This window comes from Nicotiana tabacum, chromosome 1, assembly GCF_000715075.1.
Source record: "Nicotiana tabacum cultivar K326 chromosome 1, ASM71507v2, whole genome shotgun sequence".
Taxonomy (NCBI): domain Eukaryota; kingdom Viridiplantae; phylum Streptophyta; class Magnoliopsida; order Solanales; family Solanaceae; genus Nicotiana; species Nicotiana tabacum.
Genome location: NC_134080.1, coordinates 134,902,304 through 134,974,392, shown reverse-complemented (window position 1 = coordinate 134,974,392; position 72,089 = coordinate 134,902,304). Strand labels below are relative to the sequence as shown.

The 72,089-nt window shown below is 38.1% G+C and overlaps 3 protein-coding genes across 4 annotated transcripts; 2 read left to right on the top strand and 1 right to left on the bottom strand.

Annotated features, from left to right (window-relative positions):
- The first annotated feature begins 31,524 nt into the window (after window positions 1-31,524).
- Window positions 31,525-35,880, top strand: LOC142164072 (uncharacterized). The gene is made up of 4 exons (XM_075221245.1): window positions 31,525-32,890; window positions 34,343-34,966; window positions 35,120-35,331; window positions 35,716-35,880. The coding sequence occupies exons 1-4, from the start codon at window positions 31,525-31,527 to the stop codon at window positions 35,878-35,880; spliced, it is 2,367 nt and encodes a 788-aa protein (XP_075077346.1).
- An 8,697-nt stretch (window positions 35,881-44,577) lies between these two features.
- On the top strand, window positions 44,578-49,994 carry LOC107805982 (uncharacterized). The gene is made up of 3 exons (XM_016630100.2): window positions 44,578-44,795; window positions 46,660-46,791; window positions 49,728-49,994. Exons 1-3 carry the CDS (start codon window positions 44,658-44,660, stop codon window positions 49,812-49,814), a joined length of 357 nt encoding a protein of 118 aa, XP_016485586.1. The 5' UTR covers window positions 44,578-44,657; the 3' UTR covers window positions 49,815-49,994.
- Window positions 49,995-50,542: 548 nt separating this feature from the next.
- LOC107805980 (mitochondrial import inner membrane translocase subunit PAM16 like 1-like) lies at window positions 50,543-53,884 on the bottom strand. Of its 2 annotated transcripts, XM_075253497.1 has the most exons (5): window positions 53,731-53,884; window positions 52,621-52,681; window positions 51,787-51,874; window positions 50,927-51,057; window positions 50,543-50,842 (listed from the first exon to the last, which is right to left on the bottom strand). In XM_075253497.1, exons 3-5 carry the CDS (start codon window positions 51,842-51,844, stop codon window positions 50,699-50,701), a joined length of 333 nt encoding a protein of 110 aa, XP_075109598.1. In that variant the 5' UTR covers window positions 51,845-51,874; window positions 52,621-52,681; window positions 53,731-53,884; the 3' UTR covers window positions 50,543-50,698. The 2 variants fall into 2 exon arrangements, with proteins under 2 accessions (XP_075109598.1, XP_016485585.1); XM_016630099.2 differs by lacking the exons at window positions 52,621-52,681; window positions 53,731-53,884 and having other exon boundaries at window positions 51,787-52,600.
- Between the last annotated feature and the right edge of the window lie 18,205 nt (window positions 53,885-72,089).

Genomic DNA, 72,089 nt, shown 5'->3' with positions numbered 1-72,089 from the left:
TTAATAAGTTTATATTTGGACTTGGGCATATGTTCAGATCGAGTTTTGGGTAGACCGAGAGCTTTTAGCGCTTATTGTTAGAAGTTGCCATTTTGAAAGTATTAGAGTTTTCTAAGTTTGACTTGGGGTGGACCTTTGTGTTATCATATCCCATTTGGTATTCCGAGCCTGGGGATAGATTTGTATTTTCATATCGTACTTGTGTGGGATTTGGTTCCATTCCGAGTTGTCTAGGTATTGTAGACATGTGATTCTTGACCCTCCCCAATATTTTACATATTTTTGTATTTAAATACTTAGTTTAGGTTTAATATAGTTATTTCAACTAATTTTGACTCTTTTACTTTATGTCGTCACGAAAATGAAAATTACAAAAACATATTTTATTTTATGTACCTTTCATAAAAATTAAAAAAATAATATATAAATAATACCTTATTTTTATCTTTATATAATCTTGAAAATACAAAAAATAGTTTCACTTTTAATATTTAGTTTTATTTTGGTAGTGTTTCAATTAATTAAGAGTAATTTTTATATTTCTATATGTTTAGTCTTCTTAGCCCAAAATTAAGACCCAATAAGACATGGACCCAATCCAATTCGGATCTAGCCCATAATAACCCTAGCCCAATACTTTAAGACCCATTCCCCCTTTCTTCATATACACCTTACTACACATTTTCTAACCTAGAATGACTAACCTAAAAAATCAGTCGTTTTTAGAAAGAATGAATAGAACGGGACCTAAGGAGTCAGCCGCAATTCCCAACATGAGACCCCCCCATCGGTTCCCGGTACTGGAGATGACAACCAACGACCCCTCCTTCTTCTTCAGCACCTCCCCTAAACGTTCTTCTTCTGCGGACACCCAATCAAAACCAATCGTCCAACTCCCATCATGCCGGCGACCACACACGCACACACAACACCCTACGCAGCCTTCATCACCTAAACCTGAACCTTCAGACCTAAGTAAAGTGAATGCCTTCTGTCTCTTCTTCTTCGTCCAGCATCACCATTCGAAACAGCGCGAAACGCAAAACAAAAATTCAAAAAAAGAGCAACGAAAAGTACCAATCCAGTCATCAAAGCTTTAGCTCCTCAAAACAAGTTTTTGAATTCCATTTCGTCAGGAGATCTCCGTTTGAGATCGTTAGATCTTCATTTTCGTTTGAGGTCCTTTCGTCGTTCTGATTTGGCTTGCTATTCCTACTCGGTTGTACTGTCACTTCTCAGACAAACTGTTGGCGTCGTGGTTTTGATCCGATCAGTTATTTTCTCTCTCTGCGATTTGGCTTTCATTTTTTCATAGATTCAGAAGCTGGGTTAGCTTCATTTTGTTGTTTGTTGTTATTTCATCAAGCTATAAATGTTTCTTTGGCTTTCTGCTCTTATCTTTTAATGTTTGCTAAGTTGTGTATGTATTAATGCCATTCCAACAGTATCTGACTCGATCCAATAAACTTGTTTCATTCGATATTATATATCATTATGATAAGGTAGACAATTTAGGACCATTTGTGATTAATGAGAGTTCATATTGTTCAAAGAATACAAATTTTAAGTGGTTCGTTAATTTGATTTCATGAATATAGATTGTTACTGACAGATACAAGTTCAATGATGGCTATGGGTATGGTTCCCGTGACATAGTTACGATACATAATTTCCAAATCCGAGTGTACATTTCATGTGACTCGACTCTAATTTCCAACAAGGTTAAATAAAGCGTGTCGTGAACCGCGGGTGCATTTCATGTAGCGTGGTTTATTATGTGTTTTAAATAACTTTGAATTTTCCTAAAAAATATTAAAAGCGGTTAGAAGGTTTAAAAATGCACGTAAGTTTAAAACAGGTGATTAATCAGATAATTAGGAAAATATTAATAGTTAAGCGACCATGCTAAAACCACGGAACCCGGGAGTGCCTAACACCTTCTTAACAGAATTCCTTACCCGGATTTCTGTGTTCGCGTACTGTAAAACAGAGTCAAACTTTCCTCGATTCGGGATTTAAAACCGGTGACTTGGGACACCATAAATTATCCCAAGTGGCAACTCTGAATTTTAAATAAAATAATCCCGTACCGTTTCGATTGTCACTTAAATTGGAAAAAACTCCCTTATACTCCATTTTCAGGGTAGTGAAAAGGAGGTGTGACAGCTCTGGCGACTCTGCTGGAGAAAAGAACCCAGAACTTCTGTTCATGGTTCAGAATTCGAGCTTAGAAAATATGTTATAGTTGACTTTATTTATTATTTGATTTTTACGTGTTTGATCCTAATGTGCTAAATGTCACTTTTTACCGCTTTGATATTGTTTGGACTGTATATAAATTGTTACGAGAACCTCCTCTCTCTGAGTCTTCTAAGTCATCCGGGAAGTGTGCACTTCGTGTGACTTCTTTTCTGTTAGAGTCGTATCCTAAATTTAAGAATGAGGTTCGGACAAGTTGCAAAGCTGGTGAAGCTTCTGTATTCCCGGTACGCTGCCCCACCCTCGGCTCGAGCTGTCCGCTCGAGTAGGCCAGGTCTAGAACAAATAAACTCAAGATTTTAAACTTAGAATAATATAACCTCATGACAGATCCCTCGTAAGAACGCTTGTTTCCATCATGTGCATTTGACTTTGGGGACTCAACATAGGGGTTGGGTCCATCTAGGACATGTGTACCCAAAAATAAAAGACGATCCTGATGCATCCTAATGTGCTACATGTTGCAATCTTCAAGGGTAAAAGTGGTCATTTGACGGACCAATGAGGTTTGAGGGTAAATGAGAATGAAAAGAGGTTGAAGTAAAAAAATGAAGCAAGTGGGGCCTAGTTCTAATTTTCTTTCACACTTTTTCAAAAAAAAAAAATCCAAAAAAATGAAAATCAAAAATCCAAAAAAGAGTTTGCACTTTCCCCGTCATTTTTTTTTTCAAAAAACAAGAAAAAGAAAATCCAAATTTTCTCTAAAAAAATATATGCCCGTATCCAAAAAATATATGCCCGTAATTGGATTCTCTAAAGAAAATTCAAATTTTTTTTTTGTCTCTAAAAAAAAGACAAAAAAATATATTTTCTCTAAATTAGTTATTTTTTTAATTCTTGCCCGTATCCAATCCGCCCGAACTACGCATACCTGATTCTAGTCTTCCGGGGTGTGATACGTAGGCAACCCACATAGGGTCCGGTCTTCCTAGTGAATCTTAGGTTCTTGGCTTCGCTGGGTCTTAGCCAAATCTTGCATTTTAGCCACTTTTAGCCACATAAGTTAATTTTAGAAAAATAGTCACAATCATGTCTTGCATGTGTCCAACAGGAAGGGTTATTGTCTCACATAGCGTTCTAGGTCTTTAACTTATTTGGTTTTAATTTTCGCATATAGGTGTGGGTTTACTTACCGGAGTTTGAGCATGACAGATGCTCCGGACCATCCAGTCGGAATCGCTCATTCAGGAGTTGCTTAGGGAGAATTTTTTTTATATATATTTTGAGTCTATTTTTCTTTTTATGTCATCTTTTACCTTCTAGTTTTGTATAGTAGTGTCGAGTCTTTTGTTATTGTATTTCCTATTTTGTATTTGAAAAACGATGTTCATAAATCAAAATAAAAAAAAGTAATTTTGTATTTTTATATTTCTATTAGATGTATTCTTTAGAATACTAACTCTAGAAGTTCAAAAAAAAATCTTTCGAGGTTTTCCTTAGGAAATTAATATCTAGAACTCAAAATAAAAAAATTGCGTTTATATTCCCTTTACTACATTAAGAGTAAAAATTCAAAAAAAAAAAGAATTTTCTTTTAGTGTCTCTTTAAAAGTTTTCTTTAAGATATTAATTACAAAATCCAAAAAGATTTTCTTTTGAGGTTCTTCTTTGGGAAATTAATGAAAGATGAATATATAAAATTCTTTTTATTTTTACTAGAACTTTAGGACATTGTACATAGAAGAAAAAGAAAACAACATACTTTATCTTTGGTTTATCTTCAGAGTTTCTCCCTTAGGTAATCAAAACTAAAATCCAATTTTTTTTTATCTTTTCATTTCTTGGTTCGAAATTTTCCTTCAGGATATCACACGAAAATTCAAAATATTTTTCTTTGGTTCATTCTTTAGATTTCCTTCCTAAAAAAAATTTGCTTCCTTCATTTCTCTTTTCTCATCAGAGTATTCATTAAAGCAAAAAAAAAAGAAAAAAAGAAAATGAGAACGTTAGTTTGTTTACTTTATTCCAGATCTTCCAAAACTACGCAAAGATCTGATTCATGCAACGTCATAATACGTAGGCAACCTACATAGAGTTCGATCGAATCATTTTTTTTATTTCATTAAAAAAAAGGAAACAAAAAAAGATGTGGAATTACGGGATGTGAGAAATGTGAGGAAAGGAAAGAGTGATAATTAGAAGGAAAAAAAAAAGAGAAAGGAAAATGAGCAAGATAAGAAGTGCTAGAAAAGAAAGAAAAGAGAAGATTGAAATGAACAAAATTGGGATGATGCCAAGTGACTTTGTGACCCTCGAAGTCATTCTAGAACCGTTAATGGTTGCTAGGTGCATTGCACGCAATGTGATATTTTTAGCTTTTAAATGCCCTAATGCTAACAGGATGACCCCATTTTGTTCCTTTTGTTACCTTTATTGAGTAGAAGGGTGGTTGGTTTGTGGTTCTTAAACTGGTAACTCTTCCATACAACACAAGGTCAAAGAGCAAGGTAGCCATGGCTAGGAAAGACTTGGACACGAGAGTTGTTGACCCGTCGAGGGAGTTTGTGGAGTCGGAGTCTGAATTGAAAGAGGAGGTCCAAAGGGTGAAACAACAGATGGTAGAAATGTATCAGTCTTGGATCAGGGGACATCCTCCACCTTCATTCCCCACTAACTACACTGAAAACCCTACAACTATCCCACCCCTATCACAAGCCCAGGTTCCCACTGTTGTTAATATCTCCCCGCAACATTTTCACACTCCACCCCTCAAAAGCACATCATATCCCGCTCCTTTGGACACTCATGCTCTTGTAGCTCCTCCTCCAGCTACTTTTCCTTGATCCTCTAACGAGACTGTGTTCAAAGTCCCCGATGCCCAACACTATGCTCCAGAACCAACTTTCAAAGTCTTGGATCCATACTCTCACGCTCCATATTTTGAGGCTCCTGGTGAAGCTGAAAATCCTGCTAAGACAGTGGAGCAAGATGACATATCCAGGAAGGTGAAAATCTTAGAGGAGTTTTTAAGAAACATGCAAGGGATAGGAAGCCAGATGAGCGTGGCTTACAAAGACTTGTTCTTGTTTCCTGACATCCAACTACCTGCTGGGTTTAAAATGCCAAAGTTTTATTTGTATGAGGAACATGGAGATCCCATGGCCCATTTGAGAGGCTACCGCAGTAAGATGAGAGGCGATGGTGGGAAGGATAAATTATTGATGGTGTATTTCAGTCAGAGTTTGAGTGGGGCTGCTCTGGATTGGTACACCCGCCAAGATGCTAACAGGTGGTACACATGGGATGATATGGCTCAAGCCTTTGCCCGGCACTTTCAATACAATATAGATATCATCTCGGATCATATGTCCCTCACCAAGATGGAAAGGAAGCCTACTGAAAGCTTTAGGGAATACAGACTCAGATAGAGAGAGCAAGCTGCCAGAGTCAATCCTCCGATGGGAGAAAAAGAGATGGTCGAGTAATTTCTTCAAGCTCAAGAGCCAACTTACTTTGGGCAATTGATCTCGGCTGTGGGTAGGCCTTTTAATGAAGTGGTAAAAATGGGAGAAATGGTAGAAGATGGGCTGAAGTCAAGCAAGATCATGAGCTATTCTGCTTTAAAAGCAACAACACAAGCAATTCAGAACGACACAGGAAGCTTGCTGGGTCAGAAGGAACACGATAATGTTGCCATGGTTGTTTCAGAGTCACAACATGGTCCAAAGGGTCCGCCTAACCAATATACCCAGCCTCAACTCCAACCCCAAACCTATCCCCGAGCTCTACATAATCCACCTCAGTATTATCCTTCGAACAATGTCCGGTCATCTGTCCAACCACCAGATCACTCCCTATGGCGAGCGCCAGCACCGCATAATGCATTCTTGCCTTCACAATATTTTTGAGCACCCAATAACCCTAGAAAATAGGGGCAGGGAGGGGAACAAAGGCAAAGAAATAGTTTCATGCCAATCGGGGAGTCTTACACAAGCTTGTTTGAAATGTTAAAACATTCTGGCCTGATTGAGCCGCTCCTTGGCTATACTCCAGACCCATATGCAAAAGGTTTTGATCCTACTGTACGATGCATGTATCACTCTAACGTCCAAGGGCATAGCATTGGAAATTGCCGTGCTTTGAAAGGGGAAATAGAAAGAATGATTCAAGAAGGGATAATTGTGATCAAGGACAGTGACAGGGAGTACGCGAATCCTCTTGGGAATTTGCTTACTGAAGTTAATGATATTGAAGCTGGTAATGGTCTTGGCAATATTGATGTGGAACTCAGTGGCTAAGATGTCGTGCTTGGTAATTGGAAAGACGCTCAATCTCTTGGCTAGCTGGGGAGGAGTCTTGGTGGTTTATTTTGTTATCATTTCTGTTATCCGGGTTATTTTCAGGGTTGTAATTCGAATATTGTCTTGTGACTCAAACCCTTCTATCCTTTTATTTTGCCTAGTTTGCTTAGTCGTAGTAGCTCATTTATTGTTGTCTGGTTTTGTTCCAGGGTTGTAACCCCAGCTTATTTTACTTGTTTTGTTGTTCAAACCCTTTCCCTATCTGTCTAATGCAATTTTCTGTTTTCTGTTGTTATTTCTAGTTAGTGTTTGTTTAGTTCTCTTTCCCTTTTATACTTCTTTTCCTGCTGACTCTAGTGACATGACATGCACGCGTAATTCTCAGCCTGGTCTTAAAAGTTAGTTTAGTCATGAAGTAATGAAACAATTTTGAAGATGATAGAGAAATTTAAGGGAAATAAGTAAAGGCATTTTGAGATCATTTCAAGCCCGAATTGTGTGAACTTGGGCAGATAGAACATAAAGAAACACTATTGAAACGCATCCTGCCGCATCAAGTTGAAGTTAAAGGCAAGTTTGCCCCAAATTTGCAGGGGTCGTTCGTGGTAACGAGAGTGTTGTCCAATGGTGCTTTGTATTTAACAGATATAGAAGGCAAGTGTGTGGATATAGTTATCAATTCTGATGCAGTCAAAAGATATTATGTATGATTTCTTTGGTTTGTTTAACTGTGTTATTTGTATTTGACATGCTCTGAAGATTGGAATGATGAAGACATTTTATTATGTTATCTAAACATTTTATCCCTTTGTTACCCCTTTGTGCATTATTTATTTTCTTTCATATCCCTCTTTTGGAATCAGAAGCAGAGTTTAGAAATATGATACAAAAAAGGAGAGAAAAGAAAAAAAGAAGAGAAAAAGATAAAGAAAAAATGGAAAAAGAGTAAAGAAAAGAAAAAGAAAAAAAAGAAGAAGAGAAAAGTACAAAAATAAAGCAATTCCTATGACTTGAACTACGTTTGACCTGATTCCTTTTAAGGATACGTAGGCAGCCTCATGGTTCGGTCCCATCAAAATAAAAATTCAAAAGTCCTCAAGCAAAGAAACTGGGGCAGAAGTTGTGGTATATGTAAGAGATCTGATTCCAAAAGTTGTAATTTAGAGCCCTTTTAAGCTGTTTTTGAGCCATTATGATACCCTTTCTTTCTAATCCTATCCAAAAGCCTACATTACGGTCCAAAAAAAGACTTTCCGATCAATCTTTGAGTAGTGCCAAGTCAAGCGAGTTAGAGGTATGATTCACATCAAGGGCAACACTCTGTTCTACACAAGGGAAACAAAAATGAGAGAGTCTTATCGGTGAAAACTTTCATAGGCACCATAAGGCGACAGTAAGTTGAGAGAAAGAACAAAATGAGAGAGGCTTGATGGTTAAAACCCTTCATACACTACAAGTCGAATAAGGATCGTGAATCAGATCGGATAATCGGAGCATTGAAGCCCAGTTTCACGGCGAAGAGGCACAAAAAGAGTTGAACATTAGACTTGCTAGACAGATTAGGCCATTTCATCAAAAGGTGCATGTCATGGTCATTAGAGTTGGTGTCCACATCTGATAAGTTTCTACTTTGTAATTTTCTTGTTAGGTATCATCTCTTTCCATTGTCCCTTATTCTGTTCCTTTTGTCTTGTTTACTTCCCCTTCTTGAGTCTGTTTGGTCGAAACAAGTGAGAAATGACTTCAAAATTTGCTACCAGCTTTCCAATTGCACAAAACGGAATATGTCTTGCACATCAAAGTGGCATAAGTCAGGAAAGAACAGTAGGCGTACTGAGTTGGCAACAATCAATGTGTTTTGGGATTCATGTAAAATACAAAGATTTGGTATAGGTCAATTCATGAGCAATGCAACAGATAAAGGGTATTGGGTTTGAACGGATCAGAGGTATTTTCTGTGATAAGGGTGACAGAGAAAGTGGTTAGTCAATAAACATGCAAGGTCTTTCAAGTTGAAATCAAGGTCATCATGGCAAGTGAATGAGCAATCGCCCGCAAAGTCAAGGCCACAAACCAACCACCATGTTTAAACTCACAAGTTTTCTTTGTCTGAAACAGGGATGGAAGCTATGTTCATATCAAAGCTTGGAAGCTTGAAATTTCATGTGTAATGCCCCAATTCTGCTTACGAAAAGGCTATTGAGAAAATCACACATCACCCCTAGGAGAAACACTTCCTAGTCTGGGTTTTCAAGTTATATTTTGTTGTAGGAGACACACTTCATAAATTGAGATTTTAACCTTAAGAGACGTACTTTCTAGTTTGGATCATATGAGTTTGAGTCACTGATGGTTTTACCCCTAGGAGACGCACTTCCTAATCTAAGCCTTTCAAGTTATATTTTGCTCTAGGAGACGCACTTCCTAATCGAGATTCCACCCCTAGGAGATGCACTTCCTAATCTTGGTCATTTAAAATTCATCCCTAGGAGACGCACGTCCTAGTTTGAGTCATTGAAGTTTTACCCGTTAGGAGACACACTTCCTAGTAGGGATCTTTCAGATTTTACCCCTAGGAGACACACTTCCTAGTTTGGGTCATTAAAGTTTATTCCTAGGAGACACACTTCCTAGTTTGAGTCATTGAAGTTTCACCCATAGGAGACGCCTAGTCTGGATTTTTCAGGTTATATTTTTTGTTTTAGGAGACACACTTCCTAAATTGAGAATTCATTATAGGAGATGCACTTCCTAGTTTGAGTCATTGGAGTTTCACCCACAGGAGACACATTTCCTAGTCTGGGTTTTTCAGGTTATATTTTTGTTTTAGGAGACACACTTCCTAAATTGAGAGTTCATTAATAGGAGATGCACTTCCTAGTTTGAGCTATTGAAGTTTCACTCCTAGGAGACGCACTTCTTAGTCTGGTTCTTTCAGGATACACCTGTAGGAGACGCACTTCCTAAATTGCAATTCACATAGGAGACGCACTTCCTAAATTGCAATTCACATAGGAGACGCGCTTCCTAGTTTGAGTCACTGAAGTTTCACCCATAGGATATGCACTTCGTAAATTGAGAGTTCATTCGTAGGAGACACACTTCCTAGTTTGAGTCATGGATGTTCCACCCCCAGGAGACGCACTTCCTAGTATGTGATTTTCAGGTTATATTTTTGTTTTAGGAGACACACTTCCTAAATTGATATTTCACCCCTAGGAGACGCACTTCCTAGTTTGAGTCATTTAAGTTCGGTCCTAGGAGACACACTTCCTAGTCTGGTTTATTGAAGTTTTACCTGTAGGATATGCACTTCCGAATCAAGGTCTTTCAAGTTATTCTTTTAGGAGACGCACTTCCTAAATTGAGAGTTCATTCATAGGAGATGCGCTTCCTAGTTTGGTTCATTCAAGTTTCACCCCTAGGAGACACACTTCCTAGTTTGGTTCATTCAGGTTTTATTTTTAGCAGACGTATTTGCTAGTCAAAATTTTTTGGTTTTACTCATAGGAGATGCACATCCTAGTCTAGTCTTTAGTTTACTCTCATCATTGAATCAATAGTATAAGTGGTTTACAATATTGCTAACAACTCACAAATATTCCTAATGCAAACTGGGGCAGAAAATTTTGTTTGTTTTGTTTGTATTGATTGCAAGCACCTACATGGAAAACAAGGGAACACAGAAAGTTTCAGCAATTAGGCGCCCACCTGGAGAACAAGGGAAGACAGTTCAAGTTTCAAGGGAAGACAATTCAAGTTTCAAGGAAAAGCAGTTTCGAAGGAGGACAGTTCAAGTTCAGCAATCAGGCGCCCACCTGGAGAACAAGGGAAAACGGTTCAAGTTTCGAAGGAAGATAGTTCAAGTTCTGGCAATCAGGTACCACCTGGAAAACAAGGTAATTAACTTTAGAATGCAATTCAAGTCAATAACAAAAGAAGCTCACGGCAAGAATGCGAGTCAACAGTCCGAGATGATCAACGGAAGTTAGTCACAATCCAGAATAAAAAAAAGGCAAGAAGTGAATCCAAATGCATAAGTTGATGAAAGATGTGAGCTGCTCAAGACATGACTGAAGTCACAAGCATGGTATGTCTGGTTTTGATCCGAAAAGCTGAAGAAGAATGAACTAGCACCTGCAACTAGCAATCGTTAAGGTTCAAATCCAAAGTCTGCATGAAGAACCATTCAAGACTCAAGATCAAGCTTCAGAAGACTTATAGATATGAATCTTGTAACTCGTAGTTGACAGGCTTAGTTAGTCTTATTCATTTTTTGATTTTGATGTAATAATAGTACCGCGGACCGGAACCTCGACATAACGGCACCTCGACCGGCTCTCCACCTCAGTACACTCCATCACTGTTCCTACTTCTGAACAATACGTGGCCTGATTCCTTTATAGCTAAGGATATGTAGGCAGCTCAGATACTAGAGCTCGGTCACATTCTCCTTTCTTTTAGTTTTGGTCTCCCTAAATAAGGGTCGGGTCAAAAAACCTGTCTAGTCGTTCTTTGTCTGAAAATACGAAGTCAAAGAGGGGCAGCTGTAGACATGTGATTCTTGACCCTCCCCAATATTTTACATATTTTTGTATTTAAATACTTAGTTTAGGTTTAATATAGTTATTTCAACTAATTTTAACTCTTTTACTTTATGTCGTCACAAAAATGAAAATTACAAAAAAATATTTTATTTTATGTACCTTTCATAAAAATTTAAAAAATAATATATAAATAGTACCTTATTTTTATCCTTATATAATCTTGAAAATACAAAAAATAGTTTCACTTTTAATATTTTGTTTTATTTTGGTAGTGTTCCAATTAATTAAGAGTAATTTTTATATTTCTATATTTTTAGTCTTCTTAGCCCAAAATTAAAACCCAATAAGACATGGACCCAACCCAATTCAGATCTAGCCCATAATAACCCAAGCCCAATACCCTAAGACCCATTCCCCCTTTCTTCATATACACCTTACTACACATTTTCTAACCTAGAATGACTAACCTATAAAGTCAGCCGTTTTTAGAAAGAATGAATAGAACGGGACCTAAGGGGTCAGCCGCAATTCCCAACATGAGACCCCCCATCGGTTCCCGGTACTGGAGATGACAACCAACGACCCCTCCTTCTCCTTCAGCACCTTCCATGAACGTTCTTCTTCTGTGGACACCCAACCAAAACCAATCGTCCAACTCACATCACGCCGACGACCACACACGCACACACAACACCCTACACAACCTTCATCGCCTAAACCTGAACCTTCAGACCTAAGTAAAGTGAATGCCTTGTGTCTCTTCTTCTTCGTCCAGCATCACCATCCGAAACAGCGCAAAACGCAGAACAAAAATTCAAAAAAAGAGCAGCGAAAAGTACCAATCCAGTCATCAAAGCTTCAGCTCTTCAAAACAAGTTTTTGAATTCCATTTCGTCAGGAGATCTCCGTTTGAGATCATTAGCTCTTTGTTTCCGTTTGAGGTCCTTTTGTCATTCTGATTTGGGTCGATGTTCCTTCTCGGTTGTACTATCACTTCTCAGACACACTATTGGCATCGTTGTTTTGATCCAGTCAGTTGTTTTCTTTCTCTGCGATTTGGCTTTCATTTTTTCATGGATTCAGAAGCTGGGTTAGCTTCATTTTGTTGTTTGTTGTTATTTTATCAAACTATAAATGTTTCTTTGGCTTTCTGCTCTTATCTTTTAATGTTCGCTAAGTTGTGTATATATTAACGCCATTCCAACAATATCTGACTCGATCCAATGACCTTGTTTCATTCGAGATTATATACCATTATGATAAGGTAGCCAATTTAGGACCATTTGTGATTAATGAGAGTTCATATTGTTCAAAGAATACAAATTTTAAGTGGTCCGTTAATTTGATTTCATGAATATAGATTATTACTGACAGCTACAAGTTCAATTATGGCTATGGGTATGGTTCCCGTGACATAGTTACGATACGTAATTTCCAAATCTGGATGTACATTTCATGTGACTCGACTCTAATTTCCAACAAGGTTAAAAAAAGCGTGTCGTGAACAGTGGGTGCATTTCATGTAGCATGATTTATGATTTGTTTTAAATAACTTTGAATTTTCCTAAAAATATTAAAAGCAGTTAGAAGGTTTAAAATGCACGTAGGTTTAAAATAGGTGATTAATCAGATAATTAAGCCAATATTAATAGTTAAGTGACCGTACTAAAACCACGGAACCCGAAAATGCCTAATACCTTCTTCCGGGTTAACAGAATTCCTTACCCGGATTTTTGTGTTCGTGGACTGTAAAATAAATTCAATCTTTCCTCGATTCGAGATTTAAAACCGGTAACTTAGGACACCATAAATTATCCCAAGTGGCAACTCTGAATTTTAAATAAAATAATTCCTTTTCGATTGTCACTTAAATTGGAAAAAACTCCCTTATACTCCTTTTTCGGGGTTGTAAAAAGGAGGTGTGACATGTATCAGTCATCACGTTTGGAGTTAATTGGAAGAAGTTTGAAGATTAGAAGTTGATTAGTTTGGTTTGAGGTGCGAGTCTTGGTTTCGGTGTTATTTTGTGTGTTTCGAGACCTCGAGTAGGTTCATATTATATTTATAGACTTGTTGGTTTGATTGGACGTGGGTCTCAGATCGGGTGAGTTTTCAACCACTTGGCGTAAGGTTGAAGTTGGCAGATTTTGTTGCATTTTGGTATGAATCACGATCATAAAGTTGCTATACGATTACGTAGGGTTAATTGGTGATGTCGATTTTTCTTCGCATTCACAGAAGGGTCCTAGTCATGGAAGGGAGGCTGGTTGAGCTTCGCGTTCGCATTAAGAGAGTCGTAAATGCAATAGGTAGCGGGTGTTGGCCTGGGTTGGAAGCTTGTGCTTCGTGATTGCGTAAGGCATTTCATAATTGTGTAATTGTGAGTTCTGGGGGCTGGGATTTTGAAGTCACATCCATGGGGATCAGATCGCATTCGCATTGGCTTGGTTTGTTGATTTTTGCAGTCGCGTGAGGACTATTGTGATCGCGTAGAAGGAAATTCCAGCCATGGCAGTTTTGGCATTTGCGATGGTGATGATGCTTTTATGATTGCGAAGAGGAAGGAACCGGGCAGAATATAATTTTCATTTCAGGACTTAGGCTTATTCCATCACATTTCTCTTGGCTTGGGCGATTTGGAAGCTTTTTGTAGGTCATTTCATCAAGTGTCACTAGGTAAGTTATTCCTACTCATTGTGAGCCAAATACATGAATTATATGTGGATTTTAACATGGAAATTAGTAGAATTTTGGGGTTTTGTGTGGAAAACTTAGAATTGGTAAAAGTGAGATTTGACCATAAATTTAGTCGTGGAAGTGAAAATAAATCATATATTTGAGTTCGTTATACCATGGATAGTATTTATCTTTAAAAATTTCTGGAATCCGTGTGCGTGGGCCTGATGGTTGACTTTTATTCACCTTTCTTATATGGTTGGGAATTGATTCTAATAATTAATTATGGGCTTTGAGTATATTTTGATTGGTTTGCATGTTCCTTTGGCTAGTTTCGAGTTGCTCGACATTGATTTGATGTGTTAGTGAAGCGTTGGAGTTGAGTAACAAACTTGGAAGCAAGGCAAGTCTCTTGCCTAATCTTGTAAGAGGAAAATTATCTCCGTAGGCATTCTAATTGTTATGTGCTACGTGCTATGGGTTCTACATATGTACGAGGTGACGAGCTCCGTATGTGAGCTAGATTCTTGATTATGTCCGGGGTAAACTTAGACCTACAACATGCCTTAACTCTACTACTTGAAATAATCTTTCTTGTTTGATTTCTTGAATTCATATTTGAGCATGAGAAAAATTTACGTATTTGACCGAGTCTCTTTACTTTAAGTTTTGGCAGGATATTTGATTATCGGTTAAAATTATTCTTTTTCTTGCATTCATGTCCTCTTGTTGTGTTTATGCATTCGGTAGTTCTGTATTTTCTTGACTCGCATGTATCTTGGCGAGTTGGGCTAGTGGCCCGATGAAAGTTTCTCTATTCCTATCAGATTGGGTCGTTCACATCATCAGTGTTATGAAAAATTATTATAGAATCGGGTCATTCGCCTCGGCAGTATTATGAGATGCATCTGTGGACTGGGCCGTACATCCTCGACAATTACTCTTAAAGGATCTCGTTGTTTGCCTTGGCAGAATTTCCATAGGGAATCAGAGTACACATGAGCTTTTCTTGACTTGAATTTGACATTGTATCTGGTGCTAGTTATCTTGGTTTCATTCGAGGCAGTATATGGTATTTGATGATTTGTTAAATATTCTTATGTTGAGGATCATGTTATTTATATTTATCATTTTCATTGCTACTTGTTATGCTTCATACCTATCTACTTTATGTATGTTGTTATTGAACCACTAGTAAGTATCGATGTTGGCTCCTTGTCACTACTTCTTCAAGGTTAGACTAGATACTGGGTATGCGTACTCATATTACACTTTTGTACTAATTGTGCAGGTACTAAGCCATGTATTTCAGCTGGTCACTCATGCGCGTAGTCGCATCAACCAGGGACTTAGTGTTGAGGTCCTTCCCATGCTTAGACCTGCAACACCCGGAGTCTCCTCCCCCTCTATTTATTGTTTTCTGTCTACTTTCACTCCAGACAATAGTTGTAATGATTTTGTATATTCTATTAGTTGCTCGTACACTTGTGACACCGGGTTTTGGAAACTTTTAGTAGATGTTCATGGTTGTACTTGATATATTTATCATTTTGCTTTTATGTTTTGTTCATATCTAGTGACTTAGTAAGAATAAAGTATTTAATCATGGTTTCTAAATCTATCTCCGCCTTATTGTTGTAATTCTTGATTTTAAAAAGTGTTATGAACGGGTGTTTGTTTTGATGATTCCTTATTGGCTTGCCTAATGGAAACGTTGGGCGCCATCACAACCTATTATAGAAATTGTTCGTGACAACTTGGTATCAGACCCTTAGGTTCACATAGGTTTCACAGGTGATGAGCAAAACTAATAGAGTATTGCGAATCGGTACGGAGACGTATGTACTTATTTTCGAAAGGCTATAGGGTATTGGGAAACTTCTCTTTATTAATTTCCTTTTGTGCTATCAATATTGTTCTATGTCTAAATCTTTCTCTTATTCTCTCACAGATGGTAAGAACATGCACGATGGCATCGTCCGGCGGCAGAGAGGCTGCTCTCTAGATCGTCAAAGGTAGAGGCATAGGCCGAGGGAAGGGCAGAGCTCCTACTGGGGCAAGGGGCATCCCAAAGTTGCCCTAGTGTCACCACCATTGGATATGGTAGAGGATCCTATTATTGAAGAGCAGGATGAGATACCTGCAGCCAAAGCAGGCTCCGATAGAGTTCATGTTTGCGCTGGGTTTCTAGGAGGTAATGGTCTGTATGTTGCGATTCATGGACTTTATGACTCAGGGTGGATTATTTCCATGGGACCCATCTCAAGAAGGATGGAGAGCAAAGACCCCTACCGCTCATGCGCCAGGGCATGCTTTTGCTATTTATCAGATCCTAGAGGTACTACCTGCGGGAAGAGTTAAGCCGATTGCAGTGGAGAGGGAAGAGACCAGATCGGCCGCGAACGTTGAGGAGCAGAAGCGGCATGAGAAATTTACTAGGCTTCATCCTCCCCACTTTAGAGATGAGTAGTTAGAGGACCTATAAAATTTCATTGACTGTTGTAGGGAGAAGTTATATATTTGGGACAAGTAGAGTCCAACGGTGTATAACTCATCACTTTTCATCTAAAGGGGAAGACCATAGATGGTGATAGTCTTATCACGAGTAGGCCAGCAGGTTCACCTCCCTTGACTTGGGATTAGTTCATGCACATATTTTGAGAGAAGTATATTCCAGCTTCATAGAGGGAGAAGTTACGGGGTCAGTTTGAGTGACTCCAGCAAGTTCAGATGTCTATGACCGCCTATGAGGCAAAATTCATCGAGTTGTCTCATCATGAAACTATCACACTCCCCACAGAGGCAGAGAATGTGCAGAGGTTTATTGCGGTCTTGCACTATAGGATTCAGGATTCTATGACCCGAGAGGCAGAGTTGGAGACTTCTTTCCTCCATGTAGTGGAGATAGTGCGGAGGATCGAGCGTATCAATATTCAAGTAGAGAGTTCACGTCGAGGTATAAACGACCTCAACATTTTGGAGGATTCAGTGGCGTCCCATCTAGGGGCAAAGACCACTTCATGAGTGGCCATCCTAGCAGGCTTATGTATTCCGCACCACAACCTATCTAGGGTGTTCCATCGCGCCTTGCTTCAGTGCCAATCCAGAGAGCACCTACCGTCCACTAGCTATTCAGGGTTCCTCCAATGGGTACTCAATCTATCAGGGCCAGATCCAGAGCCAACAGTTTCTCACACAGAGAGGTTGCTTCAAGTGCGGGGTGTTTGGTCAAGTGAAAAGGTTTTCTCCCAGATTTTGAGGCAAGGTAGTGCAGTAGGGCCATCAGCCTATCACTACTGCACCAGCTACTACACCGCCTGTTCGTCCGACCTAAGGCGAAGGAGAGGTGGGTAGGGGTCGTGATGACGTCCAAATGCACTTCTCAAAGAGTAATCGGATATAGTCGCATGCAATATAATATACCCAACTATGAGTCGGGGTCAAATCCTACAGGAAACAATATGTAGGCTATTAGGAAAGTAAGAGAATTATCGCTTATTATGCTAATACAAACACTAATAAAGGTTTTGAGAGAATATTATATCTAAATGCAAAAATATAAACTAATCTAGAAAACAAGTAAAATGATCAATGGCTACAAGCATAGATACAAGGGAAATTACACTCAAGTAACGATCCAATATATTTAACGATTTTATAAATATGCGTGTGTTTATGTTAATTAGACTCGTATATAATTCTATCGTAGCTTCTTCCGAAGACTAACAAGACTTTCTAATTGAATTATCCCTAAAACAATTAAGAGGATTAAGCCCGCCCGAATATGGCTACAAGTAGTTTAATCCTATCCCTAGGTAGAATCTATAAAGTGAGGGTTGACACCTCAAGTTCTTGTTAATTAATCTTTTTCAACCCCGAGTTTGCCCTTTTTAAGTTTAAATCGAAGTTAATGGGCGAGTCCTAGGGTTAGCTAATCCCTTTGAAAACATTAAAGAACAATAATAATTAAAAATAGTAATAACTCACTTCATAATTAATAAAAAGCATTCAATACATAAGCATGACAAGAGATCTAATACAAACTTTAATAATGAATATTTCCATAAACAAGATTCAAGTATTGGAATAAATACTACACTAAGATATTTAATACATAATAAGGAATTGAAGAAATGAGTAAAACAGTAGGAAATTTCTCATTAAAGTCTTCAAATCTTCAATAACCAAGTGTGATGCAAGAAATCCTAGACCTAAAGCTTGTAAATCTGCCAAAAGGTCTCTTCCAAAATGAGCTGAATCGAGCGTTAAGTGATTTGGAACCAAAAAATGTGAATTTCCATAACTAACCAGTTTTTCCGCCAAGATCTTCATCACATTCACGATCTTTCCTTCATGTTCGCAAAGGTTTGACTCCTGAAGCTTCGCATTTGCGAAGGGTAATGCACTGGGCAGAATTCCTGTCTTCAATTTATCTTCTTTTTGACTTGTTTTTACTTGGTTTCTTTTCCGAACACTTCTAAAGCGCATAGACCTGTAAGATGGGAGTAAACCCCAATAAATGCACTATTTTATCAATTAAACATAGCAAAAATTTAAGATTAAAGAAGAGATAAGTTGGTAAAATACCAACTTATCAAACCCCCAAATTTATACTATTGCTTGTCCTCAAGCAAATCATAACATACAATTTCTTTCTAAGGACTCAGTTCAAAAGTGCACCACATCATACCAAGTTAAAAAGTCTACTACAAGCGCACATACGTGAATTTGATTGGTGCCAACCATTAATTCAAGACATATGACTTAGCAACAACTTCTCACATTTTTTTCATTTCACGTTGGCGCACAACACGTTAATCAAAGTATCAACCAAGCCATGATACTAAAACATTAAAATTTATCTCATTATCACCAACAACGTTCTATTGTTCATTCCTCCCAATTGGATATTGGATTAAATTCATTACTCAAGTTTCATTTGCCCTCACACTTAGAGAATCCCACATCGATAAAATATAATTCAAAATACAAATAGGATATCAAATAAAAATAATTATCTCTCTCTCTCTCAAAGACATTCAAATGCACACAAGTAGTTCCATAGGCTTGCCCTTCATGTATTTCTCCACTAATGTAGACACACTTGGTTCAAAATCATGTAGAACTTAAGAGGTTGTGATGTAGGCTTTTGGTTAAGGTAGGATATAGTTTTGGGAGAGTGACTCAAAACCTCCATAAGCACTACAATTTGCGACAATAAGAACACTTCCTACAAAACCTTTTTACCCTCTTCTTCATTTTTCATTCCACCGCCTAGTCTTTCCTTTATTTGCTACTTTTGTTCTTCCTTACATTCTCTTCTTTCTTTTTGATTTTTTATTTTTTTTCAAGCTAACAAGGAAGGTCTCATCATGTATATAATTTTTTCTAATTTCACCTACTCACCTTTAAAGTAAATCCCACATCATAATTTTTCTTATTTTTTTCCTCTAAACCATCACACTTTCAAAGTACATAGAGAGGTAGGGTCCAAAAGATAGATCAATAAGAAGAATACAATGGTCAAGTTTTTAACATGGTTGTTAAAGAAAAGGTTGAAAGCTCAAAAGGGATTGACTAGAAAAAATATGGACGGGTAGAAATTTAAGGCACAAGAGCGGTCCAAGGAAGGCCTAACATTATTTTTCAAATCAAGTTAGTCTAGGATTTCTCCTTGAAGCACATTCCGGGCAAGTTCTAGACTACAAATAATGCAAAAGAACTCACAATAAATCTCACCACACATGGCACATGCAAACCCGAGTGAAATATAAATCCAAAATCCAATTGAACTCAAAAAACCAATAACTTAAAGCCAAGGAGACTACTTAGTGAACTTAAGAGCCAAACATTGAGTCTAAAAGTCATGACAATAATACTTCAATCATTTTTTCCAAAGATTAAGAATTCATATGCCGATATTTAAATCATGTAGGTATTAGACAAGCCACAAATTGGCCACGGGACACAAATCGCAACTCACACCACTTATGCTCCTAAGTTACCTAAAACTACATCTAAAATACAAGATTAATTCCCTTAATAAATTCGTCTAGCTATCCATCATCGGAAAAAGTTGACACAAAAAATCTACCTAAAAATACCGGTTCAAAAGAAATTTAGCATCCTCAGAAAAAGAATTGTGGCACCAGAAAAACTAAGGATATTGCTGATAAAAAAAAGTTACTAACAAACTAAAGATAATAAAATTAAAGAAGCCATTAAAGAAAATAAAATACAAGAGTGACTAATCCACAGATACACCAACAATCATAAAATAAGCCCGACAAGGGCACATGATCATTTATAATAATACAACAAGCCCGACAATGACATACAATGTCCATACAAACCAACAAGCCCGACAAGGTGTGCCACCCCCAACTAAAATTATTGTTGTGTCCTCACTGGATAATATTAAAATAAAAGCATAGTAGTTAGAGGGGATCATCCTCATCTGAGTCATTCAAAGTACAAACCTACCTCAGCTTATCCATCATCTTATTCAGGAGTTTGCTCTTTTTCTTTTCGCGCTCCATGAACTTTCTCTGGCGCTTTTCAATCTTCCCTTGCTTGCGGCTCATATTTTCCAACATGTTGTTCATGATATCTATTTTGCTGGTTATTGCTCTTTATTATTTAACCACATCTTCTAGAAATGGCAGGGCATCAATTCCAGAAGAGGGGCGATCCCCAGATGGGCTAGTAAAAATGCTAGCTATAAGTTGCCGAATATGTGAATCTACTCCATGTATATGACTGGAGAGGTGACACATGGTATGAGGGCCTAACTGGAGTGGTCCCATGGGGTAATATGACCCTGGTGCAGGTTTAGAGGATCCAAAAGGATCAATGGTGTTCTCCTAGAACTTCCCAAATGATGAGGATGCGACATCAATACTCCTCTTTTTTTTGTCATTAGGCCCCCTTTTCAGCAATGGGTGGATCATCAGCTTTCTTGGAGCTCTCTTATCATCATTTGAGTATTTTAACGCCCCAGAATCATAACAAAGTCGAGTAATCAGTAATGGGAAGACACCCTGGACTATTTCTTCGAGGTTAGACTAGATACTTACTGGTAGATATGATTTACATATTCATACTACACTTCTGCACTGATTGTGCAGGAATTGTGACATGTACATTAGGTGGTCACGTAGGCATGTAGTCACATTAGTTGGAGAATTAATGGTGAGCTACTTCCCATGCGTCAACCCGCAGTACCCGGAGTGTCCTTCCCCCTATATTTATTATTTTCTATCTATTTTCACTCTAGATAGTAGTTGTAGTAGTTTTGGATATTCTATCAGTTGCTTGTGCACTTGTGATACTGGTGTTTTGAGAATTTTTAGTAGATGTTCATGGTTGTACTTTATATTTTTATCATTTCGCTTTATGGTTTGTTCATATCTCGTTACTTAGTAAGAATGAAAGTATTTTGTCATAGTTTCTAAGCCTATCTCCACTGTATTATTGCAATTCTTAATTTTAAAAAGTTTTATGAACGGGTGTTTGTGTTGATGGTTCATCGTTGACTTGCCTAACAACAACATTGGGTGCCATCACGGTATATGTTGGGAATTGGTTTGTGACACCAAGGCTAGTTTTTCCAAGTGTGGCTACTGAATTTCAACATCCAACAAGGTTTTGTTGATATAGTAAATAGGAGATTGCATAACCTTTTCTTCCTGGACTAAAACTGCACTTACCACTACTTCGGATACGGCCAGGTACATGAGCAACTACTCTCCGGCCTATGGCTTGGCCATCAGGGGCAAGCTGGACAGTTATCTTTTGAGGTCTATTAGAGCTTGCTGACACTCCGACGTGCATTCAAAATCCTTTTTTTATCGCCAGTTTGAAGAATTTGTAACACCGCTCCGATGATCTCGAAATGAACCTCCCCAGTGCGGCTTACTGCCTGGTGAGTCTTTGCACGACCTTTGCATTATGAGTATGTCCGGTATCTCTTCTATGACTTTGAAGTTTTCGTGATTCACTTTTATCCCCCGATTGACATAAGGAACCCAAGAAAGTTTTTGAAGCCAACCCCAAAAGCGCATTGCTCTGGGTTCAACTTCATGCTGTACTTCCGAAGGATGCCGAAGTTTCCTGCTAATGCTTCAAATGGTTCTTTGATTCCAGATATTAACAAATATATTATCAATGTAAACCTCCATAGTCTTTCCTAATTGATTTTCAAACATTCTATTTACCAGCCTTTGATAAGTGGCCCGGACATTTTTGATCCCCAAAGGCATGACATTATAACAATAAGTGTCGTACTCCATGATGAACATAGTCTTTTCCTAGTCCTCCAAATATAACCTGATTTGATTGTACTCGAAGTAGGCATCCAAAAAGCTGAGCAACTCATGCCTGACCATTACATCGATCATCTAATCGACATGAGGCAAGGGGAATGAGTCTGTTAGACATGCTTTATTTAGGTCTTTAAAATATGTGCATATCCTAAACTTGTTGAGATCTTTAGGAACTACAATTAAGTTAGCTAACCAATACAGATATTTTACTTTTGAAAATGACCTTATTTTAAATAATTTTGGATACCTCCTCTTTGACAAACTAGTTGTCAGCGAAGGAAAGCGGACGCTTTTCTGCTTAACAAGAGGGTAATTTGAGCTTGTGAGTAACCACATCCGATGGAATACCTGTTATGTATAAATGGGACCAGTAATAGCAATCTATGTTAGCTTTTAAGAAATCTAAGAATTTGATTCTGAGTTCGAGATTGAGGCCCGAACCCAGAAATACACTTCTATCCGGTTGGTCAACAAAGTGAATGACTTCCTCAAGCTCTTCTGTTGTTGACTTCATGACGTCTATGTACTCCGGAGCTTTGAAGGCTCTAGGAACATTAAACCGTTCTGATTCTTCTTCTCTAAAATTGCTCTTCTCCGGTCAGTTCATCTCCGGCCTCGGGTCAATCGGCGACAGCAGCTGCAATGATTTCCATTTAGGATCAGTCTCTGCTCTACTTTGCCTGGTTGCTACGACTAGAGTACTCATTTCTCGGGCTGCTGGTTGCTCACCTCTAATATCTGTTATCTCCCATGGAGCAAGAAACTTCACGACTTAGTGAAAAGTTGCCGAGACCGCCTACGTGAGGTAGAGCCAACTTCTTCCCAAGATGATGTATTAGCACATATTGTAATTCGCTTCTGTGTGAAAACACAAAATTAGGAAGAAAATAAAAATAAAAAACTATTAGAAGGAAAAACTGGAACAAAAAATAGTAAACAATAAGAAAATTCCGAGTCCACAATTTTCTTGTGCGTCCTTAAGGAATTTTAACCCCCTCATACGTTGCCAAGGTAATGGATTAAATCCTCCCAGGATAAAACGGAATAAACCTTCCTGCAACAGTGGCAATACAAACTGCAGGATACCAACGAACTCAAAAAACGGAGCAAAATCACACTTACGAATTTGAGAGAGAGAGACTACGAATTAGGATACAGTGTATTCAGAAAGAAAGAAGTTCTGGAGTGTTTTTCGTATATAGAAAATGGATCCTTGCCTCAGAATTTATAGGCAATTATCAGAAGAGGTATCTGGAAAAGGTGCCTTTTCACAAGAATACGCTGCCTGCCGCGGTTCTACCGCGACCGCGGCAGAACCGCGGTCAGAGAGGCTCTCTAAATCTGCCTGCCGCGGTTCCACCGCGGTCGTGGTAGAACCGCGACCAGAGAGACCATCTGAATCTTCAGCAGGATTCTGGCGTATTTTCAGCAGTGATTTGGCATTTAATTAATTATTAAATATTTAAATAAATTTTGTCCAAAAAATAATTTTATCGATCATTTGACAAAGCCAAAGCCAAACCGAGCGAGCGACGACGACGACGGCGCGAGGGTTCATTCTCCTCAACTCCTTTTAAGAGCTTTAAGAAGTGATTCTATATATAAGCACACAAATATGGTTGTCCCTCACCACTGAGGGACAAAGTGCAAGACAAAAGTTCACTTCTTCAAATTTTTCATTTTCTCTGCATTTTATTTCCCTCCATTTCTAATTCACACTTCTTCTACTTTAAAGCCCAATGGCTTAAAGTCCAACACATATCACTAGTCACAATGTCGAACATCGTATCTTGGACGATTCCTTCAGCATTGATTGGCTGTTTGATCTTTCCCCGGGTCATCTTGCTAGTCATATTGAACTCGGCTAGTAACTTTGTGGCCAGAATTACTTTATCAACCAGTTGCATCTCTTCTATGAGCAGGAAATGGGTGATATTGGTTGAATACCTGGACCAATTAGCATAAGTTTAATTTTAGAATTCAAGACACGAAGGGATATTACTAATGCATCATTCTATGGATATAAAAGTCCACTGTAGTCCTCGTTACTAAAGGTGATTGAGTCATGCTCCAGGAATTCCTATTCTCTCATCCCAGAGGAAACTGAGATTTTAATATTTTTGGAGGACGAATAGGTGACCCCGCTGACTTTCTCCATCGAAAATTATGTGAATTGTCTGCTTTGGTGATGGCATCTTCCTTGGTTCCTCGCCATCCTGGTTTCTGTTCAAGTTATGTTTGGCTCAGTCATTGAGGAATCCCTTCATATGCGTAGTACTGAGCAACTGCACTACTTCGGCTCGTAGATGCTTGGAGTCTCCGGACAAATGCCCATTAATGTTGTGAAAATCACACCACAGGTCCTAGTTCTTCCTATCGGGGTTGGAATGGATCTCTCTTGGGAACCTCGCTTCTTTGATGTCCCGTATGGACGTGATATGTTTTGTAAGCCCAATGATGAAATTATGTTCAGATAGCCTCGGGGTCCCTAGTGTTGAAGTTTGGCAAAATGCCAAAGTCCCACATCGGTTGGGAGTTAAGTTTGGGAGGGATTTTCCCCTATAAAAGAAGGCCTAATGTTTAGGATTGAAACACACCTCTCATTTGCCTTCTCATTTGTTTAAGGCATTTGTATCTTCTCTCTTTAGTATTATTTCACTTGTATTTTTGGAGTGGAATAAAATATTGGTTGTGTCCGAGGAGTAGACAAAATTAGCCGAACCTCGTAAATTCTGGTGTTCCCTTTATTGTTGCTTTATTGTCTTATTTATTATTTGGTGGCTGTCATAATTTTTGGTATAGTAGTTGTGACTTATTCACACTATATACATTTGGCTTCCGCAACAATTGGTATCAGAGCCAAGGTACTGTCTAAGTATGCTCTGTGGTTGCAGCATAATCTGATCTTCCACATCAGAAAAGATTTATCTCGGTAACTGAGTCAAGGTTCTGTCTGAGTATGCTCTGTGGTTGCAGCTTACTCTGATCTTCCACACCAGAAAGGAAATAATCTTGATTTGTGTCGTCAGCTATTAAATAATATTTGTGTCAAATATGGGAGACAATAAACAAGAAGAATCTACATCAAGTGTCAACAATACGTCATCATTAGCATCTTCGCTTATGACAAGAATTGTGTCAAATGCGAAATTTGCGGTAGAAATTTTTGACGGGTCCGGGCATTTTGGGATGTGGCAAGGCGAGGTTCTAGATGTCCTTTTTCAACAAGGTCTAGATCTGGCCATTGAAGAAAAGAAACCAGATGTTATTGGAGAAGAAGATTGGAAGATTCTCAACCATGTTGCTTGCGGTACCATTCGATCCTTCCTTGCTAGAGAGCAGAAATATCCATACACAAAGGAAACTTCTGCAAGTAAATTATGGAAAGCACTGGAGGATAAATTTTTGAAGAAAAATAGTCAAAATAAATTGTACATGAAGAAGAGACTATTTCACTTCACCTATGTTCCTGGTACCACGATGAATGAACATATCACCAGTTTCAATAAGTTGGTCACAGATTTGCAAAATATTGATACAACTTATGATGATGGTGACTTGTCCTTAATGTTGTTGGCGTCACTTCCTAATGAGTACGAGCACCTTGAAACTACTCTACTCCATGGAAATGACGAAGTTTCTCTCAGAGAAGTTTGTTCGGCTTTGTACAGCTATGAACAAAGAAAGCGAGAAAAACAGAAGGGCGGAGAAGGAGAAGCACTATTTGTGAGGGGTCGTCCTCAAAGTCAAACGAGGACAAAGAAGGGAAGATCCAAGTCAAGATCCAGACCCAGCAAAGATGAATGTGCCTTTTGTCGAGAAAAAGGGCACTGGAAGAAAGACTGTCCGAAGTTGAAGAATAAGGCCAAACATAACAATGGAAAGGCCATTATGGATTCAAATGTAGCTGATTGTGATGATTCAGACTTCTCATTAGTTACAACAGAGTCATCAACATCATCAGACATATGGTTGATGGACTCGGCTTGTAGCTATCATATGTGTCCCAACTTTGTGGAATTTCAAGAAGGAGAATATGGAGTCGTCCACACAGCGGATAATAGCCCTCTTACCTCATATGGCATTGGTTCAATACGATTAAGGAACCATGATGGAATAATCAGAACATTAACAGATGTTCGATATGTACCGGATTTGAAGAAGAATCTCATCTCTGTGGGAGCCCTAGAATCAAAAGGGTTCAAAATCATTGCAGAAAATGGAGTGATGAGAGTATGCTCCGGTACACTAGTGGTAATGAAGGCTAATCGGAAGAATAATAATATGTACCGCTATCATGGTAGTACAGTTATTGGGATAGCGACAGTGACATCCAGTGACGACAAAGAGGCAGAAGCAACCAAGCTATGGCACATGCGCTTGGGACATGCTGGAGGAAAATCCTTGAAAACTCTATCAGATCAAGGATTGTTAAAAGGAATAAAGGTTTGCAACTTGGAGTTTTGTGAGCATTGTGTCAAAGGGAAACAGACAAGAGTTAAATTTGGTACAGCGATCCATAATACTAAAGGCATTTTGGATTATGTACACTCTGATGTTTGGGGTCCTTCCAAAACACCTTCATTGGGTGGGAAGCACTACTTTGTAACCTTTGTTGATGATTTTTCTCGAAGAGTGTGGGTGTATACAATGAAAAACAAAGATGAAGTGCTGGGAATTTTTCTCAAATGGAAGACGATGGTGGAGAATCAAACAGGCATGAGGATCAAGTGTATTCGCACAGACAATGGAGGTGAATACAAAATTGATCATTTCAATAAGGTCTGTGAAAATGATGGCATTGTCCGACACTTCACTGTTAGACATACACCACAACAGAATGGAGTGGCAGAACGTATGAACCGGACCTTGCTGGAGAAGGTACGGTGTATGTTGTCCAATGCTGGCTTGGGCAAAGAATTTTGGGCTGAGGCAGTTACATATGCATGCCACCTCATTAATCGCTTACCATCTACTGCTATTGATGGCAAGACACCATTTGAAAAATGGTATGGAAAGCCTGCTGTAGATTATGACTCTTTGCACGTGTTTGGCTCAACTGCATATTATCATGTGACAGAGTCAAAATTGGATCCAAGGGCAAAGAAAGCTATTTTTATGGGAATTACTTCTGGAGTCAAAGGATATCACTTATGGTGTCCTATGACAAAGAAAGTAATATTCAGTAGGGATGTTACCTTTGATGAATTTGCTATGGTAAATAAGGTAACAGAAAATACCAAACAAAATGAAGGTGCTTCTAAAAAGGTGGAGTTTGAGGGAAAATTTATTTTTCCTACACAAGAAGCAGAGGAGGAAACAAATGAAGATTACCCTCTGGAAGGAGAGCCAGTACAGGAGATTCCAACTCAGGAACCTCAACAAAAACTTGAATCAATAGCAACCAGCAGGCCAAAAAGAACAATAACGAAACTTGTTCGTCTCATAGAGACGGTTGCTTGTGCAACCTCAATTGTAGCTGATGATATTCCTACCACTTATAAAGATGCTGTCCAAAGTTCAGAAGAAGATAAGTGGAGGATTGCCATGAATGATGAAATACAGTCCCTTCATTAGAATCATACATGGAGATTGGCCAATCTCCCGAAGGGAAAGAAAACAATTGGGTGCAAATGGCTATTTGCAAAGAAGGAAGGATTTCCTAACCAAGTAGATGTTCGCTACAAAGAAAGATTGGTGGCCAAAGGATATGCTCAAAAGGAGGGAATTGATTACAATGAAGTGTTTTCTCCAGTTATAAAACATTCCTCCATTAGAATTATGTTGGCTTTGGTAGCACAATTGGATTTGGAACTAGTTCAGATGGATGTAAAAACTGCGTTTTTACATGGAAACTTGGAGGAGAAAATCTACATGACTCAGCCAGAAGGATTCAAAGTTGCTGGAAAAGAAAATATGGTATGCAAACTTGAAAAATCATTGTACGGATTGAAACAATCTTCTAGACAATGGTACAAGCGATTTGACGAGTTTATGTTGCGGCAAGGGTACAAGAGAAGCAAATACGATCATTGTGTGTATTTGCGCAAGCTTAAAGATGGTTCCTTTGTATATCTTCTCCTATACGTTGATGATATGTTGATAGCTTCCAAGAATTCAGAAGAAATTGATAAATTGAAGAATCAACTGAAGAAGGAGTTCGAGATGAAGGATCTGGGTGAGGCAAAGAAAATTCTTGGCATGGAGATAATTAGAGATAGACGTTCAAAGAAACTCTGTTTATCTCAGAAAGAATATTTGAAGAGAGTACTACAACGTTTTGGCATAGATGAAAAGACTAAGCCAGTTAGTACTCCACTTGCTCCCCATTTTAAGCTAAGTACTACTATGTCGCCAATGGATGAAGCTGAACGAGAGTATATGTCAAAGGTACCATACACAAATGTTGTTGGTAGCTTGATGTATGCAATGGTTTGCACAAGGCCTGACATTTCACAAGCTGTTGGAGTTATTAGCAGATATATGCACAATCCAGGGAAGGAGCATTGGCAAGCTGTGAAGTGGATTCTACGGTATATTCATAATATTGTAGATGTCGGGTTAGTTTTTGAGCAGGAATACAATCAGTCTGTAGTTGGATATTGTGACTCAGATTTTGCGGGTGATCTGGACAAACGAAGATCAACTACTGGTTATGTGTTTACTTTTGCAAAAGCACCAGTTAGTTGGAAGTCTACTTTGCAGTCAACAGTTGCTTTGTCTACAACAGAGGCAGAGTACATGGCTATTACAGAGGCTGTGAAGGAGGCAATTTGGCTTCAAGGATTACTAAAGGAGCTTGGTGTTGAACAAAAAGGTATCACAATTTTTTGTGATAGTCAAAGTGCTATTCAATTAGCGAAGAACCAAGTTTATCATGCAAGGACGAAGCATATTGATGTTCGGTATCATTTCGTACGAGAAATCATAGAAGAAGGAGGAGTCACAGTGAAGAAAATTCATACTACGGAGAATCCTGCTGATATGCTAACTAAGGTGGTGACTGCGATCAAGTTTCAACATTGTTTGGATTTGATCAACATTGTTGAACACTGAAGATTGAAGATGAAGACACAACCAAAATTTGTTATTGAGAGAGAATTGAAAATGTGGAATTTTGCCAAGGTGGAGATTTGTTGAAGTTTGGCAAAATGCCAAAGTCCCGCATCGGTTGGGAGTTAAGTTTGGGGGGATTTTCCCCCTATAAAAGAAGGCCTAATGTTTAGGATTGAAACACACCTCTCATTTGCCTTCTCATTTGTTTAAGGCATTTGTATCTTCTCTCTTTAGTATTATTTCATTTATATTTTTGGAGTGGAATAAAATATTGGTTGTGTCCGAGGAGTAGGCAAAATTAGCCGAACCTCGTAAATTCTGGTGTTCCCTTTATTGTTGCTTTACTGTCTTATTTATTATTTGGTGGCTGTCCTAATTTTTGGTATAGTAGTTGTGACTTATTCACACTATATACATTTGGCTTCCGCAACAATTGGTATCAGAGCCAAGGTACTGTCTAAGTATGCTCTGTGGTTGCAGCATAGTCTGATCTTCCACATCAGAAAAGATTTATCTTGGTAACTGTGCCAAGGTACTGTCTAAGGTTCGAACCGGCTCCGTGGGTTCCTCTGTCCGGATTCCACTATGCCTTTGGCATTTTCCTGAAAGCGACTCCTTACTTCAATTGGCACCGGGTCTCTAAGGCATCTTCAATCCACATCTTGGTTGTATACCTGTGGTTCACTTCATTCCAAGTCTTTTCCAGGAACTCCCTCAAGCTTTCCTTTAATTTTCATGAAGCATCTAAGATGTTCGGGTTCAAACCATCAGTAAACGCGGCTGCAGCCTATTCCTCTGGTATTGTGGGCAGCATCATTCTTTTCCAGTTGGAACCTCTCCACAAAGATTCAGAGCAATTCCCCTTCACGTTGCTTTATTTTAAATATGTATACCTTGTGAATTTCAACTTTTCGAGCTCCGGCATGAGCCTTCAAGAAAATATCTGCAAGCATAGTAAAGAGTCAATAGAATGTTTAGGTAAAAGAGTATACCAAGTTAAAGCTCCCTTTGTGAGCATTTGTCCAATTTGTTTGAGCATGACAGATTCAATCTTGTCCAACTGCATATCATTCACGTTGATGCCAGTTGTATAAAGTTCCACATGCTTATGTGAATCCATGGTACCATCGCATCTTGGAATATCAGGCATTTTGAACCTTTTTGGGATGAGCAATGAAGCTGCATTTGGCTTAAATGGCAGTTTCTCGTACTTTTTGGTATCTCCCCCCTTGATAGTAGGTGAGGCCCCGGGTATCTGATCCATTCGAGCATGAATCTCCTACACAAAACTGAAAAACTCATCCCTATAAGTGTTTTCTTATGTTTGCATGATTCTAGATCCACTCGTTTCGACCCCTGAACCACGAGGAACCTTATCTGCTTCCACGTTGGTTGCAACATTCATGAAGGTATCAGTAGTCGAGGGTTATTAAGGCACGGTCATCCCAGAACGAGAATTGTTAGTGAAGGTACCTACGACATCCTCCATACGCGTCATGAACACGTTATGTGCAACCACCATGTTCTTCACCGCCTTCTCGAATCTGGAGCTTCGTCTGCGATATCCCTGTATCCCTAGGATAATGTAGTTGAATGCACCATGGGACATACCGTTCTCTTTGATATCTGCTACTTCCATCCCTTTCATCATTAAGAGTCCCAACCTCAGCTAGAAGTATAGACTGATCTGCTTCATACGGAGAGGGCTGGTTTTCCTCCCGCTCATGTTATTCAAAGTGATGTGAACCCTACAGGTCCTTGGACACCTCTGGGATTGATGGGTTCACCAAGTGTAAGATAGTTTGTTATTGGCAAGTTGGAAGTGGGATTCTTCCCACATCGGAAGAAAGAAGTTCCGTGCCTGTTATGTGAAACACCTTCGAGACCGACCTTACTCGTACCGTGCCTGTTAGCCTCGGAACTGATCATTATGAAATAACACTCAACAGATACGAGTTTGTCTCAATAGGTACGAGTTTGTCTCAATAGGTACGAGTTTGTCTCAACAGGCACGAGATTGACTCAACAGGCACGAGACTGACTCAACAGGCACGAGATTGTCTCAACAGGCACGAGATTGACTCAACAGGCACGAGATCCTAGAGTTAATTATTTTTAAAGTAAAATCAAATTTATTTGAATTTTAAATTCAAAATTCGAATAAATAGTCATGTCTGTTTGTGAAACAAGACATCCTTTCTGAAAGGGTCTGTTGGTTGCCTATAAATACACAAGAATTCCAACGAAGTGAGATAGAAAATCACAAGTGCTACTGCAGGCTTTGTTGTATCCTGAAGAGAATCGTTTTGTATTTTCCCTAAATTAGTATACAGGCGATAACTCTTTAAGGACAGTCGATTTTCACGCCTCAAAGCCAATTTGATTATTTTATTTCTAACAATCTTAAAGAGTTATTCTGCTATGGAGAAATTGATGTCTGTCGTTGAGAATCCGAAGGAGTTCATCAAACTTGATCGTTTTGATGGAACGAACTTTACCCGTTGGAGAGACAAGATGATATTCTTGTTGTCTGCTCTCAATATCTACTATGTTCTTGATTATGCCTTGCCTCCAATGCCTGAGCCCACAACAAAAGATTCTGACGTAGTCAAGGAAGAAAGGAAGAAACGAGAACATGATGAACTGTTGTGTCGCGGCCATATTCTGAATACTTTGACAGATCGACTCTATGATCTTTACTGCAATCTGAAGTCACCAAGAGAGATTTGGACTGCTCTACAAACTGCATACCAGAATGAAAAACGAGGTATTGACAAATTCCTGGCTCTGCAGTACTTTGAATTTAAAATATTTGATACTAGGCCTATAATGGATCAAATTCATGAACTGCAAATCTTAATATCAAAACTAAGTGATCTTGAAGTTAAAATTCCTGATGCACTTCAAATAGGTGCTATTCTTTCGAAATTGCCTTCCTCTTGGAATGACTATAGAAAGAAAATCCTACATTCTATGGATAAAATGACTGTGGAACAATTTCATACTCACATTCAAATTGAAAGTGAGACTCGTGCTCGTGATGCTATTAGTCAGCCTTCGAGTTCCGCAGTCAATTTTGTCAGTCAGAATGGTTCAGGAAGTGGGAACAAACATCTGAAAGTTTCCAAAAAGTCTTCTTTTAAAAAGAGAAAGAACTTTAGTTGTCATCATTGTGGAAAGAAAGGCCATATGATTCGGGACTGCAGATATAGAAAGGCAGGAATAAATTTCAATGCAGGCAATACCGAAAAGTCTAGAAAGATTGAAAAATCTGGAAATTCTGAAAAGGCAAACATAGTGGAAAATTCTGCCCAAGGACTGGTTGTCATGGTTTCCGCAATGCAAATTGGTATGGTCACAGAGTTGAATGTGGCTACCGCTGCTACAAATACTCAAGACTGGTGGCTAGATTCGGGTGCTACTATTCATGTTTGTTATGACAAGAAGATGTTCAAGACATATGCAGAAGTGCAGGATTCTGAACAAGTCTTGATGGGAAACCATGTTGCGGCAGATGTTGCTGGAAAAGGAAGTATTGAGATTAACTTCACATCTGGCCAGAAGTTGACATTACTGAATGTATATCATGTTCCTGATATGAAGAAAAACTTAATGTCCGCTGCTTTGTTGTCAAAGAAAGGCTTCAAGATAGTTATTGAGTCTGATCATGTAATAGTGTCTAAGAATGGTGTTTTTGTTGGAAAAGGCTATAACTGTAACGGCATGTTCAAATTGAGTATTAATGAAATAAATTATGTTTCTGCTTACATCGTTGAGTCTGATTCTTGTTTATGGCATGCTAGACTAGGACATTTAAATTTTGGCTCCTTGAATTATATGTCCAAAAATGGTTATATCTCATGTAAAACTCAACATATAAAATGTGAAATTTGCATACAAGCAAAGATGACAAAGAAACCATTTCGTAAAGTTGAAAGATCCACAGAACTATTAGATTTAATACATTCAGACTTGTGTGAATTAAATGGAGAATTAACTAGAGGAGGCAAAAGATATTTTATTACTTTTATAGACGACTTCTCTAGATTTACATATGTTTACCTACTTAGAACTAAGGACGAAGCTTTTCAAAAGTTTAAAGAATACAAGTCTGTTGTGAAAAATCAAAGGAGTAGGAAGATTAAAATTATTCGAAGTGATAGAGGCGGAGAATATTTTCCTAATGAATTTAATAAGTTCTGTGAAGAGCATGGCCTAATACATCAAATGTGTGCCCCTTATACTCCTCAACAAAATGGGTTAGCGGAAAGAAAAAATAGAACTTTGGTGGATATGGTTAATGCTATGTTACTTAATGCACATTTGCCACATAATTTATGGGGTGAAGCACTACTAACTGCATGTTATATTTTAAATAGAGTGCCTTCAAAAAGTATGCATATTTCGCCTTATGAGCTTTGGAATGGTAGAAAACCAAATTTAAATTATTTTAAAGTGTGGGGGTGTATATCCTATTATAGAGTACCTGACCATCAAAGAACAAAATTGGGTCCTAGAGGAATTAAAAGTGTTTTTATAGGATATGCACAACACTCCAAAGCTTATAGACTGCTAGATCTAGAATCTAATGTCATTATAGAATCTATACATGTTAAATTTATTGAAAATAGATTTATAAATGACAATGTTGATGAAATGACTGAAATAAATGGAAAACGTATTGATGCTAATAAATTGTCGCTTCCTGAAATTATTAAAACTAAGGAAAGAAGTGATGATATGCAGATAGAACCAAGGAAAAGCCAAAGAATAAGAAAGGAAAAACATCTTGGTTCTGATTTTATTTCTTCACAATCTATAGTATTTCTTGTTGAAGGAGATAGGACAAACGTTTGTAATCAAATTCCAATTGTATTAAATGTTGAAGAAGACCCAAAGACGTTTCAAGAAGCAATGTCTTCTAGAGACGCTGCTTTTTGGAAAGAGGCCATTAATGATGAAATGGACTCAATTATATCCAACAACACTTGGGTTTTGGTTGATCTTCCTCTTGGATCAAAACCTATAGGTTGTAAGTGGGTCTTTAGGAGAAAGTACAATACAGATGGTTCCATCCAAACCTTCAAAGCAAGATTAGTTGCAAAAGGTTTCACTCAAAAGGAAGGCATAGACTATTTTGATACATATGCTCCTGTTGCAAGAATAACATCGATTAGAGTCCTTTTATCCTTGGCCTCTATCTATGATCTTTACGTACATCAAATGGATGTTAAAACAGCCTTTTTAAATGGGAACCTTAGTGAAGAAATATATATGCAACAACCTGAAGGATTTGTTCTTCCGGGAAACGAGAAGAAAGTTTGTAAATTGATAAAGTCTCTTTATGGTCTTAAACAAGCGCCTAAACAGTGGCATGAAAGATTTGATAGTGTAATACTATCAACCGGATTCGTACATAATAATGCAGACAAGTGCATTTACTCTAAATTTACAAAAGAATATGGAGTAATAATTTGTTTATATGTCGATGACATGCTGATTTTTGGTACGAATCTACAAGGAATTACCGAGACCAAAAAGTATCTAACCTCAGTTTTTAAAATGAAGGATTTAATTGAAGTTGATACTATTTTGGGAATCAAGGTCAAAAGAGATAACAAGCAAGTGACTTTGTCACAAGCACATTATATAGATAAAATCCTTACTAAATTCAGTCATTTAGGAATAAAGGGGTATAATACTCCTTATGATTCTAGTGTTAAGCTAACTGCAAATACTGGAAGAGCAGTAGTACAGTTGGAGTATGCAAGTGCGATAGGTAGTATGATGTATGCAATGCATTACACTAGACCCGACATTGCATTTGCTGTTTGTAAACTTTCAAGGTTTACTAGTAATCCAGGTAATGATCATTGGAAAGCAATAAGTAGAGTACTTGGATATTTAAAATATACAAAGCACTTAGGCATTTGCTATAATGGTTTTCCTAATGTATTAGAGGGATATTCTGATGCAAGTTGGATTACAAGTGTTAATAATAATAAATCCACATCAGGATGGATATTTACTCTAGGAGGTGGAGCCATTAGTTGGGCATCCAAGAAACAAACATGTATTTCCCATTCTACTATGGAATCTGAATTTATTGCTTTAGCAGCTGCTGGAAAAGAAGCAGAATGGTTGAGGAATATGTTACTTGATATAAAGTTGTGGCCACAACCTATGCCAGCCATTTCCATATTCTGTGATAGTGAGACTACAATGTGTGTTGCTCACAATAAAATATATAATGGGAAATCGAGACATATAAGCTTGATACATGCTTATATAAGAGAATTAATTACCAATGGAGCTATAGCTATAATATATGTGAGATCAAATAAGAATTTGGTTGATCCACTTACGAAGTCATTAGGTAGAGATGTAGTACAACAAACTTGTGGAGAGATGGGACTGAGACCCTTAAATTAAATACAAGGAATAGGAACCCCACTTTGAGTTAGTATACACTCTAACAATATAAGTTCAATGGGTAATAACAAGTTACTTGTATTGTTTAAGCGTTGATCTCCTCTTTAGGAGCCCTAATTCTAATGTACTACTTACTGTTATATGAGGAGTTAAGGAGTTGTTAAATGCTTGTTATAACAGGGGCATAAAGACAAACTCCAAAGTGCATACTGTTACATGAAGAGGTTGATTAATCTTAATGGAATTATTAATGTCTGGAGTAACAGGGACATATTAACTAATTCCACCTATATGAATATTGAAGTGGTGCCGCTTCTAGCAAGATTTAAAGGGTTGATCTTGTAAATATTCATGAATTCAGGATGAGCACATGGCCGTAAACGTGCTAAAGTGAATACTGGATTTTCTAAGCTACTAGATAACACTGTGTGTGTGGTACTTTCGGTTTTGGCACAAGGAGTTGTGGTTCAAATCTTAAGATACCATTAACTTCGTCAAAACTTTAATATACTTACACTAAAGGAAAGTTCAAATCTGTAAAAGATACTTTCAATTATTCACAAGTGTTATGAAGCGAAATAACAAACTAGTGGGGGATTGTAAGATAGTTTGTTATTGGCAAGTTGGAAGTGAGATTCTTCCCACATCGGAAGAAAGAAGTTCCGTGCCTGTTATGTGAAACACCTTCGAGACCGACCTTACTCGTACCGTGCCTGTTAGCCTCGGAACTGATCATTATGAAATAACACTCAACGGGTACGAGTTTGTCTCAATAGGTACGAGTTTGTCTCAATAGGTACGAGTTTGTCTCAACAAGCACGAGATTGACTCAACAGGCACGAGACTGACTCAACAGGCACGAGATTGTCTCAACAGGCACGAGATTGACTCAACAGGCACGAGATCCTAGAGTTAATTATTTTTAACAGTAAAATCAAATTTATTTGAATTTTAAATTCAAAATTCGAATAAATAGTCGTGTCTGTTTGTGAAACAAGACATCCTTTCTGAAAGGGTCTGTTGGTTGCCTATAAATACACAAGAATTCCAACGAAGTGAGATAGAAAATCACAAGTGTTACTGCAGGATTTGTTGTATCCTGAAGAGAATCGTTTTGTGTTTTCCCTAAATTAATATACAAGCGATAACTCTTTAAGGACAGTCGATTTTCACGCCTCAAAACCAATTTGATTATTTTATTTCTAACACCAAGGGCCTTAGAATGGTCTAGTGACCATTTATGTGATAGTTTTCGCATTGAGTCCCAGACTAAGCTTTTTTGGTGGGTAAGCTTTTGGTGTTTTAACAAAGAGTTGTGAGCAAAGAGAGGATATCACAACTTCTTATCCCCTAAAACGGTGCCAAATTGTTATTGGAAAAAATAACTACCCGTTTTATAGTTAAGTTAATACGACAATAGGGGTTAAAGTCAAGTAACTTGAGTTTAATCCAAACCCTTTTTTTGGTAGCTAAACCAGAGCGATATAAGAAAATTATAGACAAGAAATAGTTGTGAACAAAGAGATAAGAACTAAATAAAGTTTAATAGTATGCTTTGTATTTAATGCATATATGTTCTAGCGAGACAAAGAATGTGAATGAGAGAGAAAGTTACAAGTTGTCCTTGATAATGTGTTCGATGAGTCCGGAACCCAATTGTGGTTCTTTTGGACTCAAAATACATAAATAGATGGAAAAAAAAAAGATGACATTTTTATATATAGTGCCAAAATACTTGACGCTATACATTAACGTTAACTGTGCCGTTAATGTATAGCGCCCAGTATTTTGGCTATACTGAAAAAGCTGACACGCCCGGGTATAGCGCCAAAATACTCGGCTCTTTATATAGGAAATGACTAGCCGGGATTTTTTTTTATATATATAGTGCGCAAAAAGTGGGCACTATACGCTTTTGAATTATTGAAGTTAGGAATTATTGGTGGGGCCAAGAAAAAGGAGTATAGAGCCAAAATACTGGACGCTATACTTGGGCGTGTCAGCTTTTTATATATAGCGCCGAGTATTTTGGCGCTATACCTGAGCGTGTCAGCTTTTTCAGTATAGTGCCAAAATAATGGGCGTTATACATTAACGGCACAGTTAACGATAATGTATAGCGCCAAGTATTTTGGCACTATATATAAAAATATCATCTTTTTCCCCCACCTATTTATGTATTTTGAATCCAAAAAAACCACAATTGGGTTCCGGCCTCCTAAAGGAGGATTAGTATCCCTCCTTGAACACATAATCAAGAACAACTTGTAACCTAGCGTTGATTTCTCTCTCTCATTCTATCTCTCCAACAGTGGCGGATCCAGGATTTTAAAGTCGTGGGTGTTCACTGATAAAAAGTTTGAAAGAAGAGGAAAAAAGAGTTTAGTTATGCGTGCTCAATCAATATTTACCTAAATATTTTTATAATTACCTATACAAATTTACTAAATCTTGTCAAATATAATGGGTGCTTGAGCACCCAAAATTAGCATGTAGATCCGCCCATGCTCTCCAACATATTTGCAAGAAGTACAAAGCATACTATTGAAATTTCTTTAGTTCTTTTCTCTTTATTCACATTTATTTCTTTTCTTTATTTTTACATACATTGCTCCAATTAGTTACCAGAAAAAGGGTTTGAATCAAATTCGGTTTACTTAGCTCACATTAACTTAAGGGGTCGTTTGGTAGGGCGTATAAGAATAATGCTAAATAAGGTGCATTGGTAATGCAGAGATTAATAATGCATGAGTTAGTAATACAAGCATTAGTCATACAGAGATTATTTTTTATGCATTGTTTGGTGTGGTGTATTAAAAATTAAAATGCATTGCATAATTTTTAAGAAATTTAATTGTTTACAAAAATACCCTCCATATTCTTTAATTTAAGGGACTTTAAGGATAATTTTATCTTTAATCATACTAATGCATGCATTAATAGCCTTTGTATAGCTAATGCCATGGTTTTCTATGCATTAGCTATACATAGGATAATACCAAATAGAGTGTATAACTAATACTTGTATTAGTTATACATAGGTTGAAAAAATGTACCAAACAAAACATTACTAATACACAAAACTAATGCATGCATTATTTTCTCTAACACACTCTACCAAACGACCTCTAACTGTAAAATGTGGTCATTTTTCCCGGTGAACAATGTCAATTTGTTATCTGTCACAATAAAAGGAATATGTATCTGATGAAATTGGGGAAAAAGACATTTATCGTGACTGTTATTTAGGTTGGTCACATGAAATACACATGACATTTAAGTTAATTTGAAATACAATATTTAAAAATTCCGCCAATTTGACTAAAAGTGCTCTACTTTTGCAAATTTAAAAGAACATATATGCCCAAAGTAAAACAATTAGAACAAAAATAGATTTACCCTAAGACATGGCAGAAATATGACACCATATATAAAGGGTGATTTTAACTTTTGGCCTTCAGGTCAAAAGTTTTGCTCATGAACAAAACAACTTGGAGCAAATATCAATTATAGTCATTCGGGCCAAATTTATATCATTCGGTAGCCCAAAATTAAAACACACAATTTATAGCCCAAAAGCAATTCTAGTGGCTAGCCCAAACTACCGCTTTATGCTTCTTTCTTCAGCAATTCGAAATTTTCCTTCTGAGATTCCTCGGTTGAAGATAACCAGCCATGCATTTGGTCGCTGAATGATATGACAAAGTACTTAAAAGTTTTAGGAGAAATACAGATGATGATCTGACGAAGAGTGTAGCCCTATATTACGTGTGAAAATGTTTATTTCGAGGGGCTATAGTGTTGAGGAAGCGTGTCAAGATAATAGAAGGAAAAAGATATTTAGGAGAGAAACAATAAATTACACAAGACAAAACAAGACAAGATTTACGTGGTTCAGGAATTTTTGCCTACTCCACGGCCACACAAAGAATAGCTCTTTATTAATTGAAGAGAGAAAGAAGAAGTTTTGGGATGTTCTACAAATGAAAATGTAGACCCCTATTTATAGGCATTTGAATGCCCTGCCGAGGTAAGCGCTTACATCATAAGAATGCCGATGTAAGTACTTACATCATAAGAATGCTGAGGTAAGCGCTTACATCACAATAATGTCGATGTAAGCGCTTACATCATATTTTCATCTCTTTTTCTTTCTTTTGTTTTGTCTACTTTCACATACAACAATAGGTTTGGTCCTATCAATCTCCCCCTCAAACCTATGTTACATCAAGAAAGAAAATAAAGAAAGATTTGCTATTCTCTGGTGGCACCTTCACTCTATCAGTCTTGAAGGCTAACTGAGGCAGTGCACAACCTCAGTTTGTCCACACCGACAACTTTGGTCAACATGTCTGACGAGTTCTTTGATCCTGGTATCTTCTGTTAGGGAAAGAGTTCATTCATTTATCAACTCTCGGATATGATGATACCTCAACTGGATATGCTTTGATCTTGCATGAAACACTGGATTCTTGGCAAGATGAATTGCACTCTGGCTATCGCTGAAAAGCTCACAATTGTCCTGCTCTTTACCTAGCTCTTTAAGAAAATTCTTGAGCCAAATCATCTCTTTTCCAGCTTCTGAGATTGCCATGTACTCTGCTTCAGTGGTAGATAGAGCAACACTTTTCTGAAGTCTGGACATCCAACTAACAGCAGTACCACCCAAGGTGAACACGTAGCCCGTGGTACTTTTTCGACTATCCAGATCGCCGCCTAAATTTGCATCAGCAAAACCTTGTAAGATAATATTGCTCTTTTTAAAACAAAGTGTCATACCTGAGGTGCCTTTGAGATATCGCAATATCCATTTTACACCTTCCCAATGCTCCTTTCCTGGATCTGACATGTATCTACTGACAACTCCAACTGCATGGGCTATGTCAGGTCTAGTGCAAACCATAGCATACATCAAACTTCCTACTGCTGAAGCATACAGAACTTTGGACATGTACTTCCTTTCTTCATCCGTCTTAGGTGATTGGTCCTTTGACAGATTTAGATGGCTTCCAAGTGGAGTGTTTCTGGTCTTTGCATCATGAAGACTGAACCTGCTTAGTACCTTCTGTATGTACTTTTCTAGAGACAACTTTAAGGTTCCTTCCGACCTGTTTCTGCTAATCCTCATCCCAAGCATTTGCTTAGCTGGTCCTAAGTTTTTCATTTCAAACTCCTCCGCTAGTTGTTGCTTAACCAAGTTGATCTCATTTATGCTAGATCTTGCAATTAGCATATCATCAACGTACAACAATAAAATGATATAGGATTCATCACGATTTTTGATATAACAGCAATGGTCCATCTCACATCGTGTGAAACCATTTTTATGCATGAAACCATCAAATTTCTTGTACCATTGTTGGGGAGCTTGTTTCAAACCATACAAACTCTTCTTCAACTTACACACAAGGTTTCCTTTACCAGAAACTTGAAAATCTTCAGGTTGCTTCATGTAGATGTCTTCTTCAAGGTCACCATGCAAGAAAGCAGTTTTAACATCTAGCTGCTCCAAATGCAAATTTTCTGCAGCTACGATACTTAGCACCAACCTGATAGTAGTTAATTTGACTACATGAGAGAAGATCTCGGTGTAGTCAATTTCTTCCTTCTGCTGAAAGCCTTTTACTACTAATCATGCTTTGTATCTCTTCTTACCATCATGCTCTTCCTTGACTCTGTACACCCACTTATTCTGCAATGCCTTCTTTCCTTTTGGTAACTCCGTAAGTATCCATGTTTTATTCTTTTGAAGAGAATTCATCTCTTCTTTCATGGCTAGCTTCCACTTATCAGAGTCTATCACCTGCATTGCTTCAACAAAATGCTCTGGTTCTCCAGCATCAGTAAGAAGTAAATAGTGAAGAGAGAGTTAACCTATTTGGAGCATTCGTGACTCTTTTAGATCTCCTCAATGTAGGTTCATGAGTAACAGAATCCAAATTTGATTCAGGTCCTGATTCCAGATTTGGTTCTGCATTTGATTCCATCTCTGGTTCCGGTTCTGGTTCTGATTCAGGTTCGGCTTCTAGTTCTTCTTCAAATTCGGCTTCTGGTTCTTCATATTCAATTTCAGAATCAGTTGTAATCCCTCTAGCCACTTCATTTTCTGAGATTTCTTCTAACTCAACTGTTTCAGACATTGTCTGTTTGCTGGTGTTGGTTGGTTCTACTTCAAGCTTGTCCTCGTACATCACATTTTCATTAAATGTGACATTCCTGTGTCTTAGGATCTTTCTATTCTGATCATCCCAAAACCGATAACCAAAATTATCATCACCATAGCCAATAAAGAAACATTTCTTTGCTTTAGGATCAAGCTTATCTCTATCATTAGAGTTTACATGCACATAAGCAACACAACCAAAAAATTTCAGATGTGAGAGAGTTACCTCCTTTCCTGTCCATACCTCCTCAGGAATTTCAAAATTCAGCGGTACAGAGGGTCCCCTGTTTATGAGGTAAGCTGCCGTGTTAACAGCCTCAGCCCAAAAATACTTCGGCAATCTAGAATGTATTCTCATACTTCTGGCTCGTTCATTCAGGATTTTGTTCATCCTCTCAACAACACCATTTTGTTCCGGTGTTCAGGAACTGTCTTGATCATTCTGATCCCATTCTTCGAGCAAAATGCTTTGAACTCTTGGCTATCATACTCTCCTCCATTGTCAGACTTCAGACATTTTAACTTTAGACTTGTCTGATTTTCAACTTCATCTTTCCATCTTTTAAAGGTAACAAACACATCAGATTTATTTTTCAGAAAATAAACCCATACCTTTCTTGTGGAATCATCAATGAAGGTGACATAATAGCATGAGCCTCCTAGAGAAGTTACGGGAGCTGGTCCCCACACATCTGTATGCACTAGTTCCAGCTTCTCTTTCTTTGGCGTCCTTCCCACCTTTGAGAAACTAACTCTTTTTTGTTTCCCGTAAATGCAATCTTCGCACAAACCTAATTCAACATATATTAGGTTTGACAACTTCTTTTTGGATTCCAAAAGCTTCATTCCCTTCTCACTCATATACCCGAGCCTCCGGTGCCACAATGTTGTATCACGACCATGATCAACTATTGTTATAGTATCTCTTTCTATTGCAGTTGCATACAGTGTTCCCCTTTTGAAGCCTCGTGCCACAACCAAATTCCCTTTGGTTATCTTCCACGATCTGTTGCCGAATGTTGTTGTGTATCCTTCATCGTCAATCTGACCCATAAATATCAGATTTTTCTTGAGGGCAGGAACATGCCGTACATTTTGCAATTTCCATAGCGTTCCTTGTGAAGTCTTTATATGAACTTCACCTTTTCCGGCAATGTCGAGAGGTTCGTCGTCTGCTAGATAAACTTTCCCAAATTTTCCAGCAATATAATTATGCAATAATTTTTTGCATGATGTAGAGTGAAAGGATGCACCTGAGTCCAGAATCCAAGATTCGACTGGACTGTCTGCACAACAAATTAGTGCATCACCGACTTGTTCAGCAATTATATTTGCTGAATTTTCTTCCTTCTTCTTCTTTGGTTCTCTATATTGACTACTGTAGTGACCCTTTTTATCGCAATTCCAACAAGTAATGTCCTTGCGATTTTTGGATTGTCCTCTTCTCCTTGACTTTGATCTGCCACGACCGTAACTCTGTCCTCTTTGGTTGATTCTCCCCTGCTTTCGGTATTAAAAGCATATCCTGGGGAATCACTTGATTCTCTTCGGCGAATATCTTCGTTTAGAACCAAGTCTCTAATATCACTCAATTTGAGTTTGGTACTTCCTGATGAACTGCTAACTACAGTTACTGTTGCAGACCAACTCTCTAGTAGAGATGATAGTAGAATAAACGCCCTGATTTCGTCATCAATTGTTATATTAACAGAACTCAACTGAGTTAATATTATATTAAACTCATTGATATGCTCCGTGACTGATCCACCTTCTGTCATCTTTAAGTTGAACAATCGACGCATCAAATAGACTTTATTTGAAGCAGATGGCTTCTCGTACATATTTGATAACGCCTTCATCAGGCCTGCAGTGGTCTTCTCGTTAATGATGTTAAACGCCACATTTCGTGTTAGCGTTAAACGAATCACACCAAGAGCTTGGCGATCTAATAGATCCCAATATGCTTTGGCCATAGTCTCCGATTTCACCTCGGTCAGAGGTAAGTGTAAATTTTTCTGGTACAAATAATCCTCTATTTGCATTTTCCAGAATCCAAAATCTTTGCCATTGAACTTGTCAATCTTAACCTTCCCTTCTTCCGATGCCATTTTTCATAAAAAACAATTTATGTGAATAGTGCTTGTGAATAGTAACGATGATCAATAGTGTTGCACTATTCTTCTGAATAGTACCTGCACCAATACTGTACTTTTCTACCAGAATTACACTGTTTGTGCTCTGATACCAGTTGTTGAAGAAGCGTGTCAAGATAATAGAAGAAAAAGGATATTTAGGAGAGAAACAATAAATTACACAAGACAAGACAAGATTTATGTGGTTCGACAATTTTTGCCTACTCCACGGCCACACAAAGAATAGCTCTTTATTAATTGAAGAGAGAAAGAAGAAGTTTTGGGATGTTCTACAAATGAAAATGTAGATCCCTATTTATAGGCATTTGAATGATCTGCCGAGGTAAGCGCTTACATCATAAGAATGCCGATGTAAGCGCTTACATCATAAGAATGCTGAGGTAAGTGCTTACATCATAAGAATGTCGATGTAAGCGCTTCCATCATATTTTCATCTCTTTTTCTTTCTTTTGTTTTGTCTACTTTCACATACAACACTAGGTTTGGTCCTATCATACAGAGGGTAGTTTTCTCAACTTGTTAAGCTTAAAATTCGTCCATTTGTCAAGTGACCTACCCCAAAGGTCAAAGTTCTAGACTAGCTCGATCATTTGTGTCATTGTAAGGACAATTTGAACTAAAATAAAAAAATAACCCTAAGAAGTGGCAATCCTGTAATATCTTTTATATTGGGAGTCAAAATATTGCAGTTTTGGTTTATTTTAATTCCCCTATTTCAAAGGTGTTTCGGTTGGGAATGTGTGGTTATGGTTAGTTATTAGGCGGGATTGCTGATAGTGAAGTCTAAAAGACTTAGGTCAGCTTCAATGGCAGTTTCTACGTTCATGGCTGCTAACAGCAATGTCAAGTTAAACTTTCCAATAGTAAAGAAGGTGGATAAGGTTCCCATTGAATCCTTTCGGGTTTTCTTGAAACCTTTGCGTTGCCTTCCGGTACAGCAGCAGGTATCAGCATTCTGTATAAAAATGTAAATCTCTTCATTTTTTTTTTGTTGTTGCCAAAAGCATAAACTATTGCCTATGTGTAGTTGCCATTTGTTCTTAGCTAGTTTAAATCACATCATTATTCTGTTATTTATGATTGTTATAGATATTTGGTGCAACCGTGCAAGTAACTGTAATTTTTCTGAGGTTCTGTATCGTATGAGCAAAGAATTTGTCGTCTTCTTACTATTTGATTTAGTTTTCTTTTCTAATCTACTTGTTGACTCATTTATATGTATCTTTCTCTATCGTTGAGATTCAGAATCCGAATATTGATATGACCTCTGAAGTTCAGTATTTGAAGATTAAGCTGTTGTTAAGTATGAAACTAGATCAGTCCAGATGGAAATTTTTAATGAAGTAGATGAGAAAGGAAAAATTAATGAAGGGAATGTAAGAAAGTTTTCTATCAAAATGTTGAAGACGTATAATTAAGTACTAAATAAAAGTGTGTCTTCTATTATATCCTAAACTTTTAAATGAAATGGTCACACACTTTAACGCAAAATACTCGAAGAAAGTAGGAAAAACAACAATAACTAAGCCTCAGTCCCAAATGAGTTGGGGTTGTCCATCGCCTGCAAAGTAAAGCCAGACCTCCTTTCTCTTTTACTTCTGTCTTTGTGAGTGCTACAACTGTAACCAATCCTATTTTTTAGTAGTCAAAGTGGCTAACACTAGTAGATTGGATTGTGCCTCCTGCATGTTAAGGCCTGTGTAAAGTCACCCACATTACCATGTTTTCCTGCTCTGACTATCTACTTTATTGGTGAAGATAGATCCTTTCTTTTCTCTTCTTTGCTCACTTTCCCAATTCTGCTTCTTCTCTTCTCCTTTCTCCGCTGCATTTTGTGTATGGGCTTCTCTATCTGCCCTGCTTTAACAGAGAATGCCCATTCATAATCAGTTTAGAATCAGCATAGCTAGCCTGGGTCTGTCCCTCTTCTACTTCTTAAAGATTTGCACTTGTAGTTTAGGAACCCATGGTGCTTTTGTCCATTTATCTCCATGCAATGATGTTGGGAAAGTGAGACGACATAGAGACATCTCTGCATGAATAACTCTCCAGCTCTTTATAAGTTGTTTCTAACAAATTTGAACGCTTAAAGGGCTGGTCCAATGTGTTAAAACAGACATTCCTATGTGACTGTTTTGCTAATAATTAAAGGAAGAACTTTTTGTACTCTGAGTATGTTAAATGAAGCTGACTAGATAATTGCAGTTGTATTTTTTACAAATATTGAAGAAGCCCTTCATCTAATCGTATGGACATTTCATGTACTGAAGGACTTCACCGAAAACACGATGTATATTGATCTAATAATGTAATATGCTTCTATTTGAACCATTTTAACATGGGCGTTGCTGGTTTCTGGACTAACCTGATGAGATCAACTTGTCATATCTCAGCCCTCATTCCCGAGTCTGCAGTCTTCTTGAATATTTCCCCTTCTATGATACAACGTCCCTTCTCTATAGATATTTAGATCTCCATCAGTTTAACCAGGTTCACATCCACAGTTGCTAATAATGAGTTCAATAATAAGAACCTTAAATATTGAACCCATAGAGTTTAAATCCTGAATCCGCCCCTGACTTTAACCGCCTCATTTCTAAGTGGAGATACTTTTAAGTCCGCTGGTCTTTTTCTATTAATATTATCAGCACTAATGCTGACTGTTATCGTCGTTTTAAGATACTGAATCGTTACATCTTGGCTCTTGCATCCTGCAATCCAGTTTCTTGCTTTATTCTTCTTCTTATTGCTGTGATGCAATTGGTTTACCAGTTTAGAAATCTCTAACTCTTTTATTTGTTTTGAAAGGCTGAGTCAGGAATCTTGTGTGAACCTTGTGGTGGCTCTGGATGGTTGCTTTGTGATTTTTGTAAAGGGCAGAAGACCAATGTGAAGTCTGAGACTAACAAAATTTACCGCCGCTGTCCATCGTGTAGAGCTGTAAGTGTTTCCTTTTCACATCACATAGGAGTAGTAATCAGTCTTTGCATTATTTTCTAATGGAACAGTAATAATTACACTCACTGATGTTTTAAACGTTGTTATAAATTAATAAAAACTAGTATTTTTACCTGCGCGATGCGCGGACACAAATATCAAATTATAATTTGAGTTATTGGAGTTACCTTAAAATTTAAAACTTCCAGATAACATATTTCTTTTTATTTTATATCTGTAACAATCTAACTCCTTGATTTAGTGCTTGTATTTTATTTTGTGGTCAATATTAAATAATACTAAACATATCACGTTTGTGATATGTCTTGTTTGAGCATATTATTTAACAAAATTCTTACTATCACTTTATGTTTCACCGCAAATTTGAATAACTCTTATCCTTCTACATTTTCACCCAAAATAACTCTCTCTTTAATCTTTGCTTATAGTTATTGCATTATCTATTACTTAATAATATTATATTCATGTGATATTTTATTAGCTTACCAATTGACTTGATATCTTGCTTATTACCCTTTTGATAAACATATATAAATTTAAATTTTTTTATTCCTAAAATTTAATTTATTTTTGTACTTTTATCCTCTTACTTGGAACTCTATTTTCATTTAAATCTTTCAATAATATTTTTGAGTATTATTTAATTATTTAATATACTTATACTTAATTAATTCAAAGTATAAATATTCTCACACTATCTCTATTTTCCTCTTTATACATCCTCTTCCCTACTATGAATTTTTAGTTAGTTTTTTACATTAATATTTTACCAATAAACAAAATATATAATATCACATTTTATTTTAAGTTATAACTTTGAATTAGTTTAAAATATTAATAGATAATTTTTTTATTATTATATTTTAAATCTATTGAATTTTCTTATAATTGTTTTTGTATCACGTGTAATTAAATTTTCTTTCTCTTTTAACGTTAGGATACAAATAGACTTTAATTTTCGTTCATAAAATTATCCACACGAGATATTTATTTTGTATTTCCTTAGTTTAAATTTGTTATCCAATTTTTAGTTTTTTATCTAGTAAAATTTTAATTTTGTAGTCCTATCCATAGTTTGAGCGTTTCACCATAATTTTAATCTAAATCCCAAGTTCAATCGTCTTTCCCTTCTATTTCTAATATTAAATATTTTTAAATTTTTGATTATTGCTATTAAGTTACCTAATATATAGTATTTCATTTTCTTATGTGGCTTTCATTAACATGCCTCTTTATTTAATATCATAATTTGTTTATATCCTTTAATATTATTATATAAATCAATGTATTATTTTTTAATCTTGAAATAAATATTTATTTTATTTAAAATTAATACCCAAAATTATCAAATTGTTTAAATTTATTAATAATATTTTTAAGCATTATATATTTACTTTATTTTATTTTTTAAACTATTTTATTTCCCTTCTATTTCTTAATATTAATATTTGATTTTTAAAATTTTTTTTAATCTATTAAACTTCAGTTATGTGGCCTTATCCACATCATGACCATTTTTTATCATACTTAAAAAAAACTTTTTATATCAAATTTAAATAAGTTTTATCCTTTTTTGTTCTTTATGATAGAAATTTTAATTTTTTCTATGTTTGTTTCTCATTTTGCTATTGTATATTCAATACTTAATATTATTAACATTGTCATATGCTTTTTATTAGTTTACTTGAATTTAATATCCACTTTTATCACATTTAACAAAATACAAATAATAAATAAAAATTATTTCAATAGTAACTTTGACTCTATTGTTCATATTCTTAAATATGAATTTTCTTATCATATTAAAAAAAAAGTCTCATCTCAAATTCAAATATATCTTATTCTTCTATTTTCTCCATTGGACCACATTTCCAAAAAATCATCTTATACTTTCAAACTTAACCTAGCAATACTCAATTCAAATATTAATCGTAAAAACTCTAATTGTTGCAATAATATTTTAAGATATACTTTCAAACTTAACCTAGCAATACTCAATTCAAATATTAATCGTAAAAACTCTAATTATTGCAACAATATTTTCACTATTATTTTAAGAAATATTTATTTATGTATAAAATATTTATTGTCCGAATTGTCAACATTAATATAACCTCATTATATATATATATATATATATATATATAATATAACCTCATTATATATATATATTACTATTTAATTATTTTTCCTACCATAATTGAATTATACACAAAATTTAATTAAAGGTACCTATAGTAATGTATATTGTTCACAAATAAGGTCAGATACAAAGCTTGTACTAAATAAAAAATTATTATTTCAACTTAAAATTAATGTGTAAGATACAAAATAAAATTTTGATTAATTCTTTCTCAAAAAAAGATACCTACCATAACTGAATTATACACAAAATTTTAATTAAAGATATCTACAGTAATGTATATTGCACCCAAAAAAGGTTAGATACAAAGTTTGTACTAAATAAAGAATTACTATTTCAACTTAAAATTAATGTGTAAGATACAAAACGAAAATTTAATTGATTCTTTCTCAAAAAAGGATACCTACCATAACTGAATTATGCACAAAATTTTAATTAAAGATACCTACAGTAATGTATATTGTACCAAAATAAGGTCAGTTACAAAGCTTGATCAATTAATTAAAATTCGTCCCTACCATAATTTGTTTCGTCCCTACCATAATTATACAAAAAAATGTTAACTAAATTATACTACTAATAGAGATTTGTATCATGATTAAAAAATAATTCTTATTGAACTACTACTTCCATTAATTATGTTTCCATTTATAATTCAAATTTTTAATGTTGTCTTAAAATTGCCAAGTGACTTTTTTTTAGCTTGCCATTTGGCTTAACCTCATGCTTCGCTACTCTCCTTTTAATATAACATAGAAGATTCCAATAACCGCAGGTGGGGTACATATTGTGCTCAAAATGCAAAGTTTTCAAGTGCGTTACCTTCCCAAATTATGAAGACGGTGAGGTCCTCAGCTTTTGAACTTGCAAGTTCATCTCACTTGTTATCTCGAATATTCATTTTTTACCAATTATCATAGATATATATAATTTTACTGACTGGTATATTGTTGTATATGTAATTTTACTTGATATTTGTATTTTCCAATGACCAGAAAAAAGAAAATAAAACAGTCGGAAATTGTGCAAATATCTTTTGAAATTGTGTACACAAACTTCGACTTGTGCAAATTCTTTCAGATTTCAGCGTTGTATAGATATCTGTGCACAAACATCCATTTTTGTGCAAGTTCTTTGATATTTTAGGCATTATATAGATGTGCAAACTTCAATTCCAGGTTATGGCATAATTGTTTTGCCAGTGACAAACCAGTCTAATGAAAGACGACCGTATCAGAGGTTCCAGCTTGTGAGAGTTAAACAGGTCGGAAAATATGCACGGATTCAAATACCAAAATTATAACAAGAAAGTCTACTGCTTATTTTAGTGAGAATTTTCTAAAAATAATTTCGCAGATCTTGTGTCCCTTAAAACATTCATGTGAAGTAAGTGGTCTGTGTTTTCAGTTTTGAAATCCATGAGATTTTAAACACAACACTAGCCCCTACTCCCCAAAAAGAACAAAAGTAAATGATAGTGACACCAGGCATACTTAGTGAAAATACTGAAAGAATAAAACGGAGAAACGAGTACTATAATTTTAAAATGGCGGGCAAAAACATTATTTTAGCACTCTTTTCCTAGTTAGCTGCTTCAGGAATTAGGATCCCTTTATTAATATAAATGTATTCTACAACTTTGTGATGTGTCTAAACAAGAACCTCAAGCTGCTGTCACCCAAATTGATTTTGACAAGGATCTGAGGAACTAACTAGGTAATCACTAGCACCAAAGATATATAAGTACTAATCATCAGGAGAAGTTGTCTTATTTGTTTCTGCTTCTTTAGGCTGGTAAACTGCTTCTAAACACTCTTTAGCTCTGTGAACCTTTGACTGAAGGTAAAAACTCCCATTTTTAGCATTTCGCTCAAACAAGTTATCGTACTTCTGCAAGAAAAAGGAGAAGGATAGTATTTGAGTCATACTGAAGACAAAGCAGTGTTACAAGATAATGACAACATTTAGACGAACCTGCACAATTTCTTCCCATGATGAATTCTCAGTGACGCCAAGAATCTGCCTTGCCTCTGCTTCCGTCATGGTTTTACTAGCTCTTTTAATATTCTGCACTGCTTCTTGAGCAACACCATTTTTCGAGGCATCTGCCATCAGGATGCAGTAAGTACATAGTGTAGCAAGATGTGCGTGGAAGCAAGCATATTACAAACCAAGTTATACCCAACAGCTTAACTCAGAACATCGAATCTTACCACATTTCATTCCTTGAGGTAGGAGCAGGGACATGAATCAACCGTGTTGAAACATATTTTTACATTGATAAACAAGTGTATGTAATGCAGATTTTGTTAATAATTCCTCCGGATTAAATTCCCAAGGAAAATCACACGCTGTACCTCTATTTAGTATTAACATAGTACATTACATGTCTTCAAGGGGATGGCAAAGTGGTTAAGACAAAAGCAATAATCTGGAAATCTCTACTTTCAAATCCCAACTACAATCGCTTAGTGTGAGCCTATCCGCTCCACCCCCAGGTGAATAGGATTACGTAGCCCATACGCTTGTGTTGTAGCAGGATGTTTGATAGATTAGCCTAATGGGCGTGCAAGCTTACTCAAACATAAACATAATAAAAGAATTCACAACAAAAAATTGCATAGAATTTAGGGACGCATCTAGTAGTTATCGCTGAATCAATAGATCTAAAGTACCATTCACCACATTCCTAGGGAGTTACATGAACCTCACATCTAACAAACAGGAAGAGCGCAACAGTTCTGAAATGCTTGTGATGCAGAACGACTCAGATTAATTGCCTATAGGATTAACTAATTTTAAAAAGGGGGAATGTGAATTCAGAAGATACTTACTGGCTAATGCCTGGCGATATGCTTGAACAAAAGCCCTTGCCAATATAGAAGAGCCCATTACAATTAAATTAGCAAGAATTTTTGCAGCCTGCCTCAAGAACAACATGAGTTGTGTAATTGTCGAAATGAGATATCATTTCAAGTACATGGCACATGAGAATGCAAAGGATATGAAATAACATCAAATAAACAGTGACATAATGTGAGATATGGCCCAAAATATCAACTTTTCTATGATAATAACCATGTAGAAAGAGTTTCAATTCTATGAGTTTACTTTGTTTAGGGGATAGAGGGGAGATCACATGGTTGGTCGTTAAGCCATTTTTACTTGGCCACAGATGGTTGCCAGTTCAAGCCAGCTAAGTAAAGAAAAAACCTAACTTAAAATGGCTTTTAAAAAAAAGGAACAAAAAGCACATTGGCAACAAATGCTTTGCAACGTTTATTGTCACGACCCATTTTCTGAACAAGCCGAGACCGGCACTCGATCACTAAACATGACCGAGCGAACCATCTCTGCTTATCAAATCTATTATAACTCCAAACTTTATATGCAACAAGGCAATACTCCAACCAAATACTTTTGATTAATGTAAATATTTAAATAAATCAACTCCAAAACTTTATACGTAATAACTACTAAATATATGCTAAGTTATTATAAAAAAAGCATCTGAATCTTAACCCATTGACTATGTCTATGAAGCCTCTACTGATAAACTGACGCACTGCTCAGGACATAAGATTTTCTGGCCAGTTCTCTAAGTAACAAAGAAATAACTAAATAAAGATGACTCTAAGAAATACTCCACGAACAAAAACGGAGCTCACCAATAGCACTGGAAGAGAAGGAAGTCCTAACTCGTAGCCTGCTCGCCTGCAAATTCGGTTCCTACGTTGTACCGCAGACCAACGTAGGTTCCCAAAAGAGAACGTCAGTACCATCCATTGTACTCAGTGAGTCTCAACAACAGGGGCGAAACTTTAATAACATATACATTATGAGCAAAGGTTCTAAATGCATGTAAAACATAAAGCTTATAAGAATAATTCTAAATAATTGCATAATAGCAGTTTTTGAATATTCTAAAAGAAATTCTTTTCTTTTTCTTTCTTAAAAAAATATACTTCACTTTATACTTTGGAAGTAACAACTATCCTGACTTAATTCTGTCTCAATCACCGTGTAATCGGCACTATTTCGATCCCAACCTGATCGAATAGGCCCAATCCACGAGGTGCCACTCGCTTCATGGTTCTCAGCACTCATGTCTCATACCTTAGCATGGCTAAGTAAATTCTCAGCAACGAGACTCTCGGCTCGTGTGCTCCCTACTTTGGCACAAGTAGTTTTAGGAAGTCAACGCCTTGGTCAGGACCCTAGGCCTGGACGATGACCCCTTCTCAAAATAAAGGATACTCCCAAAAATCTTTTCTTTTTAAAACTTCTTCCTGTGACTTTTCAAGTCTAAATCTTTTATACATACTCATAGAGTTATCCTTAAATGTAAGCCATTACATATAAATTACAATAGAAGTATTTGAAGTGTACGAAATATTGAAAACCTTTAAAAGATATCAAAAATTGTTAAATTTATTAAGAAGCCGACATGTATGCATCAATATTCAACACGACTTAAAGTTCCCTACCATCGCACTTCTTGTCACAGTGCTATTTTGAGTTATTTGCCATATGCAAAATCTGACTTGAAATCCAATTTCTATGACCAAAGTAATGTTACAGGTTTTATAAAATGATCTTGAGAATAATAAAAAGAATAACACACTTATGAAATATTCAACTTGCCTTAGTATACAGATAAAGTCATTACTAATGTCCTAGTCCAATTAATACCACAAGCGTTATTAATATTCATCAAACACCTTGTGTGCGTGCTTTTGTGAGTTAAACCACCTTAATAAAGGGTTATATCAACTCACCTCAAAACTTCTCGAGCAAATACGTAGACTCCAGTCCAATTTATACCCGTCAAACAATTGATTCTACAACAACCAGTGCATCTTAAATAAATTTTAAAGTTTCACACCTAAACATGTAATTTATTGTTGATATAGAGGAAGAAGGGGATTAGCTATTCAATTCTTAGGATAATTGACAATAGGAAAATTTACATACCCGAATTCAAGAATTAGTGATTGGTAAGAACCCTAGAATTTTCCGTTGCTTGCGTGAGTACTTTCGCTGGGACGTGCGAAGTCAGAAAAGTCTGCTTGGGGTTTCTTTTTGTTGGAAGCTTTAAGGCTTTAAGCCTGCTTAGCTTTTCAACAGATTTTGTGGGCTTAAGGGCTTTGGTAATTTTGTCCATTTTTTTATTATTATTTTTCTTTTTCTTAACTAATAATTAATAATACCTACTTTTAATAATTAATAATATTAAAATTATTAATATTCCCTAATTGTATATCCAATTATTTAAGAGTGTGTATATATATATATATATATATTCACTATAGGCAAGAAAAATAATAATAATAATAATAATTTAATCTTATACATCACAATTTCTAAACATTAATCTTATAAATATAATTATGGTTGTACCTTGAAAGAAGCAAATCTTAACGAGTAATCTAAAGGATCTCTTACAAAAGTCATTAATACAAAATATTTGTGTACATTTATTGTAAGATAATCACAAGATATACTTATATGAGTATTTAACCCATTTATTTTGTTTAATTTTATCCTTATAAAAAAATTAAACGTATACGATAGATTAGGCCTGAACATCTTAAGAATGAAGTGAGGGCTACAGCAAGCAGGATGAATTAAAGCAAAACAAAGAAGAAACCGCTAGTTCCTCAAAATATCATCATTTTTTACATTGACAAGCCCGGATAGCATCAATAATTAGAAGGCAAGCTGATGTCTAGCTGGAAGCACAGCGGATTGCAAATTCAAAGGAAAAAGGGATTGGAATGCACATCTGGAAGAATAAAAAACATGAAAGTACAAACATACCATTTCCAGAATTATGAGATGACCCCCAACCAGGAAAGTGGAAAGAGTAACCTAAGAAAATACCAAACACCGGAGTGGACCAATTAGATTCAAAAATCAAAAGCTAATTGTATACATAAGCTAATTGTTTTGGGGACTACTTAGAGAGAAAATATATAAAAAAAAAAAAGGAAGCTAAAACCCAAGCATCAAAGGTTAAAACATTTTGATTGGCCAATCAAAAGCTAAAGTTGTGCTAATTTAAGAATTTATAAGTCTGAAGAAAGTAACAATGTCAATCATCCTCCAGATTAAACAATTAACTTACTTGAACCACGTAAAACTAAAAGTGTCGGAAACAAATGAAATGACTCCTTCACGAGTCTTCCATGCTTTGCATTCTCTTCCACTCCCCATTGCCCTCTCCCTTCTTATCCAAATTGTTCTACATTCTTTCATAAAAACTAGTCACTGACTTCTTCAAATTATATCTAAGACAAATTCACTTCCTTAACAAAAATGTTATTTTGTTTAGACTTTTGATGCATTAAGCAGAATCATTCCCTTGGTGAAAAATCCCACATTAATTATATTCTCATATAACCAAAAAACAAAACAGAGCTCCAAATGTGGGAAGTAGGCATCTGCTACACATATTACTACCAAAAAAAACTTTCTACACTCTGCATAATTTACTAATGCAAAGTAGCTTATCTTTTGGAAGGTATACGACTTTAAATAAGAGTTCCTCACAGCAAAAAGTGGCATTAAGTATTTTCAACAGGTGATTATGGATATTAACGGTATAACCCCTTTATTTCACTGAAGAAGCAGAAGATACAAAATTTTGATACAGAAATGCAAAAGTAAATCCAGTCACTCCACCTAATAAGGGGCGAGATTGACAGTTGTACGTACTTCTTTGGCTAAAATTCCAAGGTAACACCCATCCCCTTAGTCACTCCAGCTTCTTGTCACTGGTAGAGTTGTAAGCTGAATTAGTAGGGACTCTGGTGGATTTCAGATTCATCTTTTTCTGCCTTTGCAACTTTTTCAGCCAATGCCAGTATGTCCAAAATAATTTTGGTCATAAAAATGTAACCAGCTTCTGGGAGAATATGCCTCTTGACAAATTATAATCCAGCCTTGTTCAGTTTAGCTGGCCACTGTTCAAAACATACTCATTATGACTAACCAAGAGTTCGGGATATTGGGTTTCAAGAGAGTAGGAAGTTGCCCAAGTATAATTTTTTGCAGTAATTTCCTACAGCCCATCCTCTTTGTATGTACTTTCAATAGCTAAGTGCCCTCTTAAAGACAATAAAGTTCCACCTTTATCTCGAAAAGGTTAGATAAAAACAATCTCCCTAGCTGGTAATCATTTTGCGCATAAACTAGAATACTTGAATCAGTCCATTTATTGTAATTGCAGTCAACCTATCTGTGAGCACGTGATTTTTGTTTCGCGCGACAATCGCTCCAAGAGAATTAAAAAAAAAAATAACAAATGGTCCTGCTATGCAAATTTGGATTTTACATGGCACTTTGTTAATTATTTTTGATTTTTGTGCCCATTTTTTATTAAAACAAAATACAAAATGTATGTTTCGTGCGTAATGTGAACCGTAATCCGATTGTTAAATAGGAGATCACAAAAATACGCATTTCTTTTGTCCTGATTTGTTGCTTTGTTTAAGTTTACCTACTTTTAACATTTTATACGCGTTAAATAAATATGTTAAGTGTTAATTAATGGTGTCTAGTTTCATTTAATTAGGTTGTGTATTTAGGAAATTAGAAATAAAGAAAAAAAAAAGGGAAAATTTGTTTTAAAATGAATTTGGGCCACAAACATTGTAAAAGCTGAAGCCCAAATGAATGGCCCAATCCACCAGTCCGCACAGCCCACACCCCAGGCAGCAAAACGACGTAGTTTAACACCAAAACTACGTCGTTTCAATGCCAATCCATCCCAACCATTCAAACCAAGCTGATCCAACGGTCCGGATCTCTCACCCATAACCCCATTTGCCCGACCCGTTACCCGAACCAACTTTGACCCCAACACCTGAAACGACACCGTTTCCTGCGAGCTGAAGGATCCTGGCCCTTCATCGTGCCTCATCCAACGGCTGAGATCCATTCACCCACTCCATATATAAGCTTCCCCTCATACCCCACCCCCTATCCAAATACCCCTGCCTTTCATCATCCTCACAAAGAACCCCGGAACCCTAGAGCCGCCCCCATCTCCCTTCACCAGAAACCCGGCGGCATGAACGCCGGTGACCTCCGCCTGAACACCATAGAACCCCCTCACCGCCCTGAACATTGATCTGTTGGCCGTTTAGTTCGAATCCCTTCCCACCTTCTCGAATCTTCGTTTGAAGATTCGAGTCGGAACCCGATTTACACCAATCGACCTCAACTTCACACCAGACAGTCCCCAGACCCCCCTCGTGACCAAACCATGCTTGGTTCGGTCCGAATCTAACCAGGGAAACACGAATCCCAGATCTAATTTTTGAACCCTAGTTTTCTCCGTGCATGTTCCGTGTTTGTTCAAGCCGAAGAGATTAAGGTCTAATGGACCTTAATCGAAGTGTTTCTCATCTGAGAAACACTTCGATTAAAGTCCGTTCAGCCTTAAGAAAGGTCTGTCCGAGTCCAAGTTAAGGCTTTTGATTTTTTTTCGAGATTTAAGGTGAGTTTTGCTTTTTCTTTTCTTATTTCTGTTAGTCCATGTGATTGATTAAAGGTCTGTTCATGTTTTGTTTTAATTTGTGTCTTTGAATTTTTATCAACTGTTGTTTGTCCACTTTACCTGAACCTCTGTGTTTGTTTGAATCCCTCTCCTCTTCTGATAATGCATATGTATGTATGTGCTGTGCGAATAATTGAGCTTCAAATTTTGACTGATCAACTGATTCCTCGAGTACCACTTTGTTTAGTCAGTATAATTCAAATCATGTGTCGATACTATTAAATGTCTGATTTTTGGCTACGATTGTGCATGTTATGATTAATATAATCGAGTCGACATGTGTCGTCAATTAGTTTCAATTGCCTGAACAATAACAAATCGATTTGCTTCTGGACACATTTGTTTGAATCAATTAGGAACTGAGTTTGTTTACTTATAGTTGTTAATCTGAATCAGAAATGTAAAAGGAATGTTTGTTTAACTTCTGAATTGGAGGGCATGTGCACTTTCTGCACAACATGCGCATTTGTGCACCACAGGTGCATTTGTGCACAGCCTGTGCCCTGCATAAGGGCTTTTGAATAAAATAATCGACAGCTCATGCTGTCAGATATATATTCTGCTGCCCATTACCCTGCTTTAGTTAAGAAGTATTAAACCTCTTTCAAAAGGGTAAGTCTGCCAGGGAATGTGATGGGTTTCTAATATTAAATAGCTAAGTGGAACTGAAAAGGGCACATGGGAGGGGTATCTGATTAATCTAACAGGCTGTTAAAGGGCAGACTTTAGGCTTATAAAAGAGGAGGACTTCCATCAGTTTTAGAGGGAGACATCTGATAATAGAGAGAGACAGAGGGAAATTGTTAAGGAAAAGATAGAGGAGATCAAGAGAGATCTGAGAAGAGAGGTTTGGAGACATACATAGATACACATATATACAGAAATAGAAAGAGAGCAAGAAAGGGATAAAACAGATTAGGAAATCAGAAACTTGGTTTTGTTTGTCTGAAGTTCATCTGTTGTCAATTTGTTAGGTAGTGTTGCTTCTTCTAAGTTTCAATCGAGATTACTGTTAGTGTTTTGTTGCATTTGGTATATCTCGGAATTGGATTGTCTGGAGTTTTGTTTCCACCACACTGTTGTGCTGCTTCATTTGGCTACTTTCTCTTCAACTATAGTTCCACCCCTTGCAATAGAATCTGCTCTGCTGTGTTGTTTTGATTCGCTGCTGTTACTCTGATTCCTGCTGCTGCTGATCTTCCCTGTTATTCTCTTCTTCCTCTTTGCATTTCGGCATTCCAGGTACACATTTCAAGTTCCATATTGATGTAACTGAAACAGTTTGAAAGCATGAAATGAAAAGGTTGAAGAAGTTCAAGTATTTGTTGTAATATTCATGGTACATTAACGGGTCTGTAAAAAATTGATTAGTTTATAATTCAATAGTGCGAAAGTATGTACTGATACTCGATTGAATTTAGCCCTTTGTGTTAGTTCGTCAGTTGTTTGTTAGTACGGGGTACGTATACTCCGACCTTGTACAATGCTGTTTCTGTTTCATTTTAGTTTTTTTTTTGGGTTCCATTAGGCAGTACATAGGGTCACATTCAAAGTCCCATTGGTAATAATATCTAGTAGCTAAATCCTTTAATCTAGCCTAAATAAGTTTAGTTAAGTTCAACTCAAGAAATGTTCGGATTAAGTGTTATATTTCGTTAGCTCGTACGTGATTTCTTGTCAGATTAAAGCATTTTTCCATTAAAGTATAACGTTTTCTTAACTTTGTAAATAATTAATCATAAGAATCCGGATCAGGCCAAAGCATATAATTAAATAGCATGTACCTTTTCTTCTAATTTTAGGGACAAATGTATTAGAAATGTAGCCACTTTAGGATATCCTTTCTAAAATAGAGACGAGCCTCGCCAAATAAAAAATGCAAAATTGCGGGGCCCTCGATAAATAATCATAATAAATATTTAGAATTCAGGCTAGGCCGTTTAGTGAATCTCATGGCCTTCTCAAAAATAATAATGCGTTAGGCTCTTTAGGCGCGATTTAATTAAATCATATTCTTAAATTCGGGTGCACATTGATGTGACCCAAATCCAAATCTCAACGAAGTCAAAATGTGTTGACAATCACGGGCGCATTGATTGTGACGTGGTTCGAGATGCATTTTCACGACGTTGCAATTCTATAAAATAAGTGATAATGATAAAAGCGGTTTAAACTTAATAAAAACATGTAAGTCATAACATTGTATTTAAATCAGATATTTAGCCATTATAACAATTTAAGCGACCGTGCTAGAACCACGGGATTCGAGGGTGCCTAACACCTTCCCTCGGGTCAACAGAATTCCTTACTTAGAATTTCTGGTTCGCAGACTTCATTTGGAAAAGTCGAAAATTTCCTCGATTTGGGATTCAAGATAAACCGGTGACTTGGGACACCAAAAGCCAAACCTTTCCCAAGTGGCGACTCTGAATTAAATAAATAATCCCATTTCGAATATTGTCACTTAAATTGGAAAAAGTCCCCTCGCGCATTTAACCCTTCGGGGGCGGGCGCGCAAAAAGGAGGTGTGACAGCTCTGGCGACTCCGCTGGGGATGTAACCCAGAACCACTGGTTCAGTGTTCAAGAATTCGAGCTTAGAATAATTGTTATATTTGGCTTTATTATCTAATCTTTATTACATGTTTTTGCATAACGTGCCAAATGTTGTCTTTTACCGCTTTGATATTATCTGAACTGTATATAAACTGTGTCGAAACCTTTCTCTTCTTACCTCCGGGGAGAAGCTCGCTGGTCGAGACTCCCTATTCTGTTAGTGTCAATACCTGAAATAAGAAAGAGGTCGGACAAGTTACAAAGCCGGACGATCTCGCGGGTCCCCGGTACGTAGCCCCCTCCTCGACTCGAGTTGTCCGCTCGGGTACACAGTCTAGAACAAATACCCAGGTTACGAACCTAGAATAACTTGACTTCATGCCGGATCCCTAGTAGGAACGCTTATCTGCATCATGTTGCATTTGACTTAGGGGGCTCAACACAGGGGTTGGGTCCGTCTAGGACAGGCAACCTGAAATGAAAAGACCACCCTGCTGCATCCTATTTGTTTTGCGCATTTATTTGCCTTGGTTCCACATGCTGACCGGTTTTTAAAAAAATAAGAAGAAAAATAGCGGCATAGGGAGATAATTACTTATTTTGGAAAAAATAGAACCAATGTCCAAGTAGTGTCAAAACCTCGCCGGATTTTTTTTAAAAAAAGGAATAAAAACAAAATTTGTCTTCTTAGTTTGAGTTATTAAAAAAAATATATAAAATTTTTCTTTTTTTTATCACTTCCAAAATCAAAAAAAAGAGAAGGTATTTATTTAAAAGTAAAAAAAAAAACGGAGATTCATAATTCAAAAAAAAAATGTTGTCTCTTTCGTAGTACCCCTTTTATAAATTCAGACTAATGGTCCAAATATTTCCTAAAAAATAATAATATTTTCTTTAGTCTTTATCTCTTTGCCAAAAGAAAAAAATATAATAAAAATACGTATTCTTGATTTCTAGGTTTATTTGATTTTTTCTATTTACGGTATGCCCGAACTACGCCGGTTAGATTCTCACCGGATGTGAGATACGTAGGCAACCCTCGTCAGGTTCAACCCCATTTTGCTAAAATAGCCAAAATCAATAAATAAATAAAAAAAATGATGTGTCAGATTTTTAAAGAGTCATAAATAAGTCAGGTGATGCTGTTTTGTCATAAATAGCCGAATGATTCCGAAAAGGGACGCCGGAAGGCTGACTTTGCATAAACAGCCACCTTTGGGTCTTGTTTAGCATTTTTGTCCAGTTGACCCACACAGCCTTAAAATCTTCGTCCCCGAAGTGTTTAAAGGTCGTGGTCAAAACTTGATCCCCTCTGTAAAATATTTTTGAGTCAAGTCATTTTTGTTAAAAATCACCTTAATAAATGTGCAGGATGAGCACGATGCAAAATGAACATTTTTCAATAACGACCAAAATCCCTGTCAAGTTACGGCTATGGTGGAATGATCTAGGTGTTGAAGGACAAAATGAGGTTAAGAAATACCTGAAAGGTCTTGTGGGTTTGTTGGAAATCCAGCCTCAGGGAGATATCATAAGAGCTTTGGTTACCTATTGGGACCCGGCGCACAATGTTTTCCATTTCTCTGATTTTGAACTCACCCCGACTTTGGAAGAAATGGCCGGATACATCGGGAATACTGAACTTCCCTTGAGGGAAAAATACTTGGTCGCCCCAAGAGTCGTCACGGTACATCGGTTCCTAGATTCATTGAAGATACCTAGAACAGTCCACAACCCGGATCTGGCAGCCGGATTTTGTACTCCATGCTTCATATATGATAGGTACGGTCATGAGGGGGGATTCAATAATCCGATCAACAAACTGTGCAGCAAAGGAGTTCGTCAGAAGTGGGACAAGCACAGACGGATAGCGTTCATGATGATGTTCCTGAGCCTTCTGGTATTTCCAAGGAAAGACGGAAACATTGATTTGAAGATATCCGGGGTCGTCAGCACTTTACTCACGCAAAGTGATAGTACTCTCGCGCCTATGGTGGTATCTGACATCTTTCGAGCTCTTACAGCTTGTAAAGCTGGGGGAAATTTCTTCGAAGGTTGTAACTTGCTCCTACAGATATGGATGACCGAGCACCTCTGCCATCATTCCGAGATTTTGAGCCATGGTTCCCCGGAAAAGACCTGCATAGAAGAATCTTACACGAGAACCAAAGAGATCAGTTTGCCCAAAGGAGTCCTGGCATGGACCTCGTTCTTTCAAGCTCTTACTGCCAGCCAAATACAATGGACGTTGGGATGGTTGCCTGTTGATGAGATCCTATATATGTCTGCAGCTAAAACTCATTTCTTACTGATGGGGCTTAAGAGCATTCAACCTTACGCACCCTGCCGAGTTTTGAGACAGTTCGGAAGATGCCAGACAGTACCTTATGAGGAAGATCTTAGCACTCAAGCAGTTGAAATAAGTCCTAACGGACAATTCCCAGAAGCGAAGATTCGCCAAATCTGGAGTGAGTGTCAATATTTGAAATCAGATACTTGCGTGCGGGATCGAGCCAAAGGAGAGACAGCGCCAGGTTACCTTGCATGGTATAGAAGGGAACTTGAGCATGAAAGGCCAACTAAGAGACCCCACATCCGGAATTTCACCGAATCATCGCAAAGACAGTGGGATTGGTTAGCAAAGGAAAGAGGCTATTGCGCCGAAATCAGCAGGTTAAAGCAACAAGTAGAAGGCTTGAAATATGAGTACAACGTGCAAGCTGCTACCAATCTGGGAGAGCGGAACAGGTTAATTCAGGAAAACGAAATGCTCAGAGCCCAGATTAAACAGATAAGGTTGGATGCAGATAAACAGCCAAGGCGTCGATCAGACGAGCAGCTGATAAAGAGGTTAAAAAGTGAAATCAGGGAATGGCAAGATGGTTTGGAGAAATCTGAAAACGTCATAGCGGAGCTCAGGGCACAGTGGGATACAAGAACAGATAAGCATCGTTGATACCTGAATCAATTGGAAGGCGACCACGAGAAAACTGTTGCTAAAATAAAGAGAGAGATGGCTACACTTGAGATCAAAGCAGTTAATCAGGCCAAGGATTTCCAAATTGAGAGCAGATACTGGTACGACTCAATAGCCCAGATGAAGTTGGAAGTACGGCAACTGAAGCATCAGCATATACAAAATGCTCAAGTCTTCAAGATATGCAGCGATCAGATAAAACGCCTACTCGTAGAGAAGAAGCAAGCCAGAGATAGGATCAAGGCCATTGCCCATGCCATCACCAGACGATGTCTACGATGTGAGAACATGTCCAGCGTTACCATCCTCTCGGCAATAATGGGTCATGTCAAGCAGACTATGCATGAGCTGGAGCAACTTGAGAGGGATCTCACGCCTAGGACCGCGGTGAGGCCGAACGATGCCCCGCGGACACCAATTTTCAAAACCATAATGCACTCATAGGTCAAATTTGTATCTTAGCATCTTCTGCTTGTTTTTCCCATCAGGGTGATTTTTAGTCTATTTTGAGTCTAGGTTTATTTTCAAAGTTCGCTTTTTCTTTTGCAAAATGTAGTTTGTAATAGACCATTTCAACAATAAAGAGGTTGCTTCTTTTACGCTCATTTGTGTTTTTCGAACTACGTAATGATCTGATTCACGTAGGCATCGTGATACGTAGGCAATCCTCATCGGATCCGGTCGCATTTCTTTTACTGCAAAATAAAAGAAAAAAAACATAAAAGAAAAACAAAAAAAAAAAGAAAAAAAGAAAAAAAGAAAAGAAGGGGAAAAACTAATAAGAGGAAAAATGCCGGAATGACGCATGCTCTCGTAGCAAACATATAGTAATCCACTTAACTGTATAGGTGCATCATGCCCAACGTGAGATTAACTATCTGTTATTTGCTGCAAATTAACCGTGCGTTTGTCGATGAGTATTCCAGGGTTTTTGGAAAGACGGTTGGTTTGGTGAAAGTCTGGCCTCGCACTCATACTTCACGAGGTCAAGGAGAAGTGTTCAACTACCTGCTGTTAGGACCAGAAGCAGTACTCACACTTACTTCACCAGGTCAAAAGGAAGTGTGGAAATGTCTTTAGAAATTCCATTGCAAACAATCCCTGTTTCCGAGGAAAGCTCGATCTCAGCTGTCCTCACACCTGAATCCGCAACTGCGGAGGAAAATAGAATCCTACGGCTCCGCATGTTGGAAATGCTGGACGATTGGAATAATGGGAAAGAGCCGCCAAGTGTTGTCCCCGGATTCCCTGAATTATTCTCCAGGTCAAGTGGGACTTCTAATGTCCCCATAAATTATCCTGCTACCCCATTCGGGTACCCAGCCACCTCAGCCTTCTCTGCTGGATCGCCTTCTGAGCCTCATCCCCGAATGTCATCCACTGATGCAAGCATGAACATCTTTACTGCATCGCCTTGCCCGATTACGGCACAGCCTACCACGTACAAGCCAAGCTTTGACTCATCCTCTTTTACATTCCAAGCACCATCGTTCTCAATGGAACCAACTAGGTTCGCTACCAGCACTAATCCTCTACCGCCTCAGTGTGAGCTTGCACCCGGGCAAGATCAGAACCCCAGAATTGCAGAACAAAATGAGATTGCCAAGAGAATGAGAAGCCTTGAACAAAGTTTGAAGAATATGCAAGGATTGAGCGGACAGAAGAGCGTCTCTTACGCCGACCTATGCATGTTCCCTCGCGTGCACCTGCCAGCGGGTTTCAAGACCCCGAAGTTCGAGAAATACGATGGGCACGGTGACCCCATTGCACATCTTAAGAAATACTGCAACCAATTGCGGGGAGCCGGCGGAAAAGAAGAACTGCTAATGGCATATTTTGGGGAAAGTCTAGTAGGGATAGCCTCGGAATGGTATATGGACCAGGAAATGTCCCGATGGCATATATGGGATGATCTCGCCAGAGACTTTGTGAAACAATTCCAGTATAACATCGACATTGCGCCAGACCGAAATTCGCTGTCGAATTTGAAGAAGAAACCTTCAGAAAGCTTCAGGGAATATGCTATTAAGTGGCGTGAACAGGCGTCAAGAGTGAAACCTCCCATGGATGAAGTGGAAATGGTCACTACTTTTCTCCAGGCTCAAGAATCTGACTATTTCCAAAACATGATGTCAGCCATGGGTAAGCCATTCGCGGAAGCGATCAAGATTGGAGAGATGGTAGAAAATGGTCTGAAAACAGGTAGGATTCTGAGTCAAGCAGCCATAAGAGCAACCTCCCAGGCCGTCCAAAGCGGGTCCGGAGGAATGACCAGAGGGAAGAAGAAAGAAGAAACAACTATGGCAGCCTCGGAAGCAAGGGAGTATCGTCATCCCAGGCCCCGTTTCCCGGAAAGAACCCCACAACACTATTTCCCCCACTCCAATTTGGCATATGCTCATCAGCCTTATATGGTCATGAATGCCCAACCTTATGCCCATCCACCACAACAAGCCAACCGAGGCCCAGCTCCACCTCCCAGAAATCAGCCTCCTTACCGCAACCACTATAACCCACAACCCCCGCAGAATAACTTTCGCCCTCAGGAGCCACCTCGACGGCGGACTTTCACGCCCATCGGTGAGCAATACTCTACTTTGTTCCCTAAGCTAGTCCAATTGGGTTTCTTGCAACCAATCCCTCAAACAAGGCAAAACCCGACGTCACCTTCTTACAAAGCTGGAGTCAGATGCGCCTATCATTCAGGGGCCGAGGGACATGATACAAATGATTGCTGGTCGTTGAAAAGAGTGGTCGAGAATTTGATAGAGCAAGGGAAAATAGTGCTAAGGGACGAAGAGATCCCAAATGTGACTAACAATCCATTTCCTGCTCACAATAATGGGTCGCTGATCGGAATGATTTGCGAAGACAAAGAATTTGACCCTGCTTTGAAAGCCATAATTGCCATTGTCGACACGGGGAAGAGGTCCGAAACAGACCAGAAACCAGGAAAGGGGGAGGAGGCCAAGGCTATAAAGAAAGAACTTGAAAAGAAGGTGGAGAAGAAAGTGGTATCGGCAGGGGATGGAGTTCTTTACGAGGTCGAGCTGAGAAGACGCAGAACTTCACAATCAAAAAGACAAAACCTATGTACGTGCCGAAAGGGGCCTATGTGGTCCGGGGGACGATTCAACCACCTCGGCTGAATGAGCCAGTGGTTATCGGACGCGCGCCACAAAAGCCAATGACCAACCCGTCCACAGTGCCGTGGAATTATCAAAAGACTTTGGTAACGTACAAAGGTAAAGAGGTCATGGGGGAACTTCCAGAAAATACTTTCATTGGAAGGTATTCAAATACCCAAGAACTGAACAACGCCACACAAAGGCGCTTCCCGCCAAAGAAGCCCGTAAGTGTTGAAGAAGCGGAAGTGTTCTTCCAACAAATGAAAATGCCGGATTACGAAGTGATAGATCAACTGTGCAAGTACCCCGAGCAAGTGTCCATGCTGTCATTGTTGATGAGGTCGGCCGAGCATCAAAAGATCTTACTGAAGACCCTGAATGAAGCATATGTGCCAGTTGAAACCTCGGCTGAACAACTAGAGCGGATGATAGAAAGATTCTTCGCCGTCAACCAAATCTCTTTCAGCAAGAATGATTTACCCCCGGAAGGAGCGACACACAACAAGCCTTTGCATCTAATAGTTAAATGCGAAGACTATTATGTCAAGCGGGTAATGTTGGATGGGGGTTCGGGTGTTGATATTTGCCCGCTCTCCACGCTGCAAAGAATGGAAATTGGGATCGGAAGAATCCGACCCAACAATGTCTGCGTAAGAGCTTTCGACGGCATCAAGAGAGATACCATGGGAGAAATAGACCTGTTGTTGGTCATAGGACCAGTCGAATTCCAAGTAACCTTCCAGGTGCTCGACATGGATACATCCTACAATTTTCTCCTTGGCAGGCCTTGGATCCATGCGGCAGGAGCCGTGCCTTCCACTCTTCACCAGATGGTGAAGTTCGAGTACGAAGACAGAGAGATCGTGGTCCATGGGGAAGATGAGCATGCTATTTATCGGGACCCATCCACCCCATATCTGGAACCGAGAGAAGGGAGCGAACATACGGTCTATCAAGCTTTTGAGGTTGTACTGGCAGAGCAGAACGAAGAGGGAATACCCTGCCCCCAGCCTTTCTTGTCTAACGCCTCGGTTATGGTGGCCAAAGAGATGATCCGGCATGGATTTAGGCCAGGGAAGGGGCTTGGACGAACCCTTCAGGGAATAACAGAACCCATTACTTTGCCAGTCATCAAGAAACCTTTTGGACTAGGTTTCAAACCTACTCCAGCAGACGAAGAGTGGGCAAAGAAAAGGAAAAATGAGGTTTGGAAGTTACCTCAACCACTGCCGGATTTATATGCAACTTTCATCAGGCCAAGGTACGTTGAAGAAGAAGATGATGAGGTCTTCACAGCTGAGGAAATCGAGGAGATATGTGGGGCGATGAGGGAAATGCTCTACGAGGTCCACATGGTTCAACCAGGTGAAGGCACAAGCACTGCTGCAATGCTGTACATGGGGCCGAATGCCCAACTTCAAAACTGGGAGGCCACGCCATTCCCGACTAGACGGAAGTCTGGGTAGACCTGTCCTGCCACCTTTCCTGTGTCACAAGTTATCTCCAGGACATAACTTGAGCGTTTTCTTCCTTTCAATTGTTGTTTTGAATTCCTAAGTTGTAAACATTGTTGTCTTCCAACTTTCCAAAGAAAAATAAAAAAAATCATCATTGCTTTCCCATTCTTTCTTTTGTTCTGATTTTTGTTATTTTTCCTTTTACCTTTCTTTTCAGTTATAATAATGCGGCTTTAAATATGACATGCTCGCGGACTTCATGCCCAGGTCACTATGAGCTATTTAACTGCGAATTAATGAACCCAGAATCAGAATATGATGCGGAAGAAGATTTTAGGGAGATAAACCGAGAGTTGGAATATTTCGAGAATAAACCTAAGCCGAATCTGAATGACACTGAACCGGTAAATTTAGGAACCCCGGAAGAAATCCGGGAGACCAAGATAAGCATTCACACGGACAAGAAAACGCGAGAGGCGATAATTCAACTTCTTTTTGAATTTAAAGACGTGTTTGCTTGGTCATATGATGACATGCCGGGACTAGGTATTGACCTAGTGGTTCATAAATTGCCGATTCATCCTGATTGTCCTCCAGTTCAACAAAAGCAACGAAAATTCAAAACTGAGGTCAGTGACAAGATTAAAGAGGAGATCAACAAACAAATGAAAACGGGAGTGGTTCGGGTAGTCCAATATACAATATGGTTGGCGAATGTGGTTCCAGTACCAAAAAAGGACGGGAAAACTCGGGTATGTGTAGATTACTGAGATCTGAACAGAGCAAGTCCTAAAGATAATTTCCCGCTGCCCAACATCCACATCCTCGTTGATAATTGCGCCAAACACGAGATACAATCTTTCATAGATTGTTACGCTGGGTATCACCAGGTATTGATGGATGAAGAGGACGCCGAGAAGACTGCCTTCACCACGCCTTGGGGCACCTACTGTTACCGGGTCATGCCATTTGGTTTGAAGAATGCTGGGGCTACTTACATGAGGGCCATGACTGCCATTTTCCATGACATGATGCATCAGGAAATAGAGGTGTACGTGGACGATGTGATAGTCAAGTCCAGGACGCAGGATAATCACATCCAAGACTTGAGGAAATTCTTTGAGAGATTAAGGAAGTATGACTTGAAGCTGAACCCAGCCAAATGCGCTTTCGGAGTTCCGTCAGGCAAACTTTTGGGCTTCATCGTAAGCAGGAGAGGAATCGAGCTAGATCCAACTAAGATAAAATCCATCAGAGATCTACCTCCCCCGAGAACAAAGAAAGACGTGATGAGTCTGTTGGGCAGGTTGAATTACATCAGTCGGTTTATTGCCTAGCTGACAAGCACGTGTGAGCCCATATTCAAGCTGTTAAGGAAAGATGCAGTGATTAAATGGACCACTGAATGTCAAGAAGCTTTTGATAAAGTCAAAGAATACCTTTCGAATCCCCCGGTCTTGGTCCCTCCAGAATCGGGAAGGCCACTTTTCTTGTATCTGACAGTCTTGGAGAACTCTTTCGGTTGTGTCCTCGGGCAACACGACGTAACCGGAAAGAAAGAGCAAGCAATCTACTACTTGAGCAAGAAATTCACCAGCTACGAGGCCAAATACACTCTGCTGGAAAGGACATGTTGCGCTCTCACATGGGTTGCTCAAAAGTTGAGACATTATCTCCAAGCCCACACTACGCTCCTCATAAGCAGGTTGGATCCTTTGAAGTATATATTTCAGAAACCAATGCCTACTGGGAGACTGGCTAAATGGCAAATCTTGCTTACGGAATTCGACATAGTCTATGTCACTCGCACGACAATGAAAGCCCAGGCGTTAGCAGATCATTTGGCCGAAAATCCGGTCGATGAGGAATACCAGCCATTGGATACCTACTTTCCAGATGAAGAAGTAAACACCGTAGAAGTGGTCTCGGAGGAAGCTCATGTTTGGAAGATGTTCTTTGATGGAGCCGTGAACGCCAAGGGTGTAGGGATCGGGGCAATTTTGATCTCGCCTTCTGGTCAGCATTATCCCGCCACAGCTAGACTTAGTTTCTTTTGCACAAATAATACAGCTGAGTATGAAGCCTGCATCATGGGCATGCATATGGCAATCGATCAGGATGTCGAAGACTTACTGATTATGGGAGATTCTGACCTGATTATCCGGCAAGCTCAAGGCGAATGGGAAACTCGGGATGTCAAACTTATCCCTTACCGATAGCATGTGGAGGACCTCAGCAAGCGCTTTACCTCAATAGAGTTCAGGTATATCCCGAGGTGTCACAATGAACTGGCAGATGCGCTTGCTACTTTGGCTTCAATGCTACCCTACCCGGGCAACGCCCACGTCGATCCTTTGGAAATCCAAATCAAGGAAAGACACGGTTACTGCAATATAATCGAGGAAGGATCAAATATGCAGCAGTGGTACCATGACATCAAGAGGTTCCTAAAGACACAAGAATACCCCGAGCACGCTACTGGAGATCAAAAGAGGACCATTAGGCGACATGCAAGTGGTTTCTTTCTAAGCGGTGAATTGTTGTATAAGAGGACCCCGGACCTCAATCTTCTAAGATGTGTCGATATCGAGGAGGCAAGAAAGATCATGCACGAAGTACACGCAGGTGTGTGCGGACCTCACATGAACGGGTATGTCTTAGCAAAGAAAATCCTTCGAGCAGGTTATTACTGGATGACCATGGAAAAGGATTGCTTTAGCTTCGTTCGGAAGTGTCATCAATGTCAGGTGCACGGTGATTTGATTCATGCACCTCCCACGGAGCTGCATCCCATGTGTGCACCTTGGCCATTTGTCGCCTGGGGCATGGACGTCATTGGACCAATCGAACCGAAGGCTTCGAATGGACACAGGTTTATACTGGTCGCCATCGATTACTTCACAAAATGGGTAGAAGCTGTCACTCTCAAGTCGGTCACTAAAAAAGCTGTAGTGGATTTTGTACACTCAAATCTTATCTGTCGTTTCGGTATTCCTGCGACTATCATTACAGATAACGTAGCAAACTTGAACAGTCATTTGATGGGAGATGTATGCGAGCAATTCAAGATAACGCATAGAAATTCTACTCCTTATCGGCCGAAAGTCAATGGTGCTGTGGAAGCGGCAAACAAAAATATCAAGAAGATTTTGAGGAAAATGATCCAAAGTTCCCGACAGTGGCATGATTAGTTACCATTTGCATTGTTGGGGTATCGCACTACGGTACGCACATCAGTAAGAGCGACTCCTTATCTTTTGGTTTATGGGACCGAGGCTGTAATACCGGCAGAGGTAGAAATTCCTTCACTTCGAATCATTGTCGAAGCAGAAATCGAAGACAGCGAGTGGGTCAAGACTCGGTTAGACCAATTGACTTTGATCGATGAAAAGCGAATGGCCGCAATTTGTCACGGACAGTTATACCAACGAAGGATGGCCCGTGCTTACAATAAGAAAGTCCGACCCAAGAATTTCGAAGTAGGTCAGCTGGTACTAAGGCGTATTCTGCCGCATCATGAGGAAGCAAAAGGTAAGTTTGCCCCAAATTGGAAAGGCCCATACATCATAAGGAAGATATTGCCGAGAGGAGCATTGTATTTAGGTGATATCGAAGGAAATGACCCCGACACAGCAGTAAATGCGGATGCAGTCAAGAGATACTACGTCTGAATTATACTCCAGTAGTCTTGCCATATTTGAAATGATGAAGGTTTTATTCCCCACTACTCCCCAAACACCGCCCAATTCTCTTTACAAACTTTTGAGCTGCTTACAAAAAAAAAAGGAAACAAAACAAAACAAAAACATTGATTGAGGCCTGAACTACGTTTGACTTGATTCCGAAAGGATACGTAGGCAGCCTCTCCCTGAGGTTCAGTCACACCAACAATAAAATCCCATTCACCCTAAAATTGAAACCGGGGCACGTCGAGCAGTTTGGAAGTTAGTATCATCTACCTCTCTTTACCAAGCACAAGCCTTCAAATAAATTACCAAAGATATTGGGAAACCAATAAGCGTCACAAATGGAGACCGGCACACTCTGAATTGAGAGAGATAAAATGAGAGAGTCTCGTCGGTGAAAACCTTCGGGCACCACGAGTCGACGGGAGTAGAGAAACCAAAATGAGAGAGTTTGTTTAGTAAAAACTCACAAAGAGTGCTATCAAGCGATGACAGGAAGAGAAATGAGAGAGGTCAGCCGGCGAAAACCCGCAAAGGGCGCTGTTGGCCGAAAGAGTGACCCCACCCAAGGAGGTTTCGGCAAAGTTCCACCAGGTTTGAAATCACAGATCCGTTCTGGTTGAGGGAAACGCAAGCTCATGGAAAGTCAGGCATCCAGTCCAAAGAGCATGTCATGTCATTTAAAGCCAACATTATCTTCCTCAGATAAGTCTTTCTCGTCCTGAAGGGGGCACTCCTTTTCTGAAATTCGTTTTATCTTTTCTTTGTTTC

Coding starts and splice junctions, on each gene's coding strand:
- LOC142164072 (XM_075221245.1), top strand. CDS start 31,525: ATGGAGAAATTGATGTCTGTCGTTGAGAATCCGAAGGAGTTCATCAAA. Junction 32,891..34,342: donor CATCGTTGAGTCTGATTCTT/GTTTATGGCATG, acceptor ATGTTAAAACAG/CCTTTTTAAATGGGAACCTT. Junction 35,332..35,715: donor ATAGTGAGACTACAATGTGT/GTTGCTCACAAT, acceptor TTGTTATAACAG/GGGCATAAAGACAAACTCCA.
- LOC107805980 (XM_016630099.2), bottom strand. CDS start 51,892: ATGTTGTTCTTGAGGCAGGCTGCAAAAATTCTTGCTAATTTAATTGTA. Junction 51,058..51,786: donor ATATCGCCAGGCATTAGCCA/GTAAGTATCTTC, acceptor TCCTGATGGCAG/ATGCCTCGAAAAATGGTGTT. Junction 50,843..50,926: donor CATGGGAAGAAATTGTGCAG/GTTCGTCTAAAT, acceptor TTTTTCTTGCAG/AAGTACGATAACTTGTTTGA.
- LOC107805982 (XM_016630100.2), top strand. CDS start 44,658: ATGGCAGTTTCTACGTTCATGGCTGCTAACAGCAATGTCAAGTTAAAC. Junction 44,796..46,659: donor GCCTTCCGGTACAGCAGCAG/GTATCAGCATTC, acceptor TTGTTTTGAAAG/GCTGAGTCAGGAATCTTGTG. Junction 46,792..49,727: donor GCTGTCCATCGTGTAGAGCT/GTAAGTGTTTCC, acceptor CAATAACCGCAG/GTGGGGTACATATTGTGCTC.